We start from the raw sequence: 72,089 nt of genomic DNA, 5'->3' as shown, positions 1-72,089 counted from the left end.
AGCGATTGCTGCTATCTGCCTGTCAGTGCGGCCGTGGGCGCTTCTTACTCTGGTCACGTGAGGTGTGGAAGTTCTGAGCGCCCCATGACTGCCTGTCATGTATAGTGCTGAAGAGAAGACTGCTGCGCCAGAACAACAGCAGGTAAGTAAGTCCTAATGTTGGGTGGGGGTGGGGGCTGTGCAGGTGAAAACGCTGAAGGGGCATGAGATAATGCAGGTGAAAACGCTAAGGGGGCAAGTGATAGCAGTAAGGGGGTAGAAGAAGGGAGCTGATGAAATTGTTGAGGGGATTGGATGAAGGGGGCAGCTGAAATGCCTAAAGGGGTAGATGAAATGGCTGAAGGGGGTAGATGAAATGTCTGAGGGGGGTATTTAAAAAATAAAGAGCAGCTTTGGGAGGGCATGATCTTTTCGTTGTCTGGAGGTTATGAGGATGCTCTCTGTGGTCTCTAGGGTCACTAGAATGCTAAATATTACTCAAATACATAGAGGTATGTATTTGATTAGTCATATATTTTATTGCCTACATATGCCTGTGCTATGGGTAGTTTTATCTGGCCATAATTGACTACTATGTTTGGACTAAAGAGCCTGATCATTCAGGATTTGTTAACACTTTGCATTATAATACAATTGAGCATATTTTCAAAACAGAATCCCAACTTTCCACAAACCAGCTAGACAACAACAAAGCTGCAAGAACTGGCAAGAGAGAATGCACAATCTGTCTAAATTTGAATGCTGGAGAATACTCCTGAATATTCATATTCAGGAGTATTCCTATGAACCTATATTAGGGGGGAAGAGGGGGGTGCGCTACGGCTGTAATAGCCTAGGGAGGCCAGAACCCTTAATCAGGCCATGAGTGTCAGCATTAATAGTGGTCTTGGGAATGCAGTGACTTCAGGAAACAGTGAAGGTGATTGGTGTCACACTGCACCCTCTCCTGTAATCACTGAGCATGGTGACAGTACATGGAGTAGGGATAGTTAACTTCTGCCTCCGTTAGAAAGCCTTCTGTGTTCTACACAGGTTTATAATACGGATGTTCACTGACCCCCGTGTATTGGTTTTGGATCTGTATTAAGTTCGTGTTTTAGTTTTGGCTAAACCGCCCTCACGTGTTTTGGTTTTGGTTTTGGATCTGTATTTTTTTTTAAATCTAAAATCACATTACTTGCCTTTTTTGTTTCTACATTATTATTAATCTCAATAACATTAATTTCCAGTCATTTGAAGTCAATTTTTGTCAAGTGACAAGAACACTGATACCCCTGTTTCAGTTTGATGAATGGCACTGAGCAATGTCACTGGAAAATGGAGAGTGACAAGAACACTGCTACCCCTGTTTCTGTGTGAGCAATGGTGCTGGATCTTCTGGGGAAGGAGGTATGTAATCCAAAACCCGCGAGATCCGGCGATGCAACAATGACATTTTGCCTCAATTCAGATCCGAGGAAGCGGGAAAGTACCAAGCTGGCTTGGCTCAGTATTCAGATTGGCGATGTCTGGGGGGGGGGGGATTCAGTTTTCGGAAAACCAAACCTGAGCATCTCAAGTTTATAACCTGATTAAGCAAAGTAAACAGTACATGTACATAGTTCATATTTAGATGTAGTTTTGAATCTTAGAATCCATAGGGGCATATTTAATTGTCAGCGGAAACGCCGAAAATCTTGCGCTCCACACACTATTACCGTTATTACGGTAATAGTTCGTGGGAAAACCGTTATAACGGTAGTTTTCTCGCTGGATTTCAGCTCGCAGCTCCCTGAGCCGCGAGCTGAAATCCAGTTAACTACTACCGTAATAACGGTAGTAGTTTTAATGCTGCGGAAACCCGTGACAATTGAATATGCCCCATAGTCTCAACAAGAAAATGGATCAGATAATTAATATCAAATGAATGAAAATAAACAAAGTCCCTATACTTGTTAAATTGCATTTTTACATTAGAATGCTACTTGTCTTTTTAAATTACTTTATGCATTTAAGCCTAACAAAACATATAAACATCTGCAATCTAATTTCTAAATAACTTACCCTTAACGTGTCCCATGTGAAACATGTATGCACTAACTTAAGTCTATCTGAAACATGGATACATGCTTTTACAGTACTCTGATTTCATTATAATACATTCATACTAATTAAATCATGTATATTTTAGGAAAAGCAAATGGTTGCCAGATATTCCTTTCATCCAGGTTTCATGCCTCAGGTAAGATCATCAGACATTTGAATAGACAACACTTTCCACAGAGACAGAACAGTTTTAACTACTTAAATCTATATTTACTGACTGCTCGCATTGCCCATCAGACACATTTAAAATATGGTCCATTCTTGATACATGATAATGATGGAGTACCATGGATGGAATTAGATTAATCAAGTTTGGCAGGTTTTTGTTTTGAAACTGGGATTTGCCCCAGGGGCTGGGTCACGACCCCCATACAACGAAATAACACACTCATTATTATGGTGGGTCCTACATAACACCTCCAAAGAGGAAAAAAGACCCCCTTCAAAGATACTGAGCCGGGCACCACTAGTGCTTCAGTTGCTTCTTTTATTCTCATTGATCTCCTACAGCTATAACTGTTTGCAACTGGTACTTTTGAGATTCAATAAAGGTTTGGCAATGTTGGGCATATTGTATGGTATTATATATCATCATCATCATAATCACCATTTATTTATATAGTGCCACAGATTCCGCAGTGCTGTACAGAGAACTTATTCACATCAGTCCCTGCCCCATTGGAGCTTACAGTCTAAATTCCCTAACATACACACAAACACAGACAGACAAACAGAGAGAGAGACTAGGGTCAATTTTCATTGCAGCCAATTAACCTCCCAGTATGTTTTTTGGAGTGTGGGAGGAAACCGGAGCACCCGGAGGAAACCCACGCAAACACAGGGAGAACATACAAATTCCACACAGATAAGGCCATGGTTGGGAATTGAACTCACAACCCCAGCGCTGTGAGGCAGAAGTGCTAACCAGTTAGCCACCGTGCTGCCATGACTATATTATATAATGGCCAGTGGGCAGTCCAAAAAAACCATACTGGTAGGTTTAACTTGTTCTCAAAAAATAATGTGTCTTTTATGACATTTTTTCTGTACAGCGCTGAGTAATATGATTGGCGCTACATAAATAAATGATAAATAAGTAATGAATAACTGTATTATATGTTTGTTATCGTTTTCTTTAGATACAGTTTCTGCAAAGCCTAAGCTAAAACTAGAAACATCATTAAAATAGAATAGGAGGTGTCATAATTGTGCTTCCAATTTACAACCTCCAAGCTATAATTTGTTAAGTGTAACCACACAACAGTTGATAAAATACAGGCAATGGGTATGTAACAAATCTTGTAAATAACTGACTGGTGGCGTTCAAGCCAGCAATTTTACTTTCATTTACAACTCTCATTTCCTCCTCACTTTTCAACTTTCACTGATATATAATGTTCTTTTACTCCCTTCTCCTGTTACCCTCCCATATATCAAAGGATAGCCTTGTAAGTGTGCTGACCTCCAGAACACAAGGTCTCAGGTCTGCCACTAGCACTCCAGAAAGAATTCTTTTGTAATTAATGTATCAGAGTAGCTCTATGCGTGAGGGCATATTTTGGAACAAAACGCCTAACACATATTTAAGAAGGGCGTTGAAGATGTCATAGGTCAAGAGATAACATTTGCAGATCATAATTCACAGCTTTTCCAGCATTGCATCCATCACTGGTGGGTGAAAATTGCTTTTTAGGAATACAAAGTGTAGTTTTTAAAGGCAAATTAAATTCTTATTATCTAGTGTTTATAAAGCATATATGCTGTACAATTATTAAAATGTGAACAGACATTTCATACAAGCACAAACTAAAACAGAGGACATAGAGGGTCTGGCTTATAAGACCATGCTGGTCTTCGTTTACAAAGTGCAAAATGTTCAAGGCACACCCGCATATCATTACGTGCCTCAATTTGCACAAAGATTTTCACATGGATTTGCAGACGATGGTGGAGCAAAAGTTTGCACCAAGCAATATAATGAGTTGGGTTGAGTAAGCTTTTTGTGGAGCAATGCAAAAGCAAGATTATTAAAATAAAATAAAGGGGTGAAGAGGTGCATTTTAGGGGCATTTCTTGCTTTGTGGATGGGTGCATATCCATTTTCACAAAAACATGAGCCCTGAGCTGGCAAGGCATCTCTTCTTAAATTGGATGCATTTGGAACTTTCCATTTGCTTTTGACTTAATAAAAGGGGTTGCATTAAAGTGGTAGGAGCTGGATATATTACATGTGCATGAGGCACATGTTTTTTCCTCCTTTTCTGCAAACCTAGACACACTTCTAGCTTGTGAAGGCAGCTCTAAAGAGTGTAGAGCAGCTACCTTCAAATGCCCTTGTCAGTCCATCTAGAGCAGGGGTTGGCAACTCCCAGGATGCGTTCCAGTTGTGGCACGCGGACCACTTCTGTCCTGCACGCTGAGCTCCGCTGCTGTCAAACTAAAACAGCCGAAGATGTCCGAAATGGAGCTGCTGAGCATGCGCAGCAGCTCCGTTTCAGTCATCGGCTGCTTAAGTGAAGCAGCTCCTGTGGAACGGAAGATCGGCATCTAAGGTAAGTATGAGGCAGAATATGACTGGGGGCACAACTATGAGGCAGAATATGAACTGGGGGCACTATTGTTCACTATTGGGTTCACTAACATGAACGCTTATTTGTTGGTCCCATTACTATTAATATAATGATATTAGCGTGATAAAATAAGAAATAATTAAATGTTATATAAATACATGTACACAGTAGTCGAAGTGGAAATTTAGAAATGGCGGTATGGATAATGTAAATGAATGGAATTTGATAGTCAATTAAAACAGTAAAAGAAGTGGGGTATGGCATACTACTGTATAATAGCACTCTTCAACCAATATATATGTATATATGGCACACATTGGCTTGAAAAGATTTTTGCTACCGCACTAATAGATAAAGGTTGTCGATCCCGGATCTAGAGGGTGCAGAACTAATGTCAGTGTGATTCAGAATTTAGGTAACCTAGGATTAAATGTTCAGTTAAACAAATGTCTTGTTATGCTACAGCTATATCTCATTTAGGAAGCACAAAATGAACAAGGCTCAATGTAAAATGAACTTTGATAGAGCTATGCTCCTCTATTTATAGAAGTGCTCTTAGATTTAGCAGTTACATTGATTTTCCTTGCAAACCATTCTTCCTCTGCTGAGCCACTCTGACAATCTCTACATTGGTTGCCTGTTTTTTCTAATATAGAACACTTCTACTAACCTACAAGGCCATCAACAAAACTGCACCAACATATATGTCCTCATTTGTCTCAAAATATCTACCAACTTAACACCTCTGTTCTGCACAAGATTTGCATCTCTCATCCACTCTCATTACCTGCTCCCATACCCGGTTACAGGGCATTTTTTTGCTGCACCCACTCTATGGAATTCCCTCCCTTGCACAATAAGACTTTCCTCTGGTCTACAAACCTTCAAGTGTTCTCTGAAAAGTCACCTCTTCAGGCAAGCTTATAGTATTCCTCAACCACCATCTCAACCTCCCTAGGTTACCCTATTACTACCCTTTGCACAATTCCCACAAGACAACAACCCTTTGAACCCCTGACCAACATTGCTGTGTGACTGGATCATATAGCATACAAATCACTTTTACCTTTGCAAATTGGCTGGACCAATATGCAATATGTAGCCTTAACCACATGTATTCAACTCCCATTGTCCCATAGATTGTAAGCTTGCAAGCAGGACCTTCTTATCTTTTTGTCTGTATTACCCAGTATAGTTTATTATTGTGTTTGTCCCCAATTGTAAAGCGCTACGGAATTTGGTTCCTCTTTTGCACAGCGAAATATATAAACTATATATGTATACCTCAATTGAATGGAATTGGAAGCTCTGGTCAGACAGCTGGTATTTACCATATCTTTCTGTATGTTTAACTCTAGTATACTTTTGTGAGCCATATAGAAATGATAGAACATTGTGCTGGGAAAAATAGTCTGACACTCTGTAGAGACGCTACATAGACAACGGTAATTTGAACTTCAGCTAGAAGGTAACATATTTCATAGCTTAAATAAAACAAACAAGACATAACTTGGTAGAAAATGATCCTTAAAGCACTTTAACCTTAGTTCCCAGAGGTAACAACTTTATAGTCTCAGGAGATTGAAGCAAAAACATAGTTAATGATACCTCATTACTGTGCCCTCGTTACACAAATATTTTCCCCCAAACAAGATGTTTTGCCTGTGTCAAATTTATTTTAAACAAGCAGGAATCTAAATTGAATGTTAGTTATGCTGCATTTTTACATTTGTTTCAGATTTATTTCATTCTTTTAAAATAGTGTTGCAGTTGTTTAGGAACTTATTCATCTCAGTCACATATATTTATGTGATTGCCATTCTATAACTAGTTATACTGTTTACTTACAGAATATTTTCATTCAACTTTGCCCATTTACAACATTCTTTCTGGAAGTAAAACAATTAAAAACAGCTATTAAATATAATAGGCCTCATTTAAAGTTATAAATCCAAGTATGAGATTTAATTTTGCACCTTGACAAAATCATGTTGCTCTGCAGGATGGGAAAGTGCAAATTTAAAATGTGTGGACAGATTTAGAGTTGGGCGGAATTGGGGGCACTTTTTAACGGAACTCTAAACTGCAGTGTAAAAATAAAGCTGCCCGGTATTTGTCTGCTACATATAAAAGCAGAAGCATTTTCCCTGCATGTAACAAAAAAGGTACATTGTCCATCACCATCATTATCATCAGCTATTTATATAGCGCCACTAATTCCACAGTGCTGTAGAGAGAACTCACTTTCATCAGTCTCTGCCCGATGGAGCTTACAGTCTAAATTTCCTAATACACACACACACACACACACACACACACACACACACACACACACACACACACACACACACACACACACTGAGAGAGATTAAGGTCAATTTGATAGCAGCCAATTCTACTACAATCATTTTTTTGGAGTGTGGAAGGAATCCAAAGCACCCGGAGGAAACCCACGTAAACATGGGGATAACATACAAATGCCACACAGACTTTATTTGGATTTGCTCCTAACTCGAAATAAGGCCCAATATGAGCATATATTAAAGCATTGCATATTTGCAGCTTAATCATTTTCAATAAATAGACATATATAAAGACTTACATACATTCAGGGGCTGCTGGGTTGAGGGGGAGGGGGCCTCTGCCCCCCCCCCCCAAGCTGGTCCCATAGAGGGCTAATTTAGGCTGGGTCACTGTTCTTCCTACATTTTTTTCCTTTAAAATGTTCCTAATAGGCTGCTGAGCCGAGTCTCGCCCCCTGGGCTAAAATTTCTTCCTTTGCAAGTGGTACGGCAATCTTACTACCTAATGAATGGAGGTATTAATGTTTTTGACCAATAGACTATCTCTGAATTGAGGTCCCATTCATTGCGACTAAAGTGGAGCAATTCAATTCAGTGCGAGGTACAGTTGTAGACTTGCGACTGGGCAAACTTCCTGGTCTTATGGTACCCAAAACATTGTTGATTTTTGCTCACACTTCTACGAGGAAAAATCAGCAATGTTTCAGGTACCAAGCTTCCCGCACAGTCTTAAGAGCCATGCAAGGCTCTGACAGTACATTGTGAACAATTGGATTGGCCCCTAAGTGATAATGGAAGCTGATTGGACAGATGGTGTGGTTTGTCCAAATGAATGCCTTGTCTAGGTTCTGGTCAGATCTAATTTCTCCAAGCTGCTGTGCTGGAGAATACACATGTTTGGAGTAATTATTCACATTGTTATTAAGATATATTTATAGTGTGCTTTACAATTGGGAACTAATACAATAAGAAAACAAGACTGGGTATTATTTCTATATAACATGTGAATTAAGGTAAAGTAGAATAGGCATTTGCTTTAGATGATTTACCTTAGAGGGGCATATAGTCGTGCAATGTTCTAGTCAGTAGCGCTGCTCTTCATTAATTAATTTATTGCAAAGGAGCACAGGGTGACACAAATCTCTTGTGCTCCTTCCTTCAATCCCTGCAGCATGGTGACTAACAAACTGAGGATAGTAAGGAAAGGAGAAGGAGAGGAAGCATTCTCCCTCTGGTGCCCTCACTTCACTCACTGTACTACTGTAGTGAGTAATCAGTGACTGGACCATTAGGGTGGCAGTTCAAATACTGTCAGATGGCGGAAAAGGATGGAATGACCGTGTTGTGTGACAGACATTGTAATTTTCAGCAATATTGGATTTAACAACAAAATAAATACTATAAATTTAAACTTTTATAAAAGAAAATTGGAATTAAGTGAACTCTCTTAATTTTGCTGCCAAAGACATCTGCCTCAATTTGACTCCTCCACACAGGCAATACACAATTTTGTACAAAAAGAGTTAATACTTTTGCACAGAGAAAACAATTCCAGGAAGAGAGACAAACAACAGAGGCAAAATGGGAAAACAATAAACAACTGAACATGATTAAGTGGATCAATAGAGAGCAATCCAGTAAACAGAGAAAGTGAGAGAAATAAGGTTTATTGTAAAGCAGCTGCAAACAATATTAAAAACAAAAAAAAATCTATAGACAGTGAAGAAATGAATTGTTTGCAAGCAAAATTTGAAAATGTAGGCATTGGGAAAATGTGATAAAGATTTACACAAGAGAAAAGTTCAAATTGAGACAGATTGAAACACTGAACATCCAACAAGAAAAGTGGATGCATTCAGACATGGGAATATCAGTATGTTGAGTAAATCCTGAGGCTAAGAGGTAGAATTTACTAAAAATCATGTTTGATGACAGTTTTAAACCGCCACACATCACCGGATTTACTATCCAGCGCTCAGGAGGTTCAAATTTAATCCGTCCGGCGATGTGCAGCAATTTAAAATCAAATGCAGTTTAGTGGAAATTGCCATGTGTGAAGATACCAGGTTTTCTGGCCCAATGCTACCCACTTCAAGCTGGCTGGACACCCACGGGTGCCTTCCTATGCCAGGGAAGTCTACTCAGTACCTTCTAGGATTTGTATAGTCATTCAGGCAAATGCAGTTAGAAAAGTACAACAGTACATTTATTGTCATACAAACAACACTAGAATATTATTTACACACAGTAAATAAATGCCAGGCAGGTTTACCACATCATCTGTCCCTTACCCCACTAGTTTAAGGAGTTACAGTCACCTGGCTGTCCAGACTTCACCACCCATGGGTCTCTCTCAGCTGCATATGTAGACTCTAGTAGAGAACAACAACTCAAAACCAGATCTTGCACTCTTCATGAATGAAATCCAAGAATGAACACCCCCTCCCCCCTGGAGTGGCTCCTTATATCTAGGGTCTAATTTCCACAGTCTTTCCCCTCCCTGGGCAAACCCCTGGGTTTATCCTTCTTAACCATTGGTCAGTGCTGTACTAGGGGGGTTTGGAGAGGGGAGTGAAAATGAGCGGTCCTTCAGCAGAACCCCCCCTGTTAGATGGCATGTCTGGAATAGCCTGGTGAGAACAATGGACACTAATTAGTTTTCCCACTCCAGCATCTTGCAACCTGATCCCTACCCATAATCCCCCTGGCTTCACTTTAAAGACAATGAATAATCTTACTGCAAGTCATCAATATACAATACACAATATACATATTTACACTGAGCTACAATGTCCCCTTAGCCACATGTAATTAGACAATGCAGTTGTAGTCTGGTGAGCTGGGAAACAAAAGCAAGGGCTATAAAACGTACTTGCTATAATCCACATTATGTGAGAAATGAGAAACAAAATGGTTAGTGTTATCACACTCGTTTCATCAAACCATGTAACAACAACACCAAAAAAGTATTTCTGTCCTTAAAGCACGGGTCGAGCACCTTAACATTTATCCCGATCATCTAGGGTGGGGTAGGTGTGCCCGAACAGAAGTTAGGGCCTCCGCAACCTATGGATGTTTGTCTTGTATATTATAGCTATTAACTGTTTTTTCCCTTTTTCTCTAGTGTAGTGTTAAAATACTTACGTTCCATCTTCTGGATCCTGATCCAACGTAATTCATTGGCTTGTAAAAATAAAAAAACACATTAGCAATTAGGCAACTGCTTTATACTCTGTGCTCTACGTCCTGTCACAAATTATTTCAACTTTGCATAGCCCGCCTACTGAATAGCCAATCAGGAGTCTCTCATTGCCTCAAACCAGGCCTCATCATATAATTTAGATAGAAAGCATTTTGCCCCTCCATTTGCACTTTGGCTGAAAAGTGGCATTTATAATCTTTCCACCATGCACATTGTCAGGTGTACCCAGAAAATCTGCAAAAGAAAGTGCATCTCTTTTATGTAGCAACTCCAATGACCAGGATGTTAAGCTGCCCTTTAAGTCTTTTTGTTGTGCATTCAAAAATATCAGGGAAAGGGGGAAGTAGATAGTATGTATACAATCATGCTACCACAACTTACCATTTAATAATTAGTATATATTAAATATCATTTACATATTAATGTTACTGTTACAAAAATATAAATCAAAATATTTTTAAGATAGATTTGATGATAGTGACTAAACTAAGATGTACACAATATTTTTTTTAACTTTCAGCTTTAAAGATACCAATTAATTTGCTTGGAATCCACAATACTGAAATCGCTAATGGTAAATAGGACTGTAAGAATGATTTATTATTATAGATACTGAACAAAATTCAATTTCCAACTATTTTCCAAATATTTACATGGATAAATAATATATGGTGAAAAGTACTTGTTTAATCAAAAATGCTTAATTTTACCTTTATGTGTGTCATACATTGCACTAGCTAAACCTACATTATAGTCACTGTTCTCACCTGTTTCCCTCTTCCTGCATTCACTGGCTGGTCTGAAGTCAGCATGCACACACCTGGTTTGCTCAATACTTCCTGCATTCTCTTGATTGGCTAATTGCCTGTCAGCTCTGTCTATTTAAAGCACCCGCTTTTCTACCAAGTTGCCAGATCTTCAGGTCTACTCTCCTGTTCAGATGTCCTGTTCCCTGGCTCCTGTTTGCTGCCTGTTCTCTGAGGTCTCCAGCATATCTATCCGCAGATCATCACAGCCTCTGGGACTACTCCACTAGCCTGTGGCAACGCTCTGCAGATTATTGCTACCCGTTCTCTGAGTTTCCAGCACATCTAACCGCAGATCACCGCTACCAGTCTCCAGTATAACCTGCATACTCGCCTGCTGTTCCTTACTCTCAGTACATTGGTTCTACCGTTGCCCTGGGAAACTGCCTCTTAGTCTCTCAGTCATTGAGCTACTTCTCATCCGTGGCATCTTCAGATATTATCTTGGTTCTCAATACAGTCTCGCTCATCACCCACTAAGAGGGCTGCGACCTGCGATCTGGGAGCAGCTAACTCCAAACTCCCTTGCGTGAGTCCCTGGCGAATACCTCCCTCACTGTTAGACTCCGCGCCTTTCGGGAGGAAATATCACGTGAGCCGGCTGTGCGGGCAGTCCTTTGACCCTAACTCAGTGACAATTTGCACATAATATTTGATATTAATAAAGTATTCTACTAGGAAGAAATACATCGAGAGTGAAAACTGTAAGTTGAGTGCAGTAGGGCGTTCATTATTCCTTATAATACACGAGTATTACGTGAACACTGAAGTGATGACATCAGAGCTCACCAACGATAAGCAATGAGCCATTTATGCAGATATTATTTACAGGTATTTAGACATATATTAGGATCAGAATACTACATCCGGCAATGCAATCCGTCCTCTCAATTCCCCACATCCCGCTCTACTGAGTATGCGTGGGGGCCTGCACTGTGTTGTGGTTTCACTGTGTTTGCTGTCAGATGATAGTGGGTGCAAGCAGTAGCTCCTCACCTCCGGACCCCAATGCTGCTGCACCCGCTGTGATGGCGATAGTTCTGCATTGTATATTGACATCACTTGTACATTATAAGAAGGATCCAGAAGGGACAGCAGTAATACAGTAGATATATCCAATATCATTTTGGAACCAATGGCGCAGTGCCAAGTCCTCTAAAATACATTTAAGGGAATCATGAAATTGGTTTTCGCGGCTGTTGCACCTGGTTTATGCCACTACAAATGGTTTGTGTCTGGTGCTAATTTTTCTCCATGTAATGGGAAGAATAGGGTAAATTGCAGGATAGTAGCAGTTATATGAGCAAAATCACAAACTTTATTTTATTTTGATGGGGAGTCATTTAAATGAGGTAAAACGTGGGCAAACAACAAACTTGAATGTATTAATGTTTTTGTCTGGGTCACAGAGCTTTCAATTATAGGAAAAAAAATAATTTTAGCATCATCACAGAGGTGGCATTGACCACAGCTTACCCAATACTGTAGGTCAGATGATATAATTAGGCTCAAGGTATAAGTGTGCTTATGTAAACCTATGTACTTCAAAATAAAAATATGAGACAGAAAATAAAATCAGCAGCAATAGCTATTTACTTTATTAAGCATTTTAATACTAGTTCATGACATTCCCTGACACTTTTACCATACCACTCTGTTTTCATTAATTACGCCATTCATGCCACCAAAATTATTTGTTTTCCTTCTTGTGTTCAGAAATATGACACATATATACCTACCTATCCCCACAAACAATAATACCCACCATTCCCTGCTCCACATGTTATTATACCCTCTACACCAGGCCCGCATAATATTAATACCCCCTACCAACCCACAGATAACAATAATGTGCCCACTAGCACCCATATAACATTAATACACCTCTCTACATCATACCCACATGGCATTAATATATCCCCTCTTACAGCACACCAGTTCCTACATAACATTAATACACCACCCAAGTCATTTGCTATTTCTTAAATGTTTTATGGACCAGGATGTAATTGGGCGGATGGGCAGAATTTCTGGTCCGGAGGTCCCATGCATTCATTATCCAGACTCCAAACACCCAGTGAGTTAGGAAGAGTCCCAGCACTTTCCCCAGGCTAGTAGCCTCTCTAGGCATTTTTTTTGCCCACACTCTAGACAAATAGGGAATAGAGGCTTCCGGCACTGATCTGAAATGCCTGGGAACTTGTTATCACTATAATAGCACCCCACACTGCTCATTTTCTCTGATATAGACATTGCTGGTGGTCATAGATTTTGCATGGAGGGTGCTTCATTTTGTTATTAATTAATTTATTGGTTTAATTTTCACCGTTGGTAAACCAGTACCAGTATTGTAGCAGGGAGGGTTATTTTCCTGTTTTTTAATCTATTTTTTTTATACTGCTTTTTTGTCCAGCTTCAGCAGCTGGACAGCATATATCACAGTAAGAGGGATATCACAGGGCTCCTACCTTGGCAATCAGCGAGCACCTCCAGTCATCGCTGAACACTACCAGAGTTAATCTTGCTGCACATTGCTGCTCACTGCTGTTTAGTAAATGACCTAAGTCACCAGCAGTAAGCTGCGGGTAGCGATAGTAATATTACTTTTAGTAACAGGAAATGTAAATCTATTAGGAAATTATTATAGCAATAGTAGTTAAAATCTCCCATGCAGTAATGTAGAACATTTTGGAAACAGTAGTTGTTTGGTCTTGCTATTAGCAGCATTCCTCTATTCTCCATGCTTTCTGACACCTGATAAATCTCCCTTCTTTTACCATTTTAAGCAGTAAACTTAATTTGCTCCTTGTGTGCCAGGAATCCACAATACAATTTTCTTAGGGAAAGAAGCATTAAAATAGGAAGTAGCTGAGCCTCATAAGTTTTACGATCCAAGCATAGTCTCAATCTACTAATTCCTGTCAAACACCCCACTAGGAACACTGTCGCATCTGTGAAATAGCTGCCAGGGCATTTCTGTGAGTTACCTTCCTGGCGGTTTAGCATTTTATTGTGAATTGCAAGCCAAGCAGAAATAAAACCGTGCGACAACAGGAGGCATTCATTTCTAAACTCATTACTCCTCAGGAGGATGCCACATTTACATGGATGAGTATAGGCTTTGGTTGCTGAGCTGAATTTACTTTCTTTTAAATATCTACTTGCAAATGTGTTGCGAGATTATGTTAAGTGATGCTCTTGCTTGGATTTGGAACAGCAGTAGGACATTGACTATGTCTGCAAAATAAAATTATTTCTGATCTTTATAACGTTTCTGCTCATAAACTTTTCTTCTTTAATTTTCTTTTAATAAGCTGTATACACTTTACTTCCTTTTTTAATTAAATGTATAGCTGAAAGATGCTTAGCTATCGTCCCCATAGCAAAATTCTTTTGTAAAGGGTTTCCGCAACAAGGGACCCTGCTCTGCTCTCCTCTTCCATACATCCCCAGAACGGATGATTCACACATCCTCAACACCAATCCCCATAGCAGCTGTATGGACCTCCACTGATGGCTGATATTAATTTCTCCTGGCTAAAAATGATGACCATCTGCAGTTTTATTCAATAGGATCCCGATAGTGATAGTAACCATTTTCTAATCTATGTAATAAAACACTTCACCTTCTCTAGAAACATGGCTTCATTCACTGCCTTTAAGCTAAGCAATTGTAACGGATTAGGCTGGATCTTAGTGCTAATCTCGATTGATGCTGGACAACCAGAGGGGTGGAGTCTAACAAACTCCCCGGTGTTCACCAGGAACCACCGCAAGGCAGGATGGGCTTAGCTGCCGGGTGCTCGCAGGTCGCAGTCCTGTGGCCTGCCTCTGGATGTAGCACTAGCGGATGAGATGAACAGGTAAGCACATGTAGTCAGGCAACCAGACCTGGTACACAATCGGATGGCACGGTACAGAATCAGAAGGCAGGCTCAGTGTAAGGGATTTCCTAGGATTGGTACACGATCGGGCAGCAGAAGCACAAAACAGCAGGCTGGTGCAAGGTCAGACAAGCCGGGTCAAGAGCGCAAGATATCAGGAAATGATTGTCAGCAAGCTGGGTCGGTACACAAAGGAATCAGAGTGGTCGGACAGGCAGCACTGGTACACGGGTATCAGGTCAGGAACAGAACAGCACAAGGATCCACGAGGAATCTGGAGCCAGGAAGCATACAATTTGCTCTGACATTCACAGAGTGTTACCGAGGGGCCAATCTAAGATCAAGCTTGGAGAAGATGGTGGCTCTTTTAATGTGGTCAAATAATTGATAAATCAGGTGTAGGGGGTATCGATTTTTCACCGTAGTGGCATTGCGTCCTCTGTAATCAATGCAAGGGCGAAGTCCCCCATCTTTCTTTTTCACAAAAAAGAAGCATGCACCAGCGAGAGAGGAAGATTTATGAATAACGCCCCTCTTTAAGTTTTCTTGAATATAATCTGCCATAGTGTTGGATTCGGGAATGGCTATAGGGTATACATCACCTCAGGGAATGGGTTTTTGCCAGGTATGAAGTCAATGCTGCAATTCCAAATTCTATGAGGGGGCAATCTCACCGAGTGTCAGAGTGAGGTTTAAATAGCCAGCAAGTTCAAAATCTGTGTCTCGAGTTTTGCGATCATGTGACTGCCGATACCCAAAGCGCAGCTTCGGACAGCAGAGAACAGATGGTGCTGGAGCGAGGACAGGAAAGTTTATGACAGCAATCTGGAGATAAAAGAGTTACAAACTTAATTTTAAGAAAAAAACCTGCATGGAAGCACTGACAATCTGCTGTTCAGTGGAACCCTGTATTATTTATAATTTTTCTCTTACAAATTTCCAGAGCGCACACATTAAAGGGAACAGTGGCTACATCTAGCACTGTACTTTCTCTCCACAGCTTTCTGCCTTTCTCTTGACAACCATTGCTGTGCAGGGTACTTGGTGCCCTTGATACGCTTATGTGCACAGTAAAGAAAAGAATTCTTGTAAATATTAATTGCTTCAGAAGATGTTAAAGGAGGATTCTTCCTTTGTTTAAAGAAATACTCAAAAACTGGTGCTGAGCATACAGGACGCACTTACCTGCAATATACTGAACTTATGTCATCACTGTTATCCTGAACATGTAGCTCTCATAATCTCCTGGCACACATATTGAAAGGGAATACAGCTTAATCTATCTGTTTGATCTCAAGGTGAAAACTAGTAATGATGAACAAAGCCTCACTGTGATCATAGCCTAGACATCTGCTGGATCGCCCGTCCTCACACAAAGAAGTTCAGATTGCAGTTACTGGTGCAAGTTGGAAACATTTTTTTGTAGACCTCTTGAAAGTAGGGCTGGTAGTTAAATGGGCTTATAGCAGCCTTAGCCCAAGCAATGCACACGATTACAGTATAAACAATTATTTTGCTTTCTGCTATGTTTGCTATGACCTAGTAATGTTACTGCAATTTCTTAAGTCCAGAAATGAAGTATGCAGCGTCATCAGTCTGCTTCTGTCCGCTTCTGCTTCTGTCTGTTGCCATCTACTGAGGCTAATCTGGGGGCTGAGACCTGTGGATACTCTGTGAGGAAGCCCATCACTTTCCTGCAGGTGGCCCTGCTGAAAATAGGAGTGTTCATTAGACTCAGTGCTCCAGTTTTTCCAGTGCCAATCACTAGTGCAAAGTGGATTGATGTACACCAAAAGTAAGTCAACCATATTGCCTTGAGAAGCAAAGGAGCAGCACGGTGGCTTAGTGTTTAGCACTTCTGCCTCACAACACTGGGGTCATGTGTTTGATTCTCGACCATGGCTTTATCTGTGTAGAGTTTGTATGGTCTCCCAGTTTTTGCGTGGGTTTGCTCCGTTTTCCTCCACCACTCCAGAAATATACTAGTAGGCTGCTATTAAATTGACCCTAGTCTGTCTGTGTGTGTGTTAGGGAATTTAGGCTGTAAGCCCCAATGGGGCAGGGACTGATGTGAGTGAGTTCTCTGTACAGCACTTCGGAATTAGTGGCACTACATAAATAGATGATGATAATTTACCAAAATTCCTCATAATTCTTCCCCACATGTTCTGATGTCACATATATTTGAAGTACCAAAAAAATGTACACAACTAACTGCAAAAACAAAATCCCATACCCCCCACATACAATTACATCCTTACATGTAACAGGATTAATGGCCAGTTATACAACCTTGATGATCCCAGTATGAATTTGTTTGTGCAAAAGTCACAATAACATATTTTTCAACTTGCTAAAAAAAAGGTGTAAATAATTATCTATAATTATCTATATGCACTACTTCAATTTGAAATGTTTTAAAATCTCATGGTAACCTGTTTTAGTTAATGGTTATAAAATGAGCATAATTATTCATTATCTGACATTTAATGCTTTCCAGATTTGATAGTGACATACTTTAAACCTATGGGGACATGAAACATCAAACAAGTATATACATCAATTTTTATGGGATATGTCCATAGGCAGTGGTATGTTAGGTATGTATAACATGTAAGTTATTTGTTTCTATCCTGATGAAAGACAGATTATGGTACAGGGACTCCTTTAAATAAATCAGAACTGAAGTTGTACCATATTAACCAGGCAATCTTCATTTTACATAAAAATGTCTTGCGTGAGCAAATAAAAACAGTTCATGCTTTAATTATATAATATGTTTGGTAGAAAAGTGTATTTATAGCACAAAGACCAGGTCAGAAGGTTCCTTACTGTTGAGACATTAGCTGGCAAGAAATGATTGACCTAAAAAAGTAACTGTACCATTAAAATTGTAATATAAAAAGTAAATAAAATATAATCACTACAAATGTTACTAGTTAAAAAAAAAGTTAAAAAACCAGACTCCTGGCTTTAGCAATGATTGCCTGACCTATTACCCTCTGCTGCTTTGTAATTAAGTGCTAATAAGCCCTTGTGCGCTTGGACAATGAGCTGTATAAAACAAGTTTGTTTCTTCACTAAAGTGTTCTACATAACTAAAAGGGAGATTTCACCTCATAAAGTTCAAAGCACTTTTGCCATAAGCAGCCAGTAGAGAGGTTGTTGAAACTGAGCATGCATTGGTCATTTTTTTTACAATGTGTTTTGATCCTTAGGGATATTCTATTTGTAGGCAGTATTATTATTAACATTCATTTATATAGCGCCAGCATACTACACAATGCTTTACAACCGGGAACAAAAACAGTAATAAAACACAACTAGGCATTAACAAACAGACAAGTAGGTAAGAGTGCCTTCCTCTCTAACTTACAATCTGTAGGAGAATAATTATTTAATGATTGACAACAATATGTAAGGATAGGCAACTTCAAAATGCGAGCTACAAGCTTTAATCTGTGAAATGAATGGTAGGTACTGAGCCAACTCAATCTTCAACTAGACTAGGAAAGTTTTTATTATCATGCTCTATTTTAACAAACTTATGGATGATAATTATATTAATGTGTTTACTAATCGCAGAACCTTAAACAAAGATGAGCAAGGCCCTAATAATAAAAATGGTATACTTTGTAGTATTTCAGAGCACTTCAGTGGATAAACTAAACTAACATTGATTGTCTCGCTACAATGGCACCTGCCAAGGGGTGGGATATATTAGGCAGCAAGTGAACAGTCAGTTCTTGAGATTGATGTGTTAGAAGCAGGAAAAATGGGCCAGCGTAAGGATCTGGGCAACTTTGACAAGGGCCCAATTGTGATGGCTATTGGATCAGAGCATCTACAATATGGCAGGTCTTGTGGGGTTTTCCCAGTATGCAGTGGTTAGTACCTACCAAAAAGTAGTGCAAGGAAAGACAACCGGGAAACTGGCTCATAATGCGAGTGGGGGGCAAAGGCTAGATCGTCTGGTCCAAAATGACCATACATATAGTGGTCCAAATTGCACATATCCAATCATTCATTAGGGCCCAATAAGTGAGGTGAGAACAGGAAAAAACACATTCATGACTACAATCTGTTTGTGTTTATCTTATTTCCGAAAGCTACCTTAATTATTTGTTAGCCCAAAAAATAATTTGTAGAAATTAATTCAAATTATTTGTTCATTTATTCATTAATATATTCATTTTCATTTAGGTTGATGTAATAATACTCACTGGCCTTATTTCTACACCCAAACTGAGAAGAAACAGGTTCACTATCTTTTTATAGACAGGAAGTGTGTTGTCCACCAACATCAAGCTACCTCTGGTAGTGTGGAGTTAATTGCAATCCTCTAACTTGTAAACTTTTTAGAGTAGATTTCTGTACACTTTGTTTTGATTTATTTGTGTATGTTACTACACTACTGTCTTTATTCATCAATTATTTGTCATATATTTGTGAATGTATTGTTATAGTGAGTGTTTGCAAGGAAGCTATAAAAAGCTGCTTCTACTGCACTTTGGAATGCTCTTCATTTTGATGACAAAAGTGACACATCAATGTAAACAAACAAGCTAACTATATCCTTTTGTAACTCACAGGGCCGCAGAATCTTATGCAATGCAGGGATATACATAGGTCATGGATATACACTGATTACAAACATAGTTACAAACATAACAAGGCTATTCATTTCTAAAACTTGCATTACTGAGTTATTGAATACACAGTATATACAATTACATATTTTCTACCGCGTAATATTTTTGTAACCCCTGCTATCTTTTATGAGTTTGGTTGATAGCCAGGCATATCTTAGGCACTACCCAGTTAGTGGTTTCTGCTAAAACTACATCTCCCATCAAGAGCTGATGTGAGAAAAGGAGATAAAAAGCATGTGTGGAACATGCCTGGAGTTCCTGACAAAAAGCCAGCACTCTCACCAACAAAAACCTGGACCAACGGTTGCAATGCACTCTCCTCCAGTCAACCGGGAGCAAGTAACTAGTGTGAGGTGGTTGTGCGGTCTGGACCAAAGGAGAATGCAGGACAATGGGTGGCTATGGGGAGTGCAAGAGAAGGGGGTTTGTTAATTTTAGGGTACTGTCAGACCGCGTCCCTCTGCTCCTTCGGGACGGCCGCCTGTCACTTCCCCCGCTGCATCTGGTTGACCAGACGTTATACTTCCGGCAGGACCGCCGACTCTACTGCTCATGCATGTCCCATTGCTAGGCAACGGGACACTATCAGGATCTCCGGTGGCGGCTGATGACATCACGCCGCTGGCATTTCTATTGGCTGTTGGTACTATTTAAGGCAGACTCTGACACCATGCTGGTGCCAGAGTGCTGGGCAACTCTGCTCCAGTGTTCCTGTGCCTCTTCCCTGTGTACCATTTGGCTGTTCCTGACCTTCCCTCCTGCTCCCCAGTGTTTCCTTACTGATCCGGCTTGTCTGACAATTCTTTTGGATTCTCCCTGTGAACTGCATTCTCCTGGAAATTACCGACCCGGCTTGTCTGACCATTCTATTGGATTCTTCCCTGTGTAACTCCGCTGCTTGCACGTTGCTGACTTGGCTAGCCTTACTAATCTCTCTCTCGTACATCACTAAACGACTCAGTGGAAGAACCGCGACCTGTGTGTCTCCTGCAACGAAACCTATACCATCTTGCGGGGGTTTCTGGAGAAGACCGGGGGTGCATTAGATTCCACACCTTCTACTAGAGCTGCGCCAACGTTAGCAGGTACTCTAGTATCAGTATCGATTCACTAAACAAAAGTCTTGCAACTCTCCAAAACTCAATTGTGTTTGTTAAAGTCAGTTCTTTACTAATACAATATTGTTATATTGTCCTAGATGCAGTGCAGCACACTTCAAAATCCTTATAGCCATCTTCTGCATAAACATCTAGTAGATGCATTTACACATGAATTAATGTATATTGTACAATATGCATTGTTTGTATGATTGCACAAAGCAGGTATCCTTCCCATCCCACCCTTCTCCAATTTCTGCAGTCTGCAGTTTTGAAAAATTAATAAAACTACTTTAAAAAAAATGGTTTTAGCTTTTTATTTTTTCTAAGTAGAAATGAAGATATTAAAAATATATTGGAAACATAAAGCTACATGTCAAAACAAAAGAAAAATGACTGACCACATCAGACGGAATATCTACCAGTGTGTGTGTGTAAGATATGCATGTTACAGAGTAATCATTCTTCAAACAGATGTCAAAAGAATGCATTGAATCCTTATAAAAGGAGCTCCCAAAATCAGTCCGATGTCAGCAAAATCTTATCATTCCGAGCACATTCTTAGCAGTTGGACTCTGACCCACTCTATAATATACTTTTTTCCTTTGATGTATATGATGTAATAGAATGACTCAGTAATTGCTGTATGCTTTAGTATAGACAGAAAGGATTACGCTTACTTTTCTGTCTATCACCTGTTTTGGTGTCCCTTTGATTATGCATGACTTAGCTCAGGCATTCTGCTTGCACGATAACATGATTTTTAATATTCAGGGAAAAACTTAGGCTGCTTTGTCTATGTTACTGTACATTAGAAATTACCGTGGTTTGCAGAGCACATAATGGTGTCCTCATGTAGCACATACTACTTTGTATAATCTCTATATCATCATTAAATCACACAAAAATTGTTACTCATTTTGCAGGCGTGCCAGATTCTTGAGATATAAATCTTTAATTCCTGCTTTTGCTTTACCAGTCCATGGAATCCCATTCAGCACTGTATTTGTAAATTTGCATTTTGTGCAATTTATACTATGAATAGAGCTGGGATGATGATGATGAATTCATTCCGCTTTATGGTGTAGTTGCGGTAGGACGGTTAACACTTTAAGCCACATTTCCCTGCCAAAATATGAAAAATTTTGTGGCCAAATGCAAAATAAGTTGACTATTTTGCAGAAAATTTTATCATCTCTAAATACAATATTGGTATTCCCAATTAGATAAGTAGAAATAGAATAGAAATATGAGTTATAAATAGTGACAGACCAGACACAGTTACCTACAACCTTTCATTTAAAACCAAGTTGCTGATGGTACTTAAGCCCAATTAATTAATTCCATAACTTTAAGCAAAGTGAGATCAAACAGAATACTGTCTTGTGTTCAGCTATGTACTGTTGGTTCCATATGTCAGGGAAGGAGTTAGAAATCTATTTGCCTTGTGGGAGAAGGATGAGCTGTGCCGCAGAGGCAGCATCTCTTCCAGGGAGCATTTAATATAAATGTTAGTGTCCTATAGTTAGCACATACTAATGCAACATTTGTTATTATTATTATCTTTAATTTATAAGGCGCCACAAAGAGTCTGCAGCGCAGTACATGACATATACAGAAAACAGTGACTCAAGACACAACATGATACAGAAATACAATATACTAATTGGAAAGTCAGGACACTTATGCCACACCAATGATCCACTTAGAACATGTTTGGCCTATTATGCCCCCATATTGTTAGGCCTCATGCCCTTTTACAGCTAATCTCTAACTGTAATTTTAAAAGTTTTACATGCGTTTTATCATTTTTTAAAAGCATTTTAGCACTGATAGTCCAAAAATGTGATGAAAGTCAATGGACTTCCACTCACTTTCTGACAAGCGTTCACTTTCACATTTCGATATTGAGTTCAGAAGTGTTATTAAGCACATAATACACTATGTTGCAGGGAAGCTTTGAGACACATTAAAGATGTTTTGTTAAAGCAAGGACAAAGTACAAGGTTTAATTTACTCTTTTTATCTAGCATTATGATGTATCATGTTGTTCTCTAGCAAAAACTGGAACCCATTCTAAAAAAAAAATGGAACACATATACCAACTGCTGCTTTGAGAAAGCAACATATATAGGGGGGAATTCAATTGGCCGTGTTACTGTAAAAAGTAACACGGCCTACGCACTATTACCAACGTTATGGTAATGGTGTGCGTAATTACCGTTAATATGGTAATTTCAATGCCAGCTCAGGGAGCCGTGAGCAAAATGCAGGCTTAAAATTACCGTATTAACGGAACTAGCTTTAACGCCACATTAGTCGCGGCTGAATTGAATTCCCCCCTTAGGTAGAGAGAGAGGGAAAGGGAGAAGTAGTGATAAAATGAGGAATAAAAGGGAAAAGGAAAACAATAAGGAGAGAGAAAAGGAGAGAGAAAAAGAGAGAGAGACAAGGAGAGAGAAAAAGAGAGACAAGGAGCGATAATATATGAGAAAGGGGATATTAAAAGAAAGAAAAGAGTGAGACAACAAAAATGTGAAAAAAGAGAGAAAAATAAAGTGAGATGAAGAGTGAGAAAAGGAGTGAGAAAGAGAGAGTGAGAAAAAGAGAGGGAAAAAATTATTAAAAGAAAGAAGGAAGAGCTTATATGAATTGTTTTAACAGGTAGCTGGAGCAGCACTGTGCTGTTGAGGCTGATTTGGAGCAACAGGTTGTGAAAGAGTGCATCTTTGGAGGGGGTTTGCCTCCTTCAACCTCACTGATAGTAGTTGCTGCACGTGAAAGGAAGCGACAAGTTTGCAGACAGAGGAACTGACACAGTAAATTTCTAACCTGATAGTTATATTTGTTAAGTGTGGCTAATGAAATCATGTAATTTGGCATATTAGTCCCTGTTATTGACACATACAGTGGTGCTGTGTGTGTGAAATGGAAAAACAGCCTTTCTGGAGGCTTTGTCTCCCAGTCACGAGACCAACACAATGGCTATTGCTTTAGTAAAATTCTTTAGCCATAGGCATTAGAGATACTGGCTCCATTTCTGGACAATTCTGCTGTTACAGAGTGAATGAAGAGCCAGATCCCACTGTCTATTTTCTTTTCAGCACGGACGAGTGTTTATAGTGCTGACCTTGCTGATCCAATCCTTACTTTGAGTTTGCAACATGGTGTGCTGCAAACTCAAAGTAATTGTGTTTGCAAAGTAAGTGGTGTTTGCAGCGCTTTCTTTGAGCAACAATTCTTTGACCTACCCCATGGCCTCAACTGCAATGCTCTAGGCAGATCAGGAAGCTACCTACTCGCGAATCGCAGGCACATTTGCACCTATTGAATCAAAAGAGAGGCTGTGTGCCCTGGGTCTGGGTAGAAGAGTCAACACCTTTCCTGCCACACCTTGGAGAAAGATACTGTACTGTCCAGTGTCATGCTAGGCATCGTCACTGATCTCCAGGTGATGAACCTGGCCTGGTGAACCTAGCCCTTTATCTAGAGATGTTCCTCCGCCGCAGTCACCGTCACCACTTGCATGGAGAACTAATGGGGCACACAAGGTCAGAGAGGGATAGGAATTGACTCAGAGGGAGGCAATTTTGCTTACAGCTCATTCATTGCTCCCAAGAATGATATCAGCATCTAAGGTCACACACAGACCACATAAGTCTACAATTTTTTGCCATTGCCTAGGATGTCAGCTTGAGCACATCCAGCAGCCTGAGAAGCTCTATGCACCATTATATAGTTGTTGATGGCTATTTGTTGTTCCTGAAGCCACAAATGCATAATGAATGTGCTATTCCATATGCCGTGAACCACCATAATCAACTTGTGTATGTTTTCCTAACCTGAAGTGTAGGTAATGTGTTCCAGCCTATGTTGGATCAATTAAAGCAAGAGCAGATTTTGTGTGCAAACAACAAAATGCTTTGCAAATTTCTGAAGCTTCATCCACTATCATGTGTTATTAATTTCTATTGGGTAGAACTTCTTTATTTGTATTAGAAGTTCTACCCAAGGAAACCTTTAATACAGTACATTGCTTTAATTTGGACTTTCTACTTGGTGAAACAGATTCTTGTTTTTGCTCTTTGTTTTGAAAGATTACACATATAAGTTGTTTCATTACCATTCCTTGCAGCTAAAACAGAACGTTTTCTCTGCTGATCTCATCCTCTCCTCCCTAATGCTATCAATCAAAATTCCATCAACACAATCACTGTATAACCATTATTACTTGACTCAACTGAGTCTGACATACCATCACCAGCAGAAATACAATGACCAATTTTAAAGCAAGCTGATTCATCATTCTCATCATTACTGGCAGGCAATGAACCAGTGGTAATAATATCATCATCACACCAAGAAAACCTCTATTTGGGGGATGCAGTAGCACTGTATGCTGCATGGATGGTGATGATGTCAGCTTTGGCAATATCGATTAGGGAAAAAATTGCAAACTAACTGATACATTGTCATTGTCACCACCACCCAGTTTCAATATTTATTTTCAAAATTATTATCCATTTGTAAGTAAAACTCTCTCTTTCCCTTCTTGTTCTGCCTCCCTCTTAACCTCATCATTATAATTGTACTGAGAATGAGAACCTTGATATAGCTCTTGAGAACTTGGCAATTGTGTACTTTTAGTTACCATTGATGTTAACTTTTTTAAACACTGACAACTGCAGTTTTTCTACACTAGTGAAACCAGTAAATACATGTCTTGATTTTTGATCAAATGCTACTGTTCTTGATGCCTCTGAATTTGTGTCAACATCAACAGGAATACTCCATAAAGCCATTATATCCTGATCTATCTGACTTTAAGGTGCTGCTCCTTCAAACGAAAGAGGGGGCTTCCCCTTCAATCCTTTATTGCCACCAATATGTAAGTCACCTTGTTCTATTGAACATTCCAGTATAATTGCTTTCTACCTCATTAGCCTCATCATGGTCAGATGGATTTCTGCTTGAATTGCTCAAAGTACCAGTAAAGCAAGTTCATCCCTTTGAGAATGGTTGCATACATTTTATTTAATGATTTATCTTCAAAGACATGTTTGGGGTCTTTTTACCACACTCCTTTTCTGCTTTGGTATGTTTAATTACCATTATTAATAGAACAAACAAAAGTCTATATTGATTTAATTACAAAATAAAAATTATGAAATGTCACATAACTGAGCTATCTCTTAGTGATCAATAGGTTTGTCAACCACTAACCATTAGACAAAATGACTAACCACTATAGTAGTTACTCTGGTAGTCTATACCTAGATCAATTAATATGAGTCTCAGCTATTATACTACAGCTTTACTGCCCAGTAAACTGCAAGTATGACAGGTAACGGACACCTCTTTTTAAGTCTGGCGCAACACAATTACTAAATATAACAGGATACTGCAATTCTCACACAGTGATCAATAGATACTAATAGCCAGTGGGACAAAAAATTACACCAGAAGTAATATATATATATATATATATATATATATATATTATATATATATATATAATTATGGTAAACAGATTTAATATTACATACATTGTATGATTTTCATCTGCTGTGCTTTGCTGCAAATAGTCAGACGCAGCAAATCTAACCAGTAGTAGAGATAAGTGAAGTTGCAGCAAAATTTCTTATGAACTGAGTTTTGCTGTTATAAAGATTGACATTTGAAGAGATGCAATCTTCGAGCTTTGACTTTCTTCACAAATGTGCACAGTAAATTCATTCTAAGGTGTGTTGTGTTTTGGGTGGGACTGGGAACACTTAACATTGCTGATTAGACATGCAAAATGTTGTGATCAAATACAGAAGGACCCAAATATCTCTTGGAACAGATTTAGAAATTTCACTCATCTCCACTGACAAGTAGCTTGCATATGTGACTGAGCACAGATACCACTATATAAATTTGTGGAAGACAATAGCTTAATCCAAAGCAATCCTAAAAACGTTTAATTTGTGTTTTAACCGATAGCTAGACGGCAAAGAAAGATTAATAACCAGTTCTAGTAATATTAATTCTAGTATATCAAATTAATATAAAATCAATTGTATGAATTTCAGCTGCAGTATTGATTATTCTTTCAATCTTACCCCAACTCCTGACCCTTCTGCTCTTGAACTGAGCAGACACACTCTTTGGGCTCTCCATTGTGGCCCAGTATCTACCATTATCTGGGCCCAATATTATTTGGAGTTGCCCTTGTCCTGCTTTGATGTCCACTTATCTGTCTCTGATGCCCTCCTCCATTGTTCCAGATACGCTCTGGTACCTGAGGCTTTGGATTTGGTCTAGCCCTGCTTTCCTGGCCAGCCACAAGGTCTTCATCCATGCTGACCCAATGCTTTCTCCTTTCCTCCGAGTTAACCAGCTGTACCTGCCATGGTGCTTTGCTGTCTGTTCTCTGCAATGAACTGCTGTTGTTCTGACATTTCTGTGGCCCCCCCTTCACCACAGTCCCCGATGTCCCTTCTTCCTGATTCTGCTTTTCAACACAGTCCCTGGTGCATCTGTGACTTGATCCTGCTCGGCCTCTCCAGCTAACCCCTCTGATGATCGGCTCCTCTTCTCTTTGACACTCACAACTGCTATCACCATGTTTAATGATCCTGTCTAATCTCTCTCACTAAATTTTCCTCTCCCCTCATTTTTTTCTATCCCTCCTCTCTTTGTCTCACATCATGTCTCCTCACTATTATTCTATACCCACCATCACCCCCTGCACTTACCAGATTCCCAGACCCACCTCTTGCACGCCAGTAATCCTGCCAATCTCATACAAGTCTCTCCGTTACCCTCTCATCTTTGCTGCTGCACTCTCTGGAATACAAGATCCATATGCAATAAACTGCCCTCCATCCATGACCTATTGATCTTCAACTTTCTTAACCTTGTTGCCATCATGGAAACCTAGCTTTCCTGCTCTGACATTGCTTCTCCTGCTGCTCTTTCCTTTTTCACACATTCTGTCAAACATGGTCACCGCCCTTGCTTTATCCTCCTTTGAGGTTCACTCAATACATCTCTTCTACCTAAGCCTTCTCAGTTTCTCAGTCATTTACCGTCCCCTGGACCTACTTCCCAATACTTTGATAACTTTGTGGCCTGTCTCCCCCACTACCTCTCCTCAGACCTCTCCTCCATCATCCTGGGTGTTTACAAAATCCCCATCAATCTTCTTGCCATTTCTTCCTCCTTTGGCCTATCACCATGAACCTCCTCCACCGCCCACTGTCTTGGTCAGTCCCTTGACTTTATCTTCTCCCACCTCTGTGCTCTTTCTCATTCCTTACTTCCCATTCTCTGACCACATTCTACTCTCCTTCACCTTCTCCTCAACTTCTGCACCCCTTCCCCACTGATATCCTACTTAACTAGATATAATTCTGTTACCCCTGACCCGTATGTTTTCTCCTACTAGCATGAAACTCTCCTCTCCCCAATAGTTATATTGGCCTGTTCCAATCAGGAAGCCTCCATCTACAACAACACCCTCACCTTCCCCATTGATTCTGCTGCCTCTGTCACCTTTGTTTGTCTCCGCCATTCCAAACCCCAATGTTAGCACTCAAAACTTATCCGGTTCCTTCAAAAATGTACTGTGGAACGCTACTTGAGGAAATCTCACTCCCAGGCAGATTTCCTTTATTTCAAGTTAATTATCTCCTCCTAAAACTCTGCCCTCTCTATTGCCAAATAATCCTTCTTCAAGTCTCTCATCTCCTCGAAGTTTTCCAACCCCTGCTGCCTCTTTTCTACTTTCAACTCGCTAATCTGTCTTCTTCCTACCAAGTCCTAAGTACACTTTTTCCTGTTTATCTTCATGGACTTCTCTGCAGCCTGTGACACAGTAGACCACTCTCCTACTGTGCACCCTTCAAACTATTGACTATTCTGACACCCAAATCTACATTTTATCTTCTTACCTCTCCCCTTCCTTCCTCTCTCAGATGGCCTGGTGTCTTTCTGTCATCTCCTCTTGGGTGCTCCTAAGTTTTTTTAAACTCAACTTGGCCAAAAATGAACTTATTGTCTTCCCTCCCTCAAGAAATCCCCTCTTCATGTCTTTATCACTGTTGACAACATCACTATCTCCTCTCTCCCTTAAGTCCGAAGCCTGTGAGTCATCCTTGACTATTCCCTCTTCTTCACCTGCCATATCCAATCTCTCACCCAATTCTATCGCCTCCATCTCTGCAACATCGCTCATATCAGACCCTTTATGATGTTCCTCTCTCACCAGTCCACTTCTGCATCCCCTCCCTGGGAATCTTTACATTGGCTCCATTTCCCATAAAGAATCATCTTCACCTTCCTCACCCTTACTTATAAAGTCCTCTCCAACTTCTCTGCTTCCCACATCTCCACACATACGTGACCACCGTCTCACCTCCCCTTTGATAACCACGTCACTTTCCCACATCCAAGATTACTCCCATGCTGTTCTCCACCTCTGGAATCATCTCCCATATTCTATCAGACTATCCCTAGCCTGCAAAGTTTCAATCGCTCCCTTAAAACCCATCTGTTCATTGAAGCCTACCATTCAACCGTTTAAATACTCCCTCTTTATCTTCCCTGTTCATGTACCTTTTCACAAACACAAAGTATACCTGACCTTCAATCATTCTCCCATATTCGAGTTACCCAGTCTTGTTTCGTCCCCTCCCACCTGACTTTTAATTGCCCTTTCACTAACTCATCCCTATATGTTACCTTGTCTGTCTGCCCCTTCAACTCTAGATTGAAGACTCTCGCAAGCAGGGCCCTCCTGTTCTCCTTTATTTATCTTTGTCTTTTCCAAGTCAGCTATAATTTGCACCACCTCCCTGTGCTCTCTACCCTGGATCTCCACATCTCATCTTTGTTTGTCTTAGTACCTCAATCGCTGTGATCTTGTTAGTTGCGTCCACGCTCCTGGACACAGGTTCAGCTTACTCTGATACTCCTTACGCTTTATTTTGTTATGCAATGAGCTTATTTTATTGAACTGTAATGATATGTAAAGTTTTTTTTGTTGTAATGCTCTGTATTGCAATGTGGACCCTTGGTGGCTCCCTCTAAATAAAGGATAATAATATCCCAAAAACACCACAGAGCAGAATGATTTGACCATCACCAACACAGATCTATTTCGAATACAAATTCCACAAAAAGGAAATTTAAAAAGTACAGTTTAGAATACTATTCAATAAAAGTGTTGAACCAGAAGCAGAGCTGAAATATTGTATCACTTTACGTCTCTGCAGAATGGCCTGTTCCACAGCATAGCATGATATAACAACATTTTTATGCAGCTTCATTCATTTCTACTTGTATGCTCATTTCTCTCTAGATTCTTAAGGACAATTTAAACAATCCATTTAGAATGTTTCTATAGACTAGATGGGAGTGTCAGTTTACCTTCTTCTTTTCTTCAATAAAAAAAGACTGATTAGAGGAGTCATAAAAGACTACTGTATGCCTATGTTCATGTTCCATTTGTAAGAGTCTTCTCTGCTTTCTCAAAGCCATCAATCATAGAACCTTTCTAAAGTCCTTACTGTCCTTTTTGCTCTTCTACATTTCCAACTATTCACATACCTGGATGATATTTCATTCAAATATTCATATTTAGATCCAAATCTTTATCAGATGATCATGTCCTAAAGTTTTTTCCCCCATTGTACAAGAGTATAAATGGTTGTTAAATTGGCCCATAATCAGTGTTACATACTGTGAAGATACCGGGTGTATCTGGCCCAATGCTACCCACTGCACGCTGGCTGGCCACCCACGGGTGCCTTCCTATGCCAGGGAAGTCTACCCAGCACCTTCTAGGATTTGTATGGTCACTCAGGCAAAATGCAGTTATAAACATACAACAGTATATTTATTGTCATACAAACAACACTAGAATCTTATGTACACACAGTAAATAAATGCCAGGCAGGTTTACCACATTATCTGTCCCTTACCCCAATAACTTAAGGTGATATAGTCACCTGCTGTCCAGACTTCACGACCCATGGATCCCTCTCAGCTGCATATATAGAGACTAGTTAGAAAACGATAATTCAAAACTAGATGCACCTTCGTGAATGAAATCCCAGCATGAACACCCCCTCCCCCCTGGAGTTGTTCCTTATATCACAGGTCTAATTTCCACAGTCTTTCCCCTCCCTGGGCAAACACCTGGGTCTATTCTACTTAACCATTGATCAGTGCTGGACTAGGGGGGGTTGGACAGGGGAGTGAAGATGAGAGCTGTCGTTCCAGAGAACCTTCCCTGTTAGATGGCCTGTCTGGACTAGCGTGGTGAGAACAATGGACACTAATTAGTTTTCCTACTCCAGCACATGGCAACCTGATCCCTACCCACAATCCCCCTGGCTTCACTTTAAAGACAAAGAATAGCAACCTTACTGCAAGTCATCAATATACAATACACAATATACATATTTACACTGAACTACAATGTCCTCTTAGCCACAAGTAATTGGACAATGCAGTTGTAGTCTGGTGAGCTGGGGAACAAAAGAAGGGCTATAAAAAGTATTTGCTATAATCCACATTATGTGACAAACGAGAAACAGAATGATTAGCGTATCACATTCATTTCGTCACATATACCTCCCCTACTTTTCAGCCCTTGTTCCCCAGTGGCTCCCTTGCCCCAAGTAAACCTTTCTTCCAATCCAAAGTCTCTGGCCTGCTGTGGTTTCTCCTGGGTCTGATGGCAAGGTAGACAGCAGTACACAGTTCCTCAATCTCCCACCAGGGTCCCATGGCTGCAGGCATATCTTCCCACCCAGCTGGAGTGGGTGTTTATGCTGCCCTGTGTCATAAGATGAGTCAACAATAAAACTCGGCCACTCCGGAGCACACATCCATGGTAGGAGAGTTGTAGTCCAACATCCCTTGGGTGCCTTGTCTACCCTTAATTGCCCAACTGCAAATAGTCCCTTGGCCTGTCCTCTGTTTCTGGAGGCCATGCTCCCCTCCCCCACATATTCGAGGGAAAACTGCCAAGTGGCAGGCAAACTTTCTGGCTCCTTGTCCGTTTGTTTCTGGCAAAGATCCAATCCCCCCTCCCCCAAACACTCAAGGGACTACTGCCCAGTGGCAGGCAAATGTGGTGGCTCCATTAATTCTTTGCTTATGGGGGATCCTCTGTCCCCCTCCCAAACCACATGTGGGTGCCCCTTTTAGTATGTTGGTGTGCATCTGCCCTCCCCTGCTACCACATCCAACTGTTGCACTACTTCCCTCGCCTCTGGCGCATCGGGGTAGTGTAAATCCTCATTGGACACAGACTTGTCCTCCTGGCAGCAAAACAAAGTGGATGGTCCAGTGCAGGCCTCTGGTATTGGGTCCTGGATTCCCAGATTTGGAGCTGGAGTGCGATGCTTCAAAGCTTGTGGGGCTGGTGAATCTTGCTGTGCTGGTGCCCTCTCAGACACCCACTCAGTCAACATCTCCTCATCTGCCAATTCTGCATAGGGAAAGGCATAAGTGTAATTTTCCCAGGGCCCCATGATAGAGGCTTCTGACATGACAATTCCTTTATTCTCTCCCATTAATTCTGTCATACAGTCTGTAATCATGATTTCTGCTGAGATCATATGTTGAGCAAGTTTATTATTCTCTTTTGCCACAATTGGGTACAGCTGTACATCACTTGCCCCGGAGAGCACACATGCGGTATCCTGCGTTACTTCATTAAACAAAACATTTTGAGGCACAATAGGGGTGGATAACTGGTCTTTTCTGAAATTCTGTTCTAACTCAGACACAGTCTCAGGTGCCAATAACACTGGCAAATTATCAGAAGATGCTACTACATGGTACTTACTTGGTAGCTCTTCTCCATCCAAGTCACCAAATGGAAGGATTTCTCCTAATCCTTTCTGAGAAGTCAGAGGTACAACATCCTCACCAAGCAGTTCTTCTCCAGTCTCTCCCAAGATAGTAGCTTGGGCAACTGTGTATAATCCACTGGGATGGACCTCCCCCTGATTAACAGACTGAGCAGCCATCTTTTTAGAGTGTGACAAAAGATATTCCAATTGGCATTTTTCAGTATTCACTCGATAACACTGATCCTGACACATTTCAGTGTTCGTAAATCCTTGTCGCCATACCTCATCCTCTGCTTCTTCAAAACTCTGTTGCAGACATTGCATTTGTTCCCAGAGAGGTATGTGGGGACCTAAAGTGAGCATCCATTTCCTATAGACACTGAAGGCATTGATGGGATTCTCCTGATCTTTTAAAAGACGTTTGAGGATATCCCTGTGCGTGCAATACAGGTAAGGTACACCCCGGATCTAGCATTCCACTATCAGCTCCTCCATACTCATTGTCTCTAGTGGATCTGTAGAATCTGCTAATGGGACCGATTCTATTAGTACATTTGCAGGGGATTCATCAGGCATGTCCCTGTACTGTAATAGTCCATTGCCATCTTGTTTGTACTGCTGATTATTGTTGTATCTGGATTCTCCCTTGGCCAGATTCTGCACAATGGACACTAATTAGTTTTCCTACTCCAGCACATGGCAACCTGATCCCTACCCACAATCCCCCTGGCTTCACTTTAAAGACAAAGAATAGCAACCTTACTGCAAGTCATCAATATACAATACACAATATACATATTTACACTGAACTACAATGTCCTCTTAGCCACATGTAATTGGACAATGCAGTTGTAGTCTGGTGAGCTGGGGAACAAAAGAAGGGCTATAAAAAGTATTTGCTGTAATCCACATTCTGTGACAAACGAGAAACAGAATGATTAGCGTATCACATTCGTTTCGTCACACATACCCACTTTTTTTTAGATGACCCACAACAGCAATTGACTGGTATTTGAAATGATCAAGTTCAATAGATGCAAGTCTGCCGGTTGGAAAGCCCATCTTCAGCATAGAGTAATGTCAGAACTTATTATCCAACAGACCAGAGTTTGAAGTGATCACCAACTTCCGGATGTGGGTAAGCCCTTTCTTCTTTCAGCATCCCCTGGCATTGGTGACAGCAAATCTGAACAGTGACCAGGACAGTGAGCCAATCAGAGTTCACCTGTGGCCATTTGAATTTTGGCCAATTGATGCTTGCCACATTTTTGCCCTGTGCCCTTGTGATGGCATATATTCAACTGAGTCAAGAGTAAAGACTGTGGGATCAAGCTGTTTGGAAAGGGTAGTACACTACATCTAGTGTTAGAAGTTAATGTTGCGCAGCATACCAGTCACATAGTGTTGTTAGGACCAGTGTGCTGTTGTTATTGTTATAATTAGCACTAGAGTGGGTGGTACTTAATAGTATGCTAGACAGCTCTGTGGGAGGGTTGTTGTGTTTAGTCCTTTTTCCTAGGCAATCCTTGGAGTCTCAAATGGCCATTGAGAGGAGACAGTGACAGTGTCCCCCATTCTGCTTTTCTCTTGGTGAGGCCCTCACCAATAATTTGGTGAGCAAGATATTTGGGCGGTAGTCTTCCCAATCATGAATATCGGCAGGCCCGCCCCCAGGCACAGACCAATATCGAGGTGCTGACAATAGGACTAGAGTGCAGTTTCTCTACTCCTGCTCGTCACCTTGAACACGTCCCCTTTTCCTCCTTACTATACTACCCCCAAATACTACCCCCAAATAATTGTTTTCATTGTCGAAAACAGGTGAGTCCTGTTACAGCTACACATCTAATTTTACTATCTTAACAGCAGAAAATCAATAAGAGATTTATTTATTATCTATTTAATTGTTATTAACATAGTGCTTACATATTACACAGTGCTTTACAGAGAATATTTAATAATCACATCAGTCATTGCCCCAGTGGAGTTTACAATCTATATTTCTTATACACACATAGACACAGACACACACACACACACACACACACACACACACGCTTATTGCGAATTCACCTATGACGCTGATAGGTGCTTTCTTCATTAATCATGCATATATTATAGGATTTTGTGTATTTCTTTTTAAAAAATCTCTACTTTCTTTTGTTTGTCAGAAGGAGTATTATATCTGCTGTATTATTTCAAGCCTTATAGCAAATGTATTTTTTGTTATCAAAGCAAATGTTAACAAACCTTTTGGGTGCTTATGACCTGGCTGTGTGTATGTATATTTGGGCGCTACAGGCGCAGACCTGAATGCATCTTGAGATACCTCAGGCTCAGTAATTGAGCATAAATGTGCTATAAACTATAAATTCATTCTGTGTTTGGAGTCCTGAGGCGAATGAGGCAAATATTATGCATTCATTTCTTGAATGAGTACTGCTGACACAAGTTTCCCTTATCTAATTACTTTCTAACCTGAGACCAAGTCAAAGACTGAAGAGGTAAGCAAAGAGTAGGGATGTATCTTTGTCAGCTATGGTACATGCCATTTGCGTAAAGGGAGTGTATAAATACAATTGTGTCTCCTGCCAAGTTCTGGTTCAGTAAAGTAAATTACAAGAAAGTATGATATTAATTCTCTGTGATTCAATCAGCAACAGAACTGTATCATCAATTTTTTTTTGAATAAAAGAATAAACAAAGACTATTGTCTAACATGGAATTAACATAACCATTGTTTATTCATAAGACAGTTTATACAATATTGATGGGGGTCACGGATGCGTCAATAATCTTTTATACAGATAATGTGCTATCTATAATAAAATGGTTAATTCTAGAATTTTTAAAGCAAAGTATGACATATAATTATATTATGCATCTGATTATGAGATAATGAGCTGCTGAGAGCAAATTTCCTCCTAGGGATACAGACAAGTACAGCATAAAAATATAAGGACTTGTGCTGTGGGGTATCAAATTTTCTCATGAAACCAAAGGATAAAACACTTTCTCAATGTCAAGCGCCAGTAGTGAGGAGGGACATTTCTGCTTCAACCATCCTTAAAGGTTCTTCTCAGATCTAGTTCACCTAACCCTACTTGTCGGTGACTCTGCCCTTCCCTTATCCCCTCGCTCACCTTTTCCTTCCTGTTCTCCTCCCTCAAAGAGCACTGGGTTAGCTAATCCTGCAGATTAAATAATATCTTCAGCCAGAGGCAGAACTATCGATCTATGGGCCCCAGTGCAGGGAAGCAGGGCTCACAGCTCGCTAGTTGCCCATGCAGCGGGCCCCATTACCTCCATGGGCCCAGGTGCACTGCATCTGCTGCACCAATGGTAGTTCTGCCACTGTCTTCAGCTAACAGTAATATGGGATGCCAAAGTTTATTAATCTGTATATCTTTACTGTATAGTTTTTCTGCCTTTCTGCATCTGACCTTGCAATAAATACTTAAAAACATATATAATGTCACTATATAACACATAGTTTATTGACTAGTAAAACATGTGACTGCATTTGCAGAAGCTAATCTGAATCTCATTTGTTCAAATTCCTTATAGTTTATAAGGATATTATAAGGAATAAGCACCAATTAATTATACCATTATTGTAGACATATTCCATATATTAGTCATGCATGCCTATTTGGCCCTATTACAAGAATGTTGAAAAATGACGCCTGCTAAAAGCATTGAGAAAAACTTGTACATTGTTCTTGCTGTTAACAGAGTATTCAATGTCTTCTCAAAGCCTCCTTACAGTATAGAGTATAATGTACTATGTTCATATAGAACGCCACTACATTGTACCGAGCATACTAATGCACATCAATGCAGCAGACAACATAAATTGCTGAAAAGTAAACACTTGTCAGAAAGTGTGTGTGTGCGACTATTCTCTTAAATTGTTTTTTGAATATCAGCGTTAAAGTGGTTACTAGGCTTTCAAAACACACTTTAAATGCCTGATTTCAATGCCTGTGTATACGAGTCATAAAAGTCACATAATGTATGAGGGAATTGCTTTCCAATGCAATTTACTAATGGGCCTCCAGTCATTTTTCACATATAACTTGGGATAACAGAAGCATCTAGGGAGCTTTTCAAACAGATATAAATGGGCAACTAGCAGACAGGGAATATTGTTTAATAAATCAAAGATAAACAAATACCGGCTGCAGGCCAAAGTATATTAGCAAGACTGTTGTTTTTCTTGTTATTAAAATGAATATTTTATATAATGCGTTTAACTGTGTATGGTAATTGCTATTTAAACTATATGCAAACAATCATACAAAAAGGGAGAGATCAAAAAAAGCGCTCCCTGTTACAGCTGCCTAATACCACAATAAATGCCACAACATTCAATATATCACAAATAATACAACAAAGGTATAGGCGCATATAACAAGTTCACCATAGAATAGAATGGAGAAAAAGTCCATCAATGTTCACACAAATCAGAACGCTTCTCATAGGTCCAGTCTATGCAATCTTCTTTGCAGGTGATATCAAAAGGCAAATGTCACATGGAAGGATATAATTTTGTCTTTTATAAAGCTCTCCACATGTTATAATCCGTGAAAATTTGGAAAAAAGAGAGAATAAATGGATATCAGATTAATATTGCCATTAGCAAAAATCCATCTTCCTTAGTTCTAAAAAAAGTGACATATATCCACTTCACCGTGTGTAAACTAACGGTTACTTAACACCCCACACAGGTGAAGTGAGAAAATGAGATGAATCACTTACACAGTGAAGTTGATCCACTGACTGATATCCAAAATCGTGCCTGATTCAATTGCCACACGGTGCTCACTCGGAATCTTCCGTAGATGGTAAATTCAATGTCTCCAGAATGCTTGTGTATATACCAAGCCGCCTCTCAGCTAGAATCAGTGTCTCCAGAGTGTTGATGTAATAGTCTGGCCGCCTGTCAGCTGCGATCCCCGGCAGCAATACACTCTCACTTGCTGGTATGATCAGCTCGCTGTAATTAGCGTGATCTGCCTCGACTCCAACCAGGTAATATGCCCCACCGGGAAATGAATCATACCATAGTATGATGGAGCGTGATGGCTGCAATGCTCTAATGTATCCCTTAGAGTGCAAGTATCCCTTAGAGTGCAACCACCCTCTGTTGACCAAGTAGGCAGAAAAGGTATCAGTATCCGGAAGACACACCGTGCTGATATAAGGTAATTGAGGGTCTCCGTTGGTAGAGACTGTCACTGCGGTGCCGTATTACCTCTGATGAAACAATTTTTTTTAATGATGAAACGTGTCAGGACTACTCAGGATTTAAGCACTTTGTGATACTTCTACTTCCATGCATGGAGATGTGTCTGGGAGTGAATATCCTGGACTAATCACAATCCCATATAGCAGATGGAAATACGGCACCGCAGTGACAGTCTCTACCAACGGAGACCCTCAATTACCTTATATCAGCACGGTGTGTCTTCCGGATACTGATACCTTTTCTGCCTACTTGGTCAACAGAGGGTGGTTGCACTCTAAGGGATACTTGCACTCTAAGGGATACATTACAGCATTGGAGCCATCACGCTCCATCATACTATGGTATGATTCATTTCCCGGTGGGGCATATTACCTGGTTGGAGTCGAGGCAGATCACGCTAATTACAGCGAGCTGATCATACCAGCAAGTGAGAGTGTATTGCTGCCGGGGATCGCAGCTGACAGGCGGCCAGACTATTACATCAACACTCTGGAGACACTGATTCTAGCTGAGAGGCGGCTTGGTATATACACAAGCATTCTGGAGACTTTGAATTTACCATCTACGGAAGATTCCGAGTGAGCACCGTGTGGCAATTGAATCAGGCACGATTTTGGATATCAGTCAGTGGATCAACTTCACTGTGTAAGTGATTCATCTCATTTTCTCACTTCACCTGTGTGGGGTGTTAAGTAACCGTTAGTTTACACACGGTGAAGTGGATATATGTCACTTTTTTTAGAACTAAGGAAGATGGATCTTTGCTAATAGCAATATTAATCTGATATCCATTTATTCTCTCTTTTTTCCAAATTTTCACGGATTATAACATGTGGAGAGCTTTATAAAAGACAAAATTATATCCTTCCATGTGACATTTGCCTTTTGATATCACCTGCAAAGAAGATTGCATAGACTGGACCTATGAGAAGCGTTCTGATTTGTGTGAACATTGATGGACTTTTTCTCCATTCTATTCTATGGTGAACTTGTTATATGCGCCTTTATACCTTTGTTGTATTATTTGTTATATGCAAACAATGTATTTCTGCCAATGTATATGCATATATGACTATTTAGGTACAAAAAAGGTTTCTAAAACATAAAACCCACAGAAATGACACAGAAAAAGTGTCACCAATGTAACTAAACTGTACATCATGCAAATGTTTGCAGAGAATTTAAAACTTTAAAATCTGGTAACATAGGGGATATAGCTGAAATGTTAAATGGGGACATAAGGAATGTCATTCATTAAGGAATTTAGGCAAGAACTTGAGTAAGATTTCTTACTTAAGTTTTCTGGGAAAAACCATGTTCCAATGCAAGGGGTGCAAATTAGTTTATTACTTTGCAAATAAGTTAAATACTGACTGTTTCTCATGTAGCACACAAATACTTGATAGCTTATTTGTACACTGAAATTTAAAGGTGATATTTGTGTGTACATGACAAAACAGCCAGTATTTAACTTATGTGCAAAATAATAAACTGATTTACACCCCTTGTATTGCAACATGGTTTTGTCCAGAAAACTTAAGTAAGAAACTTACTCAAATTCTTGCCTAAGCTCATTAATGAATCAGGCCCATAGTGATGATAAGTAATAACATTATTCAATATTTTCAATCTTGTCTACATCTACAGGAAAGAAAATAAATCTAGTGAAAATTTCACCTTACAGTGGAGAAGAAAATGTCACCAATAACATTAACTCCCATTAACAACCCATTTTAATTTCCATTTAATAAATCTGTCATAACCACCTGACTCAATACTCATTACTATAATTAATAAGGATGCAAAGCTTTAAACCTTACCCAAAACCATATCCCATATTCAAGATGTGATCTTATCAATGACTTATAAAGACGTAAAATCATGTTTGATTCTTGTTCATCTATTTCTACCACAATTTATTACTTAGCTCATCATTGCAACAAATGATATTATTTTGACATGACTTATCTTTCATAAAAATATTATTATCTAAAATATTTAGAAATAGCTTCCCTTAATATTCCTCAATATGCTTTACATTCAACCCTGACTGGGAAATAATTTCCTGGATGTGATATTTTTCACTTTTTTAATAATGGTATCACAAACACTATAGTCTTGTTGTACTGCCCTGTGCAAAAAAGAGTTAATAAAATCGAGAACAGTGGTCAATGTGATCTTTTACTGTACTTAGTTACCTTAGAGAAGACATTGCCATCCAGTGATGGATTATCCTGTTGCACAGATCGTATGAATGCTTCATATAAGTGCTTAAATGTTATTCACTGTGAAGAAAATGGGGAATATTTCTCCTTGTTAGCAGTACGTTCAGGCCCTTGAGGGCCACATAGGACTCTGGGTCACCCCTTATCACCAATTTACTAATCCTACCTTATCATCTCCACCAACCATGGAAACGCAGAACTGATATCTGTTGTCATTGAAATGGAGGTGTTGAATTGTTCCTAATTTAAGGGTTATTTACAACACTGCCATTGGTTGCATTTTCCTTAAGAATAAGAAGCGAAATGTAAAATAAACATAACAAATAAACATTTCAGCACCATACTGAGACTGGATAAGAAATAAGGATCTGTTTGGAAACAATCTATTACAGAGCAACCTTTCAAAATAACTGAAGGGATAATAACCACATTGCTTTTATGCCATATTTAAATGAAATAATGGTGAATATAAAAATAATTCTTCAAAGGAATCCCAATTCATCACATCAGCTTTACATGGATTAAATGTAATGAGTTTTTAATCCCTTCAATGCATGTAGAACTCTCAACATGTACCTATCTAACTTCTCCTGAATGATTTACAGTAAGCTGGGTACAATTAGAAGTGGTGACACTATTTCTAGACCATTTATTACATTGTCCTGGTAAAAGAAAATCAATGTGCTCCTACTATTTTTAAGATGGATGAATAAACAACTATGCTCAGGTTTATTGCTAGTAACATGTTAGGGATCACTTTACCAGAACATTACTATTTTTATTGTTTTATTTTTTTAAAAGTGTGAATCTCCCATGCCTGAGGGTTTGGGCTCTCAAGTGACACCAGACTCATAATATTTATAATATTTATATTTAAGTTGACAATATTTATAGTTGCTCCTGTCATGCATGTGTACACAGTATGAAAATGACATATAACTACTAATTTATAAAATAATTTTTTTAATTTGTTTAATATAAGTATACTTTTGTTGTAATTTAAGCTTAAGTGTATCAAATTAATAAAGTTATTTGGAAAATATAAGATACATTTTAAAAATGATACTCTGCTCTTAAGACTAGAGATATTTGAAACCGTAGAAATTCTGTTTGCATTGGTCTACCCAAAGTCAGCCACAAATTCCCATATGACAGTTTCCGATTCGCTTTGATTTACCAGTCCAAATTGATGACTCATTATTCACCTCACCCAGTTTTCAACACGAAAGTGATTTTGCGGAGTGAAGATGGTTGTGTTCCTCCACAATGCAAGGAACGTGCCTGAAAATGTGCTCTATCCACCCATTTAACTTATTTTGATAACCTCGTTCCACAAAATGAAATCAAATTTTTGCACAGGTCTGCCTAACTCCTCCCATTGACCGCTGCAAATGTCCTAGAAACCCTATGGCAAAAAACATGGTGCAGCAGCGCAAACTGATTCACTGACCAGTTTTTGCATGTCATAAATAACCTCCTACGTATTTAAATAAAACATATCTTAAGAGGGTTCAATATATTTTATATAATGCACCCTTATTGTTTTTGCTATTCTTGTGTGGGAATGGTAAGTTTAAGGGGTTATACATTGTTAATTTAATTCCACATTTTCGGGGAATAAGTGATTATACTTCATGGTTACAGTTTCAGTGGCAGTAATACAGCAGAACATGGGCATAAATGTGTTTCAATGGCAAATGTTTATTATTTTGCCCACTTGTCAAGTTATTAATATATCAAAGAATAATAATTTAGGCATATTTCCAGCATTTTATGTCAATAAGTTGCAGGATTGGTTGACTCTTCATCCTTTCCCAAAAAAACTTTTGTACCATTCACATCAAAATAGATTTAATCTTGGATTGTTAATTGATTTTCTTTCCCTGGGAGGTGGTTTTGGTGAAAGTTTGGTGTCTTTCATTATTATAATCATAATAAACATACCTCTGACCTGCGCCTTGTACCTCTGACCTGCGCCTTGTCTCGTTTCTGGTAACCACCTCTCACTCCTGCCTACAAGACTTCTCCCATGATGCTCCCTACTTATGGAATTCCCTACCACATTCAATCAGACTTTCCCACAGCCTTGAAATATTTTTTAAAAATCCATCTCTTTTTTAGAGGTGACCTTATCCCCCTCCCCCAATAACACTATTCACACTAATGTACCCTCACAACTGTCCCAATCTTCACTCTGAGCCACACTCTTGTTTCAGCTGTGCCCGTTTCCACTTACAATGTAAGCTCTCTAGTGAGCAGGGTCCTTCATACCCTTTGTTTTCATGTCTGTGTTTATTTTGTCTACCTTGTATGTCCCTGTTTTATGTATGTACTGTTTTCCCTACTGTACGGCGCTGCGGAGCACTGTAGCGCCTTATAAATCTACGATAATAATAATAATAACCATGGACATGAGGTTGTTTTAAACACACTGGCACTTTTTTCTGTGAGATATTCCTTCTCTTGCTGTATAAATGACTAAACAGTTTGAATAAAGGTTTTCTTAGCAATGTGCTAGCATTGACTATTTAAAATGCATAAAAGTCATTTAAAAGTGCTAACTTTTAAACCATCCGTGTGACACCAACATTAAAGGGGAAATACACTTTGCTCATGTCTTGAATATATATAAAAATAGCACTTTGGCTTTGCATGGGAAACATACCAGGTACTCAGGCTAAATTTGTAACTGACACAATATAATTTACTCTACAACAATTAAAAGGAAGCAAATAGCATCTGAGTAGGTAAACATTCTATTGCAAATATCAAACAATTCTTCTAATGAAGCTGATAACACTAGATCATATACAATTGTATGTATATAATTGTATGTAAATGTGAGATTTATGTTTGATTAATCTTACCAGTAATACAAATAAAAGTGAAGTGACACTTGAAAAAAACAAGGTACTGGCCCCATCATAACCTCATCTATCAATCATTATGATAAGTCACCAAATCATTCATTTTCTACTTTTGCTCTGATTGACAGGTCTTTTCAGATGCCTACACTGACTAGTGAGTATTTATTCAGAAGTAATCAGCTAAGATGTTATTATGATGTGACATGAGGTCTATTCACCTTTTCTATATGACAGGTAAAGCATGTTCTTAATGTGACATGAATACATTTTGCAAAGATGACAGCTGTTCTATTTCATACAAAGAACTATTTAATCATTAAAGACAATTCTCCATTAAGCTGTAAAAGAAAATTCTGAAAATGATCCATCACCCAAAAAATGGAAGTCTTTACTGTTAAAAGTGATGAAACATGCTTAGCTATTAACCCCCTAGTGTTTAATCATTGTAATTGGGATTACAAAGACTTGTAGTCTTACAGGGTTGGATAATGTGGCTCATTACAACACCTAGTTCTGTTATAGCTTACTGTAGTTGTGACTTTATCTAAAAATGCCCTTGAGCTGCCCACAAATATATATTGGCTGTTCGGCATGGCCACCAAATATTAGATCAGTTAGCAATTTAACCACATACATGTGTGGCCAGATTGCTGCATCACGCAATTGGATTGCACTGCAGGCACAGCAAGCCATATGGAAGTTGAGATTCACAGATGATACTGAAAAACAAGGATATTCCTAATCATTCTGCTACTTATCATAAATCTTCTCATCCATTACACAAACTGAAATAAACATTGGTATACATGGTGGTGAATGCTGCCATCAGTGTAACAAGTACACTAATAGTAAATAAGAATAAATAAAGTGTTTTATAAATAAAAGAATATAGCAATCAAGAAACAATAGGGTTGTGATACGGCCTACAATAGTTGTTCTTTTGATAAACACTATTACACTCTCATCAGGTTTGTCTGCCGTTATTTACTTAGGAAGGAGAGGAAGCATATTCTGTTTGACACCTTTCCTCTACAGCCATTACAATCATGAAATGTGCACAGAATTTGGATCTTTCTGTCCAGTTAACATTTCCTGTTTCCCCCCTAATGGCTCTTGAACATCTCTTCGTCACAAACTCAGTGATTCTTATGTAAAATTGGGTGGGCACTTCCTCTTTGTGGGAAAATTTGAGCTAGCCAACAGCTGCAATAATAAAAAAAAAGATTATTCAGATATGCTAATATATTATTATTTTATATCATAAGGACTGTATAGTTGTTTCAAAACATTAACCTGTTTACATCTGAATTGTCCCTCTTTTGCATTGTCACCTATATCTAGGTTAATATTCCTAATTTGACCATATACTGCACTATAAATTCTTTTAGGAATATAAAAAAAACAAATAATATATTAATTGAAACAAAACCTTCACAGGCTCTCTGAAAACCCACCTCTTCAGGCGAGCTTATAATATTCCTCAAACATCCTCTTAAACTAAGTTACCCTATTGCCAAACTTTACAGAGTTCACTCAAGACAACAACCCTCTGACCCCCTGACCAACATTGCTGTGAGACTGGATAATATAGTATACTAAGCACTGTTTACCTTTGTACTCTGGCTGGATTGATATGCAGTATGAAGTGCTTAACCTGATGTACCAAACTCCCATTTTCCCATAAATTGTAAGCTTGCGACCAGGGCCGTCTCACCTCTCTGTCTGTCCAATTGTAAAGCAATACAGAATTTGCTGGTGCTATATAAAAAATGATGATGATGATGGTGATGATATTACATGCTAATATAAGCTGACATTTATATTCCCTGCTGACACACAAATGACAACTAATAGCTGCATAACCTCGAGTTACATTGCTCCAGCCTTATGGATGCAGACTTTTTAGCAATGTGTTTCATTTATATGAATTTATTCATTTATATTTATTTACAAACAACTAATTTTGACAATTGTTTCATATATATATCATCTTTCCTCCACCTAAAGACACAGTTACCAGTTGATATAATTTCTAGGATCACTTACCCTAGAAAATAACTAACATATTTCTTTGTATTTGCCCTGTTACATACTACTCCTCTATTCTATGTGGATTTACATTTTATTTAGCCAATATTTATACAAACTTTGATTTGTGAGTAGACCTGAGCCTATGGTGGCAAAGCAAAGGCAAAGCAGAGAGCATGGTAAATATGCACATTACTATAATTATTTTGTATATTCATAATTACTTATTTACATATTACAATCATTCAAGCATAGGTTCAATAAGGACTGCAATATGATCACTTATTTGTTTTATAGATTTGGGATGTGCTCTAACAGCTTGAACTTTGGAGACATAATGTTGATGATAATAGTGTTGGGGGAGAAGATTGTGGGGTAGCACAAAAACAAGGCACTGATAGAGGCCCAAATACTAGAGACTTGGGCTGGTCCCTGCACCGGCCCTAAATGATCTTTGGTTGCCCAGCCTGTCCCTGATATATATATATATAACCACAAAAATATAGTATTTAACTACAATTGACTATTATTTAGAGTAGTGGACACAAACAGGCAATTTATCTGTTTATAAGACCCAGCCTGGATAATGCCTCCAACCTTTGGTAAGTTTCACATGTATATGAAAATATGATAAGTGATCCTTTCACAGATGTACAACTAGACTGCTGGTTTGTACGTCACACTACAACAATTCAAGTAATGGATACAGAAGGTAAAACCACATATTGTCATCTGATTCCTAAGGAATTAATATTGCAGCCATTACTTACTTGCATTATGGCTCAAAGACTGCCTGCATGAGTCATGACTTCTGTGTACCATAGAAAGCTTCCAGCAGTCACGCAACTTTGTTTAATGACATAGATAATGTTCTCTTATTTTTGTTTTGAGGGAGTCTAAAGAGATTAATCATCCAGTGTTGTGTTAGTTGACAAGAGCTCATCATGTGATGCTATGAGGACAATGTCATATAACACAACTTAGAATAATGTGTTAAAATGTTTGTGAAGAAAAGCAATCATGTCTGTGAAAATACATTAAATATATTGATGGATGTTGAGATCTTTAAACGTTGTGGTATTATTTAACTGCTGATATGTATCCTATTAAAATGAATAACATCATAGTGACAGTATTAGCATTACTAAATAATTGAGTAGAAAGAGGGAGATTTTAAAGCTATACTCCCTGGGAATAACATGCCTCTGTAAAAGGAGAAGGGGCTTTTAGTTAATACAGCTTAGATGACAGCCCTGTGTGTCAGTACCCCACTCATTTGGTTTTATAACACAACAGAGGCTTGTGCTGACACTGAAAATCTACATACAGGTCTGTTTTCGGCTTAATTTTGTTTTGTCTGTGCAGAAAAGAACTTCACTAGAACTGATATTATGTTTGCTGAGTTCTATTGAAATCAATAGGTGATATACAAGGCCACTTACTTTATACCTGCCCCAGTTCCACTTGGCACTCCTGGTGAGATACACTTTCTGGGAGTCATCATCATCATCACCATTTATTTATATAGTGCCACTGATTCCGCAGCCCTGTACAGAGATCTCACTCACATCAGTCCCTGAACCATTAATCCCAGACTCCCGAGAGAGCAGGGAATCCTCCCGGTTCCTGGGCCTTCATTAGTTAAGTGGCCCAGAGCTTGGGGCGCGATTCTCGCATCATTGTGCCCCCCCCCCCTCCCGTTGTAATAGGGCAGAAAATGTAATGAAGTTTGGGGGGGGGGGAAATGGCATGGTTTTTTCCGGGCCCCGTCCCCAAACGCCCACCTCTCCCTAGTCTACTGGAGAACAATATCCCCAAGTAGGCAAGTATGCTCTTTACCCTTTGAAGCTCATAAATATCTCTTCCCAAAGAAAGGTCTATTTATTAATATATGGCAATAGGACTGATTTTCTATTGCGGCGATGGAGATATAATAAGATATAATTTATTATTAAAATCTCGCAGAGGCAGCTTAGTGATATTCAGCTGTCTTGGCGATTCTGACCTAGAGCAGTAAAAGTTATCTTACCGCATCACAGGGCCAGTCTGAGGGGATTTGTCCACATTGCACCTTCATTACTCCACTCACCTCTATTTAACATCCATGAACTTTTGTCCTATTTATTATCTCTAACGAGAACAGCCTCCTCCTGTCACCAGCAAATAAAAAGTCACACATCTTACAATCCCCTTACCTGTCTTTCTCTCTCTCTGCTTCTGTTAGCCGGTGATATATCACCTGATCCAGGTCCCCCACACTCCTCACACACATACATCAGAACACTACTGCTCTATATCAAACCTCAAACACATCACCTGTCTCCACTCTCTTTCATAGTCCTTTAAATGTGCCCTTTGGAATGCACGCTCTGTTTGTAACAAACTTACCTCCATACATGATCTCTTCCTCTTAAAAAACTTCAACCTTCTGGCAATAACATGGAAACATGGCTCACGCATTCAGACACTGCCTCAGCTGCAGCACTTTCACATGGTGGTCTCCATCTCACCCACACCTCCAGACCTGAAGGCAGACAAGGAGGTGGTGTTGGACTACTTCTCTCCCCACAGTGCAGATTCACTGTTCCACCAAATGTCCCATCACTCGCATTCACGTCTTTTTGCATTTTATATCCATTCTTTTTACATGTTGTGGTGATCTATCGCCCCCTTGGAGCACACCAACAATTTATTGAGGATTTCTCTGCATGGCTCCCTCACTTCTTATCTTCAGACATACCCACGATCATCCTGGGTGATCTCAACATCCCTATTGATAACCCACCTTCCAAAGCTGCTTCTATACTACTCTCTCTAACCTCCTCACTTGACCTCTCCCAGTGGATTGAATCATCTACTCATCATGATGGCCATTGCCTTGATCTTGTTTTCTCTAGACTATGCTCGGTTTCTAATTTAATTAACACACTCTTCCCCCTCTTGGATCATCACCTTATCAGCTACACACTCACCCCACTGTTCTGACCTATCTACTGTCTAACTCCGCCAAGCCTCCTCGTACTCGCAGAAATCCTAACTCTATTAATCTTCAACAATTTTCCACCTCTCTCCAACACCTTCTCTTTCCTATCTCTACATTCTCCTCCCCTGAGATGGTAGTACCTCATTTTCACCTAACCTTAGCAACAGCTGGGCCAAGTGGCTCCAGCGACTCTTCATACTACACGTCGACTTCGATGTCAGCCGTGGCACACTACAGCAATGCAAAATCTTCAAGAACTTTCCCGCAAAGAAGAACGTCACTGACATAAATCTCGTACCTCTAATGACTTCTTCACATATACTTTTATCTACCAGTCCTATCAAAATGCTCTGGCATACTTCCGATCTCTCATCAATGCTCAGGCTTCTAACCCCTTTTTAACACATTTAAATCTCTTCTCAATTCTCCCACCCCAAACCCTCTGTCTACTATCACTGCCCAGGATCTTGCTTCCTACTTCAAGGAAAAGATTGATAAGATAAAATTAGAAATGGTATCCTCTTCCTCGACAAGCAATCAGCTCAATTCCTTCCCACCACCCTCTAACACTCTCTCTTCATTTGACCCCACAAATGAAGAGGAAGTATCTACTCTCTTCTTATCTTTCTAATGTATCTCCTGTCCTCTTGATGCTATTCCCTCACAAAACGGTAGATGCCTGTCTCCTGTTCTCATTCCACCTCTAACTAAAATCTGTAATCTCTCGCTCTCTACTGGCATTCTTCCATCACTATATAAGCACGCAGTGATTACTTCTATTCTGAAAAAACGAAATTCTGACCCAATGTATACTGTCATGTCATCTCTCTTAAATTAAAATCCCATCTCTCAGCTCCCGTGCCCCTTCAAGCTTCTAGAGAGACTTGCCTACACTCGCTTCACAAGCTTTCTTTCCACAAACAACCTATTGGATCCTCTTCCTTCTGGCTTTCACTCTCAACACTCCACAGAGACTGCGTTGACTAAGGTTGTCAATGATCTGATCATTGCTAAAAGTAACTGCCATTACTCTCTCCTAATTCTCCTGATCTCTCTGCTGCATTTGACATCATTGACCACTCTCTTCTCATACAAACACTACAATCCCTAGGCCACTGTTCTATCCTCGTTCTCATCCTACCTTTCTAATCGCTCTTTCAGTGTTAATTTCTCTGGATCCACCTCTGCTCTGCTTCCTTTATCAGTTAGAGTACCGCAAGGCTCAGTGCTTGGTCCTCTGCTGTTCTCTATCTATACCGCTACTCTTGGAAATCTATTAAGCTCCTTTGGATTTCAGTATCATCTCTATGTGGATGATACCCAAATTTATCTATCCTCTCCTGATCTCTGGACATCTGTGTTGTCCCATGTTAATGACTGTCTTTCTGCCATTTCATCTTGGATGTCCTCTTGCCAACTCAAACTCAATCTTTCTAAAACAGAGTTAATATTATTCCTGCACACCATCAAGAGTATACCTGACATTTCTATCACTGTTGATAACATGACCTTAAACCCCACCTCTCAATATCGCTGCCTAGGTGTGAACTTTGACTCAGAACTATGCTTTGTTTCTCACATCGACTCTATATCTAAATCATGTTATGTACATCTAAAAAACATTTCCAGAATACGCACATATCTTACACAAGACACTGCATAAACCTTAATTCATGCACTTATCATCTCTTGCATTGACTATTGCAATTCCCTCCTTACTGGTCTTCCCCAAAACAGACTCAAACCCCTATAATCTATTTTGCATGTAGCGGCTAGATTGATTTTCCTTGCAAATCGTTATTTCTCTGCTGAATCACTCTGTATGTCTCTACACTGACTGCCTGTTTTCTACTGTATCCAATATAAAATACTTCTACTAACCTACAAGGCCATCAACAAACATACATCTCCTCTCTTGTCTCAAAATATATCCGAACTCGGCAACTCCGTTCTGCACAAAATCTGCGTCTCTCATCCACCCTCATTACATCCTCCCATTCCCGGTTACAGGACTTTTTCGGCCTGCACCCACTCTATGGAATTCTCTCCCTTGCACAATAAGACTTTCCTCTGATTCATGCATGCTTGGGCTTTCAGTTCCACTTATTAAAAAAAATCATAAAAATTAAATAGTAAAAAATGGATTTTAAAAAATTTAAAAAGTATTCTAAAAATATTGGCCACTGAAAAAATGCTTTATTCTAACAATTGCGCAGTTTTCATTAATTTTCTTCTGTTATTGCCACATTGAGATGGAGATAATACAAGTATTCTGGTGCTAGTTGCATGGGAAAGTTTTCGCCTTCCAGACCGGTGAATTTTACCGCTAGGTAAACTCAATCTACCAAACTCCTTCTTTTAGAAGATGCACATTTTTGCACCTTTCCCTTCAGATGCTGCGATCTTTACAAATTCATATGCTTCCAGTAAGTGCATGACATCGGAAAACAGCATATGCATGGGGTAGGGGGCACATTTCTTCAATGACCCTTAATATTACAGTAATTTCTGTCAGGGTAGGAAAATGTGTGAAACACACATTGCCAACTGCCTGCATCACAACTGACAGATGACATATATGAACTTCCTAGTCAATAGAAAATATTGCAATAAACAGAATTGCAGTATACTAATCTGTGTTAATCACTTACGAATGCAAGCAAAGTCCTTTCCCTCTTCTGTTGCTTTGTGGGGCCATTTACTAACTATCTAATTTATGCAGCAAAGTCTGTATTTATTTGTACAGCAGTTGTGCTTGTGTGTACTTTAGGGTTGTATGAAGTCAAAAACATCCTGTTTAACGCAATCTTCTAACCAAAGTTTGGCTCAAAGGTCATGAATTGCGTCAATTTTCGCTCCGATGCAAAAAGAAAAAAAAGAAAAGGAAAATGACCTCACTATGCTCAGGCCAATACTATTAATGGGACCCTTTGAAGGAGAAGCGCATTCAAATGTGCACTTGTCACAGGTAATAAAGAAGTCCCCATATATACTGTCATGTCATCAAGTATAAAATAAATAAACAATCAGCCCTAGCATGGACAGTCTGGATTGGTTTCCACCTGTAATAGCTACCCTTTACCACATCATAATCTGCACAGTGCTCTGTGGCCACTCCACGCTATGCATGCATTGCCGCTTCCTGCAGTGTGGAGACCAAGTATTTCACCCACTTCCTCTTTGGCAGGTCATAGAGTTTATAAGTCATCTCAAACACCTGTAGGTGATTATCAATGTCCCTAATACTGTGCTCAAATTTGTAACCTGTTCATTAGGCGTTGCAGGTTGTAGCATGTATTCAATTGGATTTCATGGTGCTGCCTAGTGGAATATTAAGATCACCCACCAAAATTTACTTCCATGGCATTGTCCCCAGGATCTAGCACCACTTCAGAGCTAAATTTTGCTTCAAAAGGCTTATTACCATTTTCCAGGGATGCAGATTGACACCATCAGAGGTTAGCCTCTTGAGGTTTTAAACTGCCAGGCCCTACTGGACCTCACTAGACCACCAGGTGAATGTATTTCATTCATACATGTTTGGCAGAGGGCCGGTCCCATAATCGCTGAAGGACCAGTCGCAATATGAAATCATGGTAAAGTAGCGGTGTTACAGTGATTGACTATTACGGCTCACTGCTGCCTTGTAAACAGGGACAGGGTATGCTGATTCTCCAGTAGGTGGTATTTATTTGCCAAATTTTGGCACAGAGAGATTGATTTAAATTTATTTGCTCGTTTAGTGTACTTATGGATTCTTGTGTGGATTATGTATTGCTTACACCTTGATGAACATTTAAACTTTCCTTGCAAAAATGGATGTACAGTCCCTTATATAGAAACAGGAGAGATTTGATCTTTAGATTACTAATTCATTAAATGTATAGAACAATGCGACACCGCTGTGAGTGTGTATAACAAGTACAAAATAAGGTGCAGGACAACAAGTTAAGAACTAGGTACATGCTAATGAAAGTTGTAAAACATATATATGAGAATCTTTTTCCATAATGTTGGAATGGTTGGGAAGTGTGTTCTGCTCACTACATCTTTTTTTTCAGGCATTTTTTCATTGTAAGAGAGAGGGATTGGGGTGGCCTAGCTCTTCTAATATTCTCCCCCTGGGGATGTGACATGCCCCAAAGTGGTTTTATCACTCCCTCAAAATGGGGTGCTTATGCCACCCTTCAGAGGAACGCCACACTGAAGAGCGATTTGTTTCAATTGGACAAGAGGTGGGAGAAATGATTATGGTGAGCCAATAGTATATTTTCCAGGGGTACCTTCAATGTACCTCTAGATCTGCAACAGGCTCACTAATAGGGGCATATTCAATTGTCGGCGGAAATGCCGAAAATCTCACGCTCGTCGCACTATTACCATTACTACGGTAATAGTGTGCGTAAAAACAGTTAATATGGTAATTTTCTCGCTGGATTTCAGCTCGCAGCTCTCTGAGCCGCGAGCTGAAATCCAGCTACATGATACCGTATTAACGGTACTAACAATTGAATATGCCCCATAGTGTCTAAAGCTGCAGAAAATGTTTAAATAATAATAATAATTATAATAATAATAATAGTATCAACAGTATATGGGATAATGTACCCACACAGTAAATTATAAATGTATAAGTCACTGAGGAGTTCTTTGTCCCTATAAAAGTCATGTGGTTTCAGCCTGTTGTTTCTTATGGATCACAGATCACGTCACGGATCTCTCAAGATGGCTTCTAATATCAATTTACAGTAGTTCCTTATTAGGTGCAAGTTTTGCCATGATCACTGGCATGATGACACCAAACCTCACCTATTATACAAACATCATATACAGGAGTTTATACATAAATTAGCATCACTGGGCCTGAGTCATTAAGGAATGTGTCGGCCTGTCTTCTGCGTATCGTTCGCAAAAATCACAGTGCGCATGATCAGAACTGGAAGATACACAACAGAATGCAGCTATGTCCAAGTCAGCTTTGAGTGCAAACAACACATACTACAGCCTACGATTTAAGGGGGTGAATGGTGTGGGGAATGGACGGATTCACATAGGCAACACACAGTAAGGACATTCCTATGCAGCCATGTCCTATTCAAACTCAGGTGCACACAGAAGTACGCTGTTTTTTTAGAACAACTGGGAGCTAATAAGTTCCAAATACTAATGTTGACGGCTGAGTATGTCTGTTAGAACATGTTTGCAGTCAGTAGAAACTGTAAAAAAAAAATTATGTACAGTAGACATTAAGGACATCCTAATAAATTTATTTCCAAGGGGGAAAAAAAATAATATTTTTTTTTTGTTGTAAAATTTCCATTTATAATCATAAATGACTATATTATTGACAGGTAGCATTAATTGCTTAATATGTTTTTTTCTGTGTGCTCTTTTGAGACTTTATATTGCACATAGGATTTGTATGTATCCTGCAATGTCTGGTCTAGTAGAGCAGAGTAAAGAAATCTTTAGATCCGTTCCTTGTTGACTTTGGGAGTATGCAGAGCCGATATATATGCAGTTTGAAGGAAACGCACAATGCGCTCATTATTTGTGCCTTAATGACTCAGGCCTTCTGTGTTTATTATTAATAATAATAATAATAATAATAATAATAATAATAATACTACTACTACTACTAATAATAATAATAATAATAATAATAATAAAAAAACCGTGTGCAATAACAACATATATTATGATTAACCTGTTTTTTTCATTGGTCTGTAAAAAGTGTACATGCACAGTACTTGACAGCAACACTTTGGAATGCAGAGTAGTTAATATTGGTTAAGAGTATGCTTTCATTCACTAGCTTTGATCATAGTCCTTGAAACAGGTGGAATGTACATTAGACAGACATACTGTAAAATTTAAATGTGGATCAAAGCACATGTAGTTACTCAGATCGTGCTGTCTCCCAATGCAGACTTTTACTAGAGTTCACTAAATATCTGTTAACAGCCTGGTTAGGGAAAATTGTGATTGTTCATTGCACTGTACAATATGTTATCATCACGGGAATTTTTTATAAGCAATAAAAGAGTTTTAAAATTTGTGCCAAGCGTACATCAGGTGTACAAATGTCTATACTTATGCCCCACAGTGGCATAGAGAAAGCGTAGCGATGAGGCTTGACAGTGTTAGTAGTAAATACTAAACTCCCTATTTGTACACAATATAGTAATGTAATGATGTTTCAAATACACAAGAGAGAATGGTGTCTGGAGAGTTATTAATAAATGCTAAAGTTGTATTTTCAAGATAACATGTAATTAAATACAAACACAAATTCAAAATGCAAATACAAATAAAATTTGAGTTAAATTGAAAAAAATTGTTGTTTTCGCTGTTAAAAATCAAATATGACTCTTCTTTTCTGCAGTAGTCTAAATGACAATTAAGTAATGGAATAAATGGCCAGATGGTCATCTAATATAGCTACCAAACTAATGATATAAGTACCAGCTAAAAGGGCTCAAGACAGAATCAGCCAATCAGAAGCAGATAATGCTACTTATAGTTATCATTATCATTGTGTATTGTTCCACATACCCTCTAGCACCTGCAAGAGATTAAGACCTGTAACACATATCTGCAGATGTGTCCACGACTAATTATGTTGCAATTAGAAGGACATAACCATACATTCTTCTAAAGGCTTCCTTTTCATGCTTCCTGTGCTGTTTGTAGTTTATATCTGCTAGTGTGTCGGCTTGGATTGCATTTAGACTTTGCTTGAACTCTGCCTGCCTTGACATTTGGACTGTATTTTGGACTGTGCTAGAATTCAGCCTTCACTGACTTTGAGGCTATCCTAGTAACCCAGCATGAACCTAAATTGCATCTCTTGGATTGGTTCTAACGAGATCAAAGTTCTTTAATTTACACAAAACCTGCAAACTTTATTTTAATCTTTCTTCAGCCACTGGGTAGATATTGTTGTTCACTTATGCAGTAGGACCCATAAACATGGACATTTGACTTAGACCATAATAACCCTGCTTGTGCTTCAATAGATGTGTTTTTTAGAACTATGGGATTGCTTTACAGTGACTCAGACAAAGCAGCCTCAGCTGAGTCTGATTTACGGGCCCACCATCAAAGTTGTCATTCTGTTGAACATTTTGCTACTGGGTTCTGAAGATGGGGAGCAGACAGTGCCTTAAATGATCCAGCTTTGAAGAATTAGTTTTTGCTAGGTCTCTCAGAATTTGTGAATGGTGCCTTAGTGCAATATCCTGTTCAAGTTACTCTAGACTCCCTCATGAACTTGTCAGGTAGCACTGAGCAGCAGGAGGTCTTGCAGCTGAAGGTCACTAAACTAACCACTCATATACAGCTGTTGATATAGTTGAGCCACAGCAAATTGGAGCTTTCAAAATATCCAAAGAGGAGAGGACTAGAAGATGGAGGTTTTGCCTGTGTATGTATTGTGGTCAGAGATGACAGATGGTCCACATCTATCCAAACCAGCCAAGAAATGACAGGGCCTAGGTGATGATGAGGAGGTTCTATGTCAATGCAAATGATAATCTCCCTCCAGTTGTCCGCTAGTCCTACCACCCTATCTGCTGAATGTACACTTTTGGCTCTAGTGAATAATGAAGTAGACAATTTCCTTGATCAACATCACATTTCAGGATTTATGCTCTCCTACTGGTCCTCTAGAAACTCCTATTTCCGTGACAGGTTTAGATGGAACTTCACTGTCCAAGGGGGCCGGTCAAGGTTAAGACTGCTCCGGGTGCCCTGTCTATGGGAACAGTTATCATTCTACATTATACAAACCCTGAATTTTCCGTTAATTCTCGGCTAACTGTACCAGCATAATATAACCATCAACTGGACAGCAGGTCAGATAATTTGGTGGAGCAGTACAGCTGTATTTTCTATTGAATCTCTTCTGATTCCTTACCATAGCTTTCAAGATGTATTTTGCAAGCAGACTGTGCCTTTAAGCTACTGCCAGGAAGTCACTTACCAATGAGACACTTGTTTAGTCTCTCCATCTCAGAACGTAAAACCGTGGAAGATTACATCTCTGAGCACTTAAAAAAAGCATTCATTAGACTACTGTATATACTACCGTGGCCTGAAAAACAAGTACTGACTGCCCTTAATTCCTGAACTGTTCAATCAACTCAAAGGGGCAGTAATATTCATTAAGTTTGATATGAGAGTGGCATATAACCTTATTTGTATTCTTCAAGGAGAGGAGTGGAAGACGGCCTTTAAAACAAGCATCCAAACAAGTACAAGTTCAACACACATACCAGCCACTACAAGTATTTGATCATGGTTTACGGGCTCAGTAATGTCCCAGTCTTCTTCCAAGATCTGTTAAATGATGTCTTGAGAAATGTTCTTGGTAAATTTGTAGTTGTTTATTTGAATGACATCCTTCAATTCATTCGAGAGTCAGTGAAGACAGGAATACATCATTTTGGCTTGAGGGTTTTCCATGGATCCAGCCAAGCTGCAAACAATAGTAGATTTTGTTTAGCCTACTAACCTGGAAACTCTACAGCGGTTCTTAGGCTTCCCCAATTATTATAGACTGTTCATCTAATCCTATTCAGTAATAGCTGCTCATCTGACTATGATAATCAAAAAAACGTTTGATCCTTTAGTGCATTGGAAGCATTTGTTGCTTTTAAACAAACAATTTGCTCAACTTCAGGTATATGTCATTCTAACCTGAAGTTACCAATTATGGTGGAGGTAGATAACTCGGGTGTGTGAGCAGGAGCGACTTTGTTAAACCTGGTGATACCATGTTACATCTATGTGCCTATTACTCAAGAAAGGTCTCACCTACAGAGAGGAATTACAATTGAGAACTGATAGCCATAAAGTAGAGACAAGCAGAACAGGGTTTGCAAAAGATCTTTCGTCCCAGTTACAGACAGCCAATCCACAAGCACCTTCTACGGCTACCAAGGAAGCACACGATAGCAAAATCTCTGGTCATCCAGGTATTTTAAACCCCTAAGGGTTTTGTCTTGATCAGTGTGGTGGTCATCTATCAAAAGAGATGTGCACAATTTTGTTAAGACCTGTCCTACTTGTGTACGCTGTAAGACAGTGTGAAGTCAGTCAGTGGGGCCTCTTATTCCTATACTGATCCCTAATAAACACTGGACTCACTTGTGGATGGGTTATATTGTTACCAGAGTATAGAGGATTGACCACCATGTGGGTCATTGTGGATAGATTCAGTAAGATGGATGTCTTTGTTCCTCTGACAGTTCTTCCTTCAACTAAATAATTAGCCTTGCTGTTTGTTCAAAATGTGTTCCTTCTGCGTGAAGCCCCTATAATATTGACCATGGTTCTCAATTTATTGCCAGCTTTTGGAGATCTTTTTGTGGTCTGTTAGGGGTTAGCTTCAGTTATTTCTTCTTTCACCCCTACACGAAGAACCAGATCTTGTGGATTAATCAGATCCTGGAGTAATATTTTAGGGGTTATGTGCCCATCACCACAATAATTGGGCAGAAGCTCTTCCAAGGATGGAATTTACTTATAATAACATGCCACATGCCGCATTGGGTATTTTTCCCTTCTTCTGCAACTTAATCTTCCATCCCAAGGACTGTTTATTTTTAGAAACAGCAAATTCATTGGGCCTTATAAGAACATTAAAAATATAAACACTGTCTCGTTTCAGGTCCTGTTACCTCTATCTCTAAGGAACACTTGGACATTGTACTGTTCTCTCCTAAAACCAGCTTATTGATTTAAAAGATTTTCTAATCAAGAGATATATAGACTGTCTCCTTTAGATGGACAGCAAGCATTCACTGTGGAGAAGCTTCTTGACACTCAAAAAGGGCAGAGTTAAGTTCAAAGTTAAGTTCTTAGGAACTAGAAGGCTTATGGGCACAAAGGAAGATCATGGTCAGCAGGCAGGAATTTTGAAGTTGAGAAACTTAAACAGGATCAGACAGAGACACTGGGCTGCATCTTCAGTCCTTACAATAAATATATGTCTAGCCATATTGTTAACTTCGACAACTCCTCTGGCAACAGGATCCAGCAAATAGGTGGGGCTGCAGTTTGTGCGCCCGCGATGCATCTCAGTTGCAACAGTAATGTGGCTTTAGATTGGTGATTAGGTGGTTTAATCATTAGGCGCAGCCATGAGGGAATCAGCTGTTTAATGTGTTCAACATTGCATCTTAGATACACCTGTCAATCATTCCTTTTGGCTGCTGCTATTGGATACCTGCTCTATTAAAGACTTCCTCTGCTGGTTGTAGTTTATATCTGCTAGTGTGCTTGTCTCTATAGTTCTCTGTTAGGATATTTTGGATTTTTCTGATTTTTGCTCATTCTCTGCCTGCCCCGACTGTTGGAGTGCATTTAGACCTTGCTCGAACTCTGCCTGCCTTGATCTTTTTACTAAATTTTGGACTTTGCTACAACTCAGCCTTCACTGACTTTGATTTTGGATTTGATTTTTATTGTACACCATTCTTTCTGGACTTTTGCTGGACATTGGTGCCTGATATCTTTGTGCCTATCTGTGTCACGTCCTATCCTCCATGATACTTATCAACCTAAGCCTGGAAGCAGGTTCTGCAGGTCTTACATTTGGCATTGCAGTATCATAACAATACCATGACAGTATGGTGGCATTCTCTTACATATGGTGGATGCACAATGCAATTCACTTTGGTTTTGCCAATGCAATTCAAAGAGCTCACCTTTCTTCAATTGTGAGATGCCTCCGCAAACTAGAAGTGCATCTGAGTGTGTGTGTGTGTCTGAAGAGCTGCACTACACCATAGTGCAAATCCTCCAGTCTCCTACATCTTTAGAACCACCCTTTTTATTATCAATGAACAAGCTAATTTAGAAGGTGGACCTGCATTAAGGCAAGTAACAAGTAACAATACATGTATATACAGACAAATAAACATTATTATTACATTTTCTGTTGTGCATATAGAAATGTGCTTCTCCCCTGAAGTGCAGCATAAAATAGCAAAATGTATAGATAGAAAAGTATAGATAATGACTCACCATCTGCACAGCAGGCAACACCCCTAAAATGAGCCTTCTCTACCCCTTCTTATTACAATAATCTTACTCCACATGATGAAATTTTGTTTTTGCACTTCTCAAAACTAGAATCACAAGTGCACCTACTTCATACTCGGCCTCACTCCACCCAACTCCTCTCATCGGCAAGTGCAAACTTCTGCTCCTGTGTAAATATAACCATCTTGCTCTATAAACCTATGTGGATTGGCAAAAATCTAGGCACCCTTGCCCAAATCAAGGCACAAGCACTGCCCAAGAGGATTTTGCACAGCGCCCAACAGTTTTGTGTTTCCTAAATTAGTGCACCTGTGTCACCTGGACTTTGAGCTGTATATGGACAATTGGACCTATATGCAGGGATGCCAAGAGGAATTTCAGGCCCCTGTACAGCAACATCTTGGGGCCACTTCCATAGCTACCAAGAGGGCAGGGCCGTCTCTTCCATTGGGCACGATGGGCAGGTGCCCGGGGGCCCTGCCAGCAAGGGGGGCCCATCCGAATCCTAAAAAAGAAGAGACTCAGCGGCGCGGAAAAAAGAAGAGGATTGGACTTAAGGTAAGTTAAGGGGGCCCCTATATATATATATATATATATATATATATATATATATATATATATATATATATATATATAAATATATATATATATATATATATATATATATATATATATATATAAATATATATATATATATATATATATATATATTAATATATATATGTAAAAAAAAAGTGATTATATATATAATCACGTTTTTTTTACATACATAAATATTTTTTTTACACACACACACACACACACTATTTATATATATATATATATATATATATATATATATATATATTGTTTTTTAGGGGCCCGGTACACTGCATTGCCCGGGGGCCCATAAAGTAGTTAAGGTGGCCCTGCAAGAGGGTGTGACCATTCCAGGTTGGTGGCTCCTACTACTACACAAGCAGGTCAGGGACCCCAAGCAGGTTCAGCCCTAGTACTTTGTACTTGCTCACCCCCCTTCTCGGCTCTCTTGCCTTTATGCACATATTGGGCCTTATTGCACATAAGTTAAATGCTGTCTGCTTTTTCATGTAGCACACAAATACTTGATAGCTTTGTTTTTACACTGAAATTTAAAGTTAATCTAGGACATGCCTTATACCAACTATAAATCTGGACTCACATTTTAAATTTACCAAGTTCAAAGTTACTCCTTTTTTATGCTTTGCTCTCCTTAGTGACTTAGATCCATTATGTATTAAATATTTAAACTACAGGGCACACTTAGTATAGTATATATTCTAGTCAAAAGAATCACAATGAAGAAATAACAATATAATGGGCTGTTGTGATACTGTATGCAAGTAGGTCTGATCTTGACTTTTCATCATTATTATTATTATTATTATTATTATTATTATTATGGTTTCCTACTACATATGGTTTTGCTTCTATTTCTTAAGGTGTGTGCATAAAATATTTGCATTTGCAATTAGTGATTATTTCTGATTAAATTAAAAATGTAGGATTATGCACAAAAAAAGGAACATTGGCTAAAATTTCTCCTTCATAAGCAAAAACTGTGACTGATTACTGATGTCACTATCTGCCCTTGTAAATGGGTGTCTCATCCCTTGAACATTGTGTGCTCAAAAGACTTGTCAAATTCTGGATATGGAATACGGAAAAACTAAGTATGGGAGGTGTGAATTACTCCTTGGTAAGCAAAGAGGCGAATCTCACCAAGCAGACCTTGGGAAATCAGGAAACTCAGGAAACCAAGAGACTACTCCCTCCCAGTCTGTAGCCACATCAGTTGATTTTATCCCTAACCAACCCTCATCACTGGTAGTGTGACATAATATCATTGCAGTGTCAGAATCCAACAATATACACATATTAATGTCACTGTCATCATTTCCTAATACATATTATGTGCAGTCATGACTGCATTCTCAAATTAACATCAGCATTGTTTTGTTTCTTAGTTTAAAAACATTTGGAAATTGTTTTTCTCAAACTTCTTTAACCACAAATGAATGTAACTAGTAATTGGCACCTGTGCATCAGTAAAGGCTGCATGGACTTCCAGTGGTCGCAGCTAGTTTATTTGGTGCTTACAAATTACAAATGTTATGTCCTCTATAAGGAAGGGGTAACTTTAGAAAATTACATAGAAAGTTCAGGGCCATCTTTTCCATTGGGCACGATGGGCAGGTGCCTGGGGGCCCCACGGGCAAGGGGGCCCCATAGGCACGGCTCTTAATTAGAATAAAGAACCCTGCAAAAGAAAAAACTTGCAAAAAAACCTTCAAGGGTCACTGAGCAAGTACATCTATCTATCTCTATCTCTATCTCTCTCTCTCTCTCTCTCTCTCTCTCTCTCTCTCTCTCTTTATATATATATATATATATATATATATATATATATATATATATAGGGGCCCTGGTGCACTGCTTTGCCCGGGGGCCCATAATGTTGTTAAGGCCCTGAGAAAGTTATCACTATTGTAGGTTAGTGTTAGGCTGCTGGCCTGATCACCAACCCACAGAACTAGATGATGGAGGTTTTCACCTATAGCAGCCGCTTTTCCCTTAGAGATTGATGCGCTCACCGGTACTCAGATGCCCCCAGGACTTAGCTCCAGCTTTAGTGTGGGTTGGTAATGACCACAGCGGCAGGCCAGGAGACTGGTAGAACGCAGCGGATAGTCAAACGGTAGCCAGGGTCAAGATCACAGGCAAGCAGGGTAGTCAATAAACACACTAGAGGTCGGGGTCACAGGCAAGGTAGCAGGGTCCAAGGTGCAGGCCAATAGGATCAGGGTCACGAGCAAACAGGCAGAGTCCAAAATCCAAGCAAGGGTCATACACAGAAAATCCAACAGAGTATCCACAGGGCAGGGAACAGCAAACAGGAGCAGGTCAACAAGACTGGGTCAGAAACGCTATAACCGGCAGGGAGGCTAAGCCCTCCCTGCCTTAAATACTTAGAGCAGCCAATAGGAACCTGCCACCAGCCCCCATTCAGGTGCAGGCTAATACATATAAGAGGGCTACTTAATCAGCCCACAGGCTGTGAGATCTACTGCACATGCGCCCGGCTATTTAGCTTGCCAGAGCGCATAGAGAGTATTTTCGGCATCCCGCCGTTGCCCTGGCAAAGGTCGGTCCAAATTTCCGAAAGTCACGTCCCAGTCGTCATAGCAACGGCCGGGACGCCAGGAAGAGGGATAGTGAGTTGCGGCGGTGCCCGTGGTTGCCGCAGCTGTCTAACAGTTAGTAAAAGTTTGCGCAAGTGTAGTCATCTACAATCTGAAATGAATCTATATGATAATGTAATGCAATAAACATGACTAAAACAACATATGAAGCCTCACAATAGTGTAGTTGAAAATGCCTGGCAAATGAACACTAGTTTGGACAACCCAATTAGCATTCAGATGAATTGCAATGTAACCAGAGAAATGACATTCCAACCTACTGTTAGCAAAGTAGATAGTTTGCTTTTCCTTCTGAAATTTCTTACCGCACCTGCTCATGTCATAAAGTTTGAATTAGTTTTACTCAACTCATAAACACTAACATCTAAGAGATCCTGTGTCTTTTATCCTGTCTGCCACCATTGTCTGCTGCTTCCACTGTATAAACTAAAATATACACAGTAATCCCCTTGACTTTTGCAGTGGTGAACAGTTTATTTATTTTCCCTTTTTTTGTCATGTACAGCTGACACTCTCATTATATTTGGTAACATTACATGATGACATATTTCAGCTTTTTTTCTATTTATATAAAATATTTTTCTATTTGTGTTGAATAGTTAATTATATCTGAAACAAATGGTATCAATGTAATAATAGTGAAGTGAAGTCATACATTTGGTGTTCATTAATAACATTTATGGAGCTAACATAGTAGATTACAAGCCTGTGTTCTCAATCATCTATATGATCACTAGACACAGTAGGAGTAGATTTATCAAACCTTCTAAAAAGGAAAAGTGGAGGTGTTGTCTATAGCAACCAATCAAATTCTTGCCAGAGCTGGATTAAGACATTGATGGGGCCCAGACACTTAAGACAGGAGGGCCCTTATGATGTAACCTGGTTAACATTTTGGCGTTCTTGGCTTCTTAGACTGACTGCAGCTTGCACCTATCTCTATTTTCCTGTGTACAAGACCTGGCTTGTCCTGACTTTGTCTCTGCCAGCTGATTCTGTACTTCACTAACAGCCAGTGTACCAGACCCGGCTTGACCTGACCTTGTCTCTGTCTGCTGATTCTGTACTTCACTACCAGCCAGTGTACCAGACCCAGCCTGTTTGACTTTGCTACCTGTCTCTTGTTTTCTCCTGCATGTACTCTCTATTTCCATCTGCACTGCTAAACCTAGGCGCAGACTTGAGGACCGCGACCTGCGAGCTCCCAGCAGCAAAGCCCATCCCGCCTTGCGGCGGTTCTTGGTGAACACCGGGGAGTTCGTTAGACTCTGCACCTCTGGTCATCTAGTGTCAATCTAGGTTAGCACGAGGTTCCTGAACCAATTTCCGTTACAGGCCCAAACCCCGACTAGTGAGACAGTCACCCAAATTCGGAACTGCCCCACCAAATTCAGTACAGTTGGCAGACTGTCCTGCTCTCTCCTACCTGTTCTGGTAACTTTCACCACCTGGGGCTGCTGGTGTTTTTAGTTGCTGCTTGTCTGGATCCTGGAATGTTGGGGGCCCTATTTGAAAATAAAAGATGGGTACATGAAATTTAGAAAACTCCTGTGCTAAATCATTAGTACCCAAGTTAAATAATTAAGCCTCCTTCCTGCCCCGACATTAAAATAATAGTATTCACATTTGATAAATAGATCTATTTCCCTCCAATTAGCCCTACCATTAAATTAATTGCATACACATTTAAAAAATAGACCTATTTCCCTCCCTCTAAACAGTCCCAGCAATAAATGAATAGCATTTATGCTTAACAAATATAACCATTACCTACTACCACCCCCAGCATTAAATAATTTATATTTACATTTAATAAATAACCCGCCTCCCAAAACTCAGCCCCACATTCAATTAATAGCCCCAAACCATCCCAGCATTAAATTAAAGTTCCAGTCACCTCACCTTTAATTGATAGGCCCCACTATTAAATTAAATAGCACCACCATCACCCCACAAGTAAATTAATAACACCCACCACTAAATAATTGGCTCAGACCCACAGTCCACTATTAAATTAATAGCCTACCTCCCACCCTGGCAATAAATTAATAGCATTTATGTTTAATAAACATACCTTATTCCCACAACCATCACTCCCATTAAATAATTAATATTCACATTTAGTAAACCTCATTCTCCTCAAACAGCCCCACATTCAATTAATTGCTCCCAAACCACTTCAGCATTAAATCAACGGTCCCATCACTTAAATTGATAGGCCCCACTATTAAATTAAATTGTCCCACAAATAAATTAAATAACTCCACCATAGGCCCACAAATAAAATAATTAGCCCCATCTACACTCCACCATTAAATTAATACCATACTTTTAACCCACATTATATTAAGACCCCCCCCACTAACTTTCATCACACAATATATTGAGACAATCCCTTCCTTTTCTCACACATTATATTAAAACCACACCATCCCTTCCCTCACACATTACATTACCACCCCCCCCCCACACACACACTCTTCCCGCCTACCTTGTTCCATCTGTGCTGTGTTGCAGAGGCAGACTCCTCTATCTGCCTCTTTTGCAGCTCTGCACAGATGGAATGGCACCTGCCATGTGGTGCATGTCCCGTGTGACACCTGTCTCTTACAGGGATAGGAGGAGGCTACACATAAGGGGAGGGAGGTACGGATCATTAGATCCGTGCCAAAATGAAGAAAGGTGGCTGGTCCCAGAGCAGGGGCCAGCCATCAACTACCACACTGACCCCCCCACCTCCCTGCCCACTGGGACCTGATCTGGGTGGACCTGTGCCAGAGGGGGACTGGGGCTTGTTTGTTCTTTCATTGCATTTTCTGATATTCACCTAAAAATGCAAAGCAAAAGTGCAAGTGTATAAAATGAAGCCCTCTCCACCACGTGGAAAAAGCTAATTATTTTGTGAGGAGAAAATGTTATGCTCACCCAGACAACAGAGCAACCCCCCTCAAAATGTGCATTCTACAACATTTTTTCTCATTTACATAATCTCATTCAACAACAATTGAAATCTGTTGTTTGCATCTCGGTGTATAGATGGGATTTATCAAGGGACACTCCCAATCCACCCAGCTTCTCTCATTAGAAGGTGTATAATTTTTCAGCAGCTGATGCTGAAATCGTGGCTCGCAAATCCATGCACTTGCCTATAAAACAGATGCATTTGTGCAAAAGTAGGCTTGTGACAATGTTTTCACTGTACTTGCTTAAATGTGATGATAAGTTACTTCTATTTTATATCAGTGCACAGCAGAAAGAATTATTTAAGACAAAATAACAGAAAAATACTACAGAAAAGCAAAGTTGCCTGTACAAACAGAATTTTGAGGTGAAACAGGCAATTTCATAGAGATACAAAGTTCCAGCGATACATTTTTTGAGTTCATCATCATCATCACCATTTATTTATATAGCGCCACTGATTCCGCAGCGCTGTACAGAGAACTCACTCACATCAGTCCCTGCCCCATTGGAGCTTACAGTCTAAATTCCCTAACACACACACTCAGACAGACAGACTAGGGTCAATTTTGATAGCAGCCAATTAACCTACCAGTATGTTTTTGGAGTGTGGGAGGAAACCGGAGCACCCAGAGGAAACCCATGCAAACATGGGAAGAACATACAAACTCCACACAGATAAGGCCATGGTCGGGAATTGAGCTCATGACCCCAGTGCTGTGAGGCAGAAGTGCTAACCACTTAGCCACTGTGCTGCCCATAGTTTCAGTTTGCTTCGCCATTCGGTGGAGTGGTCATTCCGCACTCTATTTGTAAAGTTACATTTTGTCTAATGTACAGCCTGTAAATTAATCTGGGGCAATGATAGGTGAAATTACGTACAGAACACGTAGGACTAAATTTTAATGAAGAAAAATGCAGAATAAAGTGCAAATTCCATCAGCCATTTTTTTAAAAAAATTTGCTCAGATCTATAAAAAATATAACTGTCTGAACAGTTTAGAGTATTTCATAATTGTAATTATTTAAATATCTACAAAATTAGTCCGTCTCCACAGAGTTGTATGTGATCCTCAAATTGTGAGGGCCAAATCACATTTGTTATGCAAGTATTACATGTAGGGAAGAGTGGTTTGTAGATTTCCCCAAAGCAGGACATAACATAATTCTTGTTATTGAATATGCATGTAAAATTTGTAATATTGCAGACTTAGAATTTGAATCTTTTGGTCAAAGCAAAATATGAAATCCACCTGGTAAAAATCCTGCTCTTCACCATTATCTTAATGGTGCTTTTACATGGCTATTTCTTGCAATTGCCAAGCTTTATGGGTCTTATTAAATATATGGTACAATGGCACCAGTTCACCCATCTCCTAAGGTGTAACCGAGCCTTATCTAGCCACTTTTATAGATGCTCCTATCTAGATGCATTTTGTGGCTACCAATGATGTTTTCATTTCCCAATGTCACTAACTTTACCTTTAAGTCCACTGGGCAATTGTTTCTTTAATGTCTAGTTACCTGTTACTGATCAGCTTTGCCTATTCACTAACCTTGCTTGCTTGTAACCCTGACTAAAATTTTCTAACTCTCTTGCCTATTTATCAATAAATGGCAATAAAGCTGATTTTCTATCACTGTTTATTTCACATAAGAAACCCATCTACCCCCTTAATTTATCAGTAACATTTCACCAAGGCACCTGAATGATCCTCTGCTGCATCATAGACACTGGGCCAGAGTGGTAAGAGTTAACTTACCGCTTCCAGACTTTCAGTTCCAATTACTGATCAAAAAATAGTAAAAATAGATAAAAATACAAAACAATATATAGTTTGAAAGAAATACCAATTGAAATATGTTTTATTTATACAATAAAGCGTTTATTCCTTGATGTTCTTCTGCTATCACCATCTGAAGATGTAGATAATAGAAAGATTGCAATCCTTGTTAAATAGGTTTCCCATACTTTGCAAAGGGAAGTTTTGGGCAGGTGAGTGCCTGGCAAACCTCAATGTTGGCAGGAGCTACCACAGGCGATAGCATTGCTATCACTGCCAGGGACTCCTTGATGTATTGGGCTTTACACCCTTTAATAAATAGGGCCTTCTGTCATGAAATGATTGTGCATTCGCATAGTCTTATTAAGAAATTGGCTATAAGGGGTAGATCTATGGCATCTGCCAGCAAAGCCCAGTTCCTTGCTTCAGTCCCTGGTGAAAACCATTGTACTCAGTAGACCATGTGCCTTAGGATGGAGAGCACCAACTACTAGTGGCAAAGTGAGTTCGCATCTGACCACTGTTATAAGTGTCTATTGCTTGACCCAAGCATTGAGCAACCAGAACTATTTCCAATTTGGTCAAAACTATATATATGTCTGAAAGACCGGATCCCTTAGAACACAACTACATAATGACCACATAAACAGTGAGATAGCTGTCATAGTCTTACCGCATTTAACCCGCTGTTGCACCTTTAGCAGACTACCAGACACATGTGGCCTGTAAGGCCATTTCTGTGGCCCACAGGAAACAGGACAGACACATGGGGACTTAAGGTGTCTGGATAGAAATTGTACAGTAGTATTTCTGTCCTTTCTTGCATTGTACCTGGTCTCATTGTACCTGGTCTCAGACTGATCTCACTGTGCCCATCAGTGAGATCAGTCTGAGGGAGCTTAGGTTCAAGGGTGAGATGAATTTTACTGCCTGGGATCACAGATATGTAATGTGTAGAGAAATGTTAGAGCGTGGAGGGGTTTGGAGAAGAAATGTGTTGCTCAGGGTGTTGGTGGTAGTGGTTATGTAACAAGAGAGAGAATGGGGAGTGGATTTTTACTACAGAGGTGAAGGGGGGATGAGTTATTACAGAGGTGAATGTTGATGTTTTACAGAGAAGGGATGGGCAAAAATGTGTTACTGTAGGAGGGAGGAAGGAGATATGTGTTACTACAGATATGAGGTGGGAGTGTTACTTCAGGGCAGGGAGAAATGTGTTACAGGAGATGCAGGAGAGTGGAAATGTATTACTGCAGTGGTGAAATGGAAGGATAGGGGCAGGAAATGTATTACAGAGGTGAGGGAGGCCAAATCTGTTAAAGGGAAGGGACATGGCTTGTTCCCTATGTAATGTGAACACACCCCTTACATGAAATGGCCACACCCCCTCTGACAGTGCATACAGTTCTATCCCCACAGGGACATTTTATTAATGCTGGTAACATGGCCTAACTGAGGTATGTTCTAACCAGTATGGCCTAACTTCCTGCAGTAAAGTTATGTTTTATTGCAGCCCTTTTAAATTGGTACAATTTCTCAATGTGACCCATGATATAAACCAAACAGATAAATAAGGCTTACCTCATATGATTAAATATTTGTGCAGTTAGTGACTACAGTAAAAATAATCCTTCAAAAATGCCAAATATGCAATGTGTAAAATGTATGTTTTCTTTTTTAAATGTATACTTGTTGAAACTATGTTTCATCTTCTTTGGCTATTTTGAAATTATGATCTAAAAGAGAACTCAGCAAAGTTCTTTTATGTCAGTGTTTGTTTTTTTAACAAGCTATTTGCATTTGTTGTTAATATGATCGAAAGTTACCTTTGCATCTGTGATAATACTGTGCTTATTGTGGGCCACCAGAACAGAAAGGAAAAATAATACTTGTTTACAGTAATTGCAAATAACAAGATCCCTACTGAGGTAGAAAGTATTTTTAGAGAACTTCTACAGTAATTAAAACAGCTGATGGGACAAAAGGGATATTTGTTTGGAACAGTTGCCAAATAGAACATTTCATGCTCCTTTATGACCTGTTTTGCTTTCTTCAACACAATTAAAATTTTCCCATCACAATTTGGAAAACACTGGAAAGTACATGAACTCTGTGGGCACTTAATCCAAAAACAAACTATAGGAAGCTACTGACTTTTCTCAAATGTTGTAGTCACTCAGCAATAGTGTTCTGCTACTGAGCTTCCTCTCAATAACATTCAGACACAATGGGCTTGATTCATTAAGGAAAGGAAAGTAAAATAAAGGAGTAACTTTGCACCTTGGCAAAACCATGTTGCATTGGGGGAATTAAATTTAAAATGTGATTGGAGACACTTATAGTTGGTGTAGGGCATGTCCTAGATCAACTTTAAATTTCAATGTAAAAATAAAGCTATCAAGTAATTGTGTGTTACATGAAAAACAACCAGTATTTAACGTATGTGCAAAGTAATAAACTAATTTGCACCCCTTGCATTTTAACATGGTTTTGTCCAGGAGAAAATGTACTCTTTTTCTTGCTTTGCTCTCCTTAATGAATCAGGTCCAGTATGTATAAGTTGACATCGCTATAGTGATAGGATCACTTTTGAGCACTACAAATAATATTTACAATTTGTAAGAATTCTTTAATATGCATTGTGTTCATATTATGATTTTTAGAATATTATGAAATTGTTTGTCCGGTCAATTTAGGACAGAATGAGGGAGAAAGGACACAATATAAACATTCAATAATGTCATATAAATATTATGTGGTATAATGAATTGCAATGGTGTATGAATCACAGCAGTATGTTATAAATGCCTGGTGGGGATTTCATTTCTCTAGGCTGGAATACCTTGAGAATTGAAAACAATTATTACATTTTATTTATAAACTACCACCAGATTTTCTTGAAAGGGGTAATTTGATAAACAATTAAAAGACAAGTAAACTCTCCAAAAATGATCTTTTATTTCCCATCACCATAAATACATATCTACCACTTCAACCTACCCCCCCCCCCCCCCCCCATTCTATAGACCTTTGGTGTGAAGACAGGCCGAGATTCCAGGGACAGGATTAAACAATTTGGCCATGGAAGTTTTTGTCCCTAAAAATTATCCTGTTTTTCAGTTTTGACAAAATGCACAATAAAATTCCTGTTTTTCTGCATGTTGGATGTAATTTTTACAGGTTATTTTTACCTTCTAGGATTTAGATGTTAACATTTATTGTAAAGGAGATTTTAAAATGGCCAAAGTTACACTATTATCACATTTAGTATACATGACAATCTAGGGATTGTAGTGCTGCAAGGGTTGCTGAGGCAGTGACATATACAACCTGCCTAGATGCACTGTCTCATCAGAAATGTGTCCCTCGCTACATGACTTACTAAGTGCACACCCACATTCCATTTTTAGGAAATATCCCTGGAAAGTCAGTTGGCGCCTAGTTTAGCGGGATTGCAGGACTGAGTGGAAATATGCATTGTAGAAACAGGGAGAAAGTCACTTCAAAATTCATGTTATTTCCACTTTAGATAACCCCTTCTTTATTTAAATGTTTATTTTTTTCTTCTAAAATATTGCTTGGTATAGTCTCATTTATGTTTTACATTATTTATGAGAGGATATTGGGACTGCAATTATTACATGTATTTTGTGTGTTTGAATATTTTTATTAAATTAGTAGATATGCACAGTACTATATAAATTCCACACGGAAACCCATCTCATTGAAAATATAGGCCATCTCCTGGTTTCTATCACCTATGAGGTTGTTGATGGAAGTTGTTTTGAGAGATATGTACTATAGTCCTCTGCTAAATAGTTTTGACTAGCTGCACAACAAAATTTCTTCTAACCTGCAGGTTAGATACCAATCTTACCATGCACTCCTTGGTCTCTTGCTTTATATTTTAATATTTATGGAGTAAAAGTTTGTACAGTGCAATAAAGTATGTTTTAATCAAATTCAGTAAACAGAACATTATAAGGATGTGCTCCAAAGTTCCGCCAAACAGTTGAAGTACAACTAACATAGGGTGCATGAAGATGTATAATGGCAGGTATGTTACAGATAAATAAACTTTAATGTGATAGGTATCACTGTGACATCATAAATAAAAATTCTGGCCAGAATAACATAGAATTATGACATACATAAGCAACAATGTATTGAGATGCTGGTAATACCGCAGGATGTGGGCTGCAAGTAGTGAATAAAAGCAGTTCAAGTCAAAATGGTCACATAAGTGCAGATATGCAATTTATATCTATGCAAAAGTCGGTCCGTCCAGTGGATGATGCAAAGTATGTGAAAATAATTTCAGAATGGTTCAATAATGGATAGTTCCATACATAGACTGTTGAAGTCAAACTTGTCCAGATGTTGTTGTGGGAAATATTCCCAATAACTAACGTTTGTGAAAAGATGTTGCTTGTAGAGTAGTGACGTTCCTCTCCTATAGTCCAGGCACTGCTTCCCTCCCCGAATGCGGGTGGTGCTACTCGCTGGTGAGTCCTGTCGGAGAAGTCTAGTTTCCAAGGCTGCACATGCGCAGTCTGACATCAGTGTTTGCCGGCTGGTGATGAAGCCGTGTTGTGGTTGCAGCGTGCGTGTATGTGGCCAATGTTTGAATGATTGTGGCAGCTCCTGGTGTTGAATGTGGAATACTGCCAAAGTTGGTGTTGAAAGTTGAAAAATATAACGTTAATCCAACCGGTTTCGCACCTCAAAAGAGTATGGGCTTCCTCAGGGATATGTGCAAATAAACTGACTGCTTGTCCTTGCCAGTGTTTATGTAGGCTAGTTACTGGTTCCAGGTGTAAGTAGTCCATTGCTGATCAGTGGCCTGCAGAGTCTGTTGGGTTCTAAGAAGACTCAGTTTACACAGCTAATTACTAGTTATAGTATTTGAACAAGGTTGTTAGTTGAACAAAATACTTGTTCGTTCACATACTAAAATAGCAGAAAGTCTTTAACTTTTGAGACAACCAATAGTTATATTCATTGAGGTAATTATTAAAAGCTGGCAATTCATATACAATGCAGTTAGTTTGAAGGGTTCTTAATTGATGTATACAGAGAGATGAATAATCTGCTGTGTCATGGGGTAAAATGTATCCATGATATATTAAGAGGGAGGTTAGTGCTTCACAGTTAGGTGTTAATATGTTGGTACTGAGCCTTGTGTCATAGATTGCCTGATTGATTTTGATTGCATTTGAATTTTTACAGGATGTCTAATATTAAATGTTCATAAAAAAGCCAAGGTCTT

This window comes from Mixophyes fleayi, chromosome 1, assembly GCF_038048845.1.
Source record: "Mixophyes fleayi isolate aMixFle1 chromosome 1, aMixFle1.hap1, whole genome shotgun sequence".
NCBI classification, from domain to species: domain Eukaryota; kingdom Metazoa; phylum Chordata; class Amphibia; order Anura; family Limnodynastidae; genus Mixophyes; species Mixophyes fleayi.
The sequence above is the reverse complement of the archived record's forward strand: the minus strand, read 5'-3'. Positions refer to the sequence as shown.